Below are 72,089 nucleotides of genomic sequence, written 5' to 3' on the forward strand. Positions count from 1 at the left end.
ATAAAAGGTCTCAAATATCCCATAAATCAATGTTACCCCAAATATTAGATGGTTTTTAGTATCATTTATCTCAGAACAGAGGTGAAGTAGGGCTAGATCTCAATGGTGTTCTGTAACGGGGAGGTTTGGGTCACTCCCTTTCCCCCAGTTTGTACAGCTTTTCCATACTGCATCCAAATCTCCCCGAGCCAGTCACAACCGTACTCTTTATTTCTAACCCCTGTTAAATAGAACATTTTAAAACTAGTTATATCTCATCGGACCTCATACACCACATCCCATAGGGTCTGGATCCTGTAATACAAATCCTACCACATCAGAAATTAATCATAACCAATGTTTCCTGTGAGTCGAATACTAGATCATGTTTAAACATTAGGAGACTCATCCAATGGGTGCTACTGTTCTCTCTAAAATCTCATGTATTGCAATTTAAAACTTTTGCTCACTGAGTGGCCATTTCTGTTTTAGAACTGGACTGTCCAGGAACCACAATGATGCCATCAAGGACCCAGGTTCTTGTTCTGCTCTTCCACTGTCTTGTCCACAGGGCTGGCTTCCTCCTCAGGCTGGTTCCCCTTGTGGACACAGGGTGGCTGCTGAGAGAAATCAGTACCACATGTTGTTTTGTTCACATCCGGCAAGACAGAGAGTCATTTCTAGACGTTGTCTCAAGTGTCATAATACTGTTTTCCCCCCAGAAGCCTCTGGAAAATTCTTTATCTAGTCTTATTGCCCGGGATTGGCTTTAGACCTACCTAGACCTGAACCCATAACTATGGAAAGGAGAACGGGCTCACCCCACTGGGGGCCCCTCAGGGCTGGAGTACAATGAGGACAGTAACTCTCAGGTGACAACACGGTGTCCGCAACAGACCAGAAGGTTTTTTGTCTCACAACAGCTCACAGCTGTATAGTGACTTCTTTTAGTCCTAGCGATCTACCTAACTGTAATTCCCCCTAGCTCTTCAAAGCAAAACAATTCATTGGTGAGCACACATAGTGTAAATCTGTAAAACACTGCTGCCCCCAAGTTTATTTAATTGTTTTATTTGAGCTGTTTGTCTGGATTTACCTTTTGTCTCCATCAAAACCCCTTTTCTCAGTCTTAACTAAGAAAATATTCTGTAGTCTTGTCTCAGAAAAGAGAGGCCACATTTTCATCCAACCCTAAGTCTGTTTGAAAGAAGGCATTAATTAATGCACTGATGTTGGCCAGCTCTGATGTGACCCTGACAGGTGGGAGTGTTGAGCCCTCACCCTTCTGGCTGAGAAATCTTCAAAGACAGTGGAGCATCTGGAGGGGTCATGAAGTAACTCCAGGGGGTTAATGCACTTTATCACTTTGATGCTGAAACTGCAGTCATTTTTCTCTCTCACAGGCATGATTAACAGCATGGCAGGTCACAATTCATGTTATCCCATTTCTGCAGATGTTTACTGCAGTGAATACTTTGCCATGTGGATCTATTTAGTTCATCCAAATAAACACCTTAAAGCTTCTGAGAACACTGAAGGAGAGTTGGACCCAAAAGCATCTTCTGGGCTGCATTAGATACCAAGAGGAAGCCTCTGATGAGGTTCAGACCTCCTTTGGGAGGCACCACATTTGGGTACTGCCTGGGTGCACACCAATGCTTCCAACACAAATAGGTCCAACATAATTCTCAGCGGCTGCCGGTCATGAAGGAGACGTCCCCATGTCTCCTGTGGGCTCCACTTAGGCCTTTGTTGCATCTCCTTTCAGTGAAGCAAGACCAGTTCTTTCTGATCCATATCAACAATTCTGACTCTCTTTTGGACAGTGAATTTTATATAAGCTATTTGTTCTCCTGTTGCCCTTTTTCTAAAATGCTATTTTAAATTTCAATAAAAATCCTGTCTTAGCTTGCACATTATCAGCATCCTCTTTACCCAGGGAAAAAAAAGAGAGAGAGAGAGAGAGAGAGAGAGAGAGAGAGAGAGAGAAAATGTTTACTTATATTCCTGGAAATGGCTTTGTCATGATGGGGGGAAAAATAACTTTTTTTATAGACATTTTATTATCATAGGTCTTCACAATATAGATTTTAGAGGATTGGTTTTGGACAATTTTTTAATCTAAATATTTGTTGAAGACACTGTGAACACCTCATGTGACTGAGTAGCATCAACTGAATGGGCAAAGTGAGCATCTTTGTGAGATCTCACATACCAAGTGGGAAATACAGGACGCTGAGTGAGCCAGGATCCACCCCAGGAAAGGTCCTCAATGATGGCTTTGCACTATACAAAGCCACAGACTAAAAGCAGGAAAGAAGCATTTGCTTGTCACCCAGACCTCACTTAATGTTTATCAGGCCAGATTCCATAGAATTAAGCTGTTTGCCCATTTTAAGTACAAAGCTCATTAATAAAATTAAAAAAAAAAAAGCCTTCTCTTCAAGACCTATGCAAGGGCTATCAAGTTGTTTTTTTTTAAAACCAATGCCATTATCTAAGAACTTGGAAGTCATACATGATCATTCTATTTGCTGGCAAATTAATTAAAGATGAGACAGTTGCAGTTTTTGCACCATCAACTAAAGTTACCACTTTCAAAACTTAGCCAAAGGAGGATTAAAAGACATGCACAAGAGGAACAGACATTTTCCAAGACAGTAGCATCATGCAGCACCATCATCCAGCATCAGGTTTATCTACTGGTGACAGATGTTTGAGTTGACTTGAACTTGGACAAACCAATATTTTCCAAACTGACTTAGAAAGTAGGCAAAAAATTGGACATATCTTGTTACTAAACACAACCTACCTTCTACCAGTATCAATCTGAAATATCCCACAATTATAAAATTTTAAGTTTTGAAGTCTGCTTCTAGGTTTGCTATTGGAGTCAAATTTCACCCTTTTCCCTGCTTACAATGAAGTCTAAGAGAAGTTCTGGATATTCAGCCACACCTTCCTCTGTCACCCAGGGTGTGCTGTACCTTTGGTCAGGAAGCCTCTGGTCAGTTTACACACTGATTACGGCACAGAGTCTGGAGCCAGCTCTAAAGTTTCTCCACTCGGTAGGTATAGGAGCTTAGAAAGGTACTTAACTGCTTTATACCTCAGTTTCCTCATCTGTGAAATAGGAATAATACTACTGTCTACCTCGGAGGGCTGTTGTGAGGATTAAATTAACTTATACATGTAAAGTACTCAAGATAATGTTTAGCATCGACAGATAGATAGATAGATAGATAGAGATATATCTCACATATTCAACAACTTTCATACATGATCGATAATAAAAAGCTAAAACCCTAAAATTTTTTGCAAAATAAAGTTATGTTTCAAGTGCTATAGAATTAACAGAAAAGTAATATGCACATAGATTATAAAAGGATTCCCAATGTAGAAAACACATAAAACTGTATAAAAGTCTGACCAGAGCTTATATGCTAGTAGTAGTAAATTTACAAAGAGTATGCAAGAAGAGAATTTCATTAATATAGCAGATATATACGATAAAGTGTAAGCTGATCCTTCTTTTTTTTAAAAAATTCTTTTTAGGATAAAGCAGAGTCATTAAAAAGGTTATTAACTTCATAACTTAATAAAATAGTTACCCAATATACATTCATCATTGTTAATTAGGATAGTGATAGCTCTGTCACAAACAAGGTAATAAAACTTTATTACTAACAACTAACATTTGATTGGATCTTCACAAAGCACTCCCCATAGATTACATTGCTACAGCCTCACCGCAACTCTATGAGGAGAACATTTCTTTTGCTCAGAATGGAAACAAACTCGGGATGATTGAAGGGCTTGCTGGAGGTCGCATAGCACGTAAAGTAGTGGAGGTGACCCTCAATTCAAGTTCACTTTCTCTATACTCTAGAGAAGAAGCTAGGCATGTGCCCAGCAACTAAAGACGGATCGTTCTAATTGTTCAACACGTATTTGGTAGTAGTGACCGCATGAAGGCAGGTGGAGCTGGAGCCTCCCTCTCTAAGGCAATTACCCAATACTTGTCTTGTTTTCCTGTCTCTAGGTTTCTTCCAAGTTACCAATGCAGCGATCTCAATAGCAAATCAAAACAATGCCCAGAGAAAATACACCTGTGTGGGCTGAGTCATTCTTTCTTACAGTTCTTCTGGTCACTACTATATAACCTTGTGTTGGATGAGCCCTTGGTTATTAAACGCAATGGTAACCAGCGTGATTACTCATTTAATTTACTAAACTTAACTCAAAATTACTTTGGGCTATTTTTAAAAAGTAAATTCACTTTCAAAGCGTAAAATTTTGCTAGACATTGGGGATATTCAATACAAGAAGGGCATTCTCAAAAAGGGGTCTGGAAAACTTTAATCAAAGGAGCATCATTAAAATACAAGCCAAGTTCCGCTTCTGCCTGGTGTGTAAAGAACCAGAGAAGGCATCACTCGCGTCCTCACAGTGAGAGCTGAGGCGGTTGGGCAACACAGCTGCCTCAGTTCCCCTTAGAGACAAACCCCTTCAGAGGAGAGTGGGACACACAGACTGGCTCACCTGTGGCAGGTCCTGGGAGAAAAAGTCACTGGGTAAGAAAAAATCAATTGAAATTTTAACAAGTTACTAAAGACCAAGAGTGGGCTAGTGTGACAGCAAAGAACTTCCCGGAGCCCGACACAAGAGTTCTGGCAGGTTTCTCTGTCCAAACTACAGAGAAGAATGGGAGCAGATGGGACACTGAAGTCTGTTTCAGCAGTACAGGTGTGCAGGAGGGGATAATTGACCCCCTCTGACAGCAAAAAAAAAAAAAAAAATCTAATCTGGATCTTTTCTCAGATTTCTTCTCCTACAAAGAGAAACAGCCATAAGCCACTTGTGTGGGCAGCAGACCTTGTAAATGACCACTGAAGCTAGAGAGAGAAGAAAAAACTTCCATCCCCGGGGAAGACACAGAAAGAGTCTCAAGTCCACAATCCCTCAGTTACATCACTGCGGTCTCCCACCACCTGGAGAAAGTCAGGGACTTTTCCACCCAAGAGGTGCCATGGATACAAGGTGGCTTGGCTGCCGAGAAGAGAGGGGTAGAAACATGGAGAAGGCCCCACCCTAGAAGCACAGGCACACTGAGCTTAGCTGGGACTGAGCCTGGACAGGACGAGAAAGTACTGGAAACCAGGGAGCCAATTAGGAAGTCACTGTGGTAAGCCAAAGAGGAGACAGTGGCTGTGGCTTGAAGCAAAGTTGTAATAGTGGCAATGGTAAGAAATTGGTAAACTTTGGAGATTCTGAAGGTACAGCTAACATTACCTGAGAACTTGGATGTGGGGTAGGGGGAGGTGTCACAAAGCTGCTTTGACTTGGACAATTCCAGTTTAAGCCTGTTGTCCAGGAGTAATTGGTAATAGCACTTCTTTTTACTCTGAAAGTATCCTGGTTGTGCAATAAAGTATATGGATGCCCTAAGTTTGAAAGACAGAGAGGAGCCAAGGGAGTCTGAACAACTGAAAGGATGAAGTTCCCCGGATATGGGAGAAGTCTCCTGGTGGTACGAGTTTGGGAAGGATGGTCAGGAGCTCATCTGGGGATGTGTTGAATTTAAGATGTCCATGAGACATCCAAGTGGGAATATCAATTAGGCAATTTTCTGTGCAAGTCTGCAGTCTGGGTGAAAAACTGGGCTGGAGATATAAATTTGGGAGTCATCAGCATATAGATGGTACCTAAGGCAATTAGACTGGGTGAGATCACCACGGGAGTAAATGTATTTGAGAAGAAAACAGGACCATGGGATGAGCCCTGGACTCCTTCAGCTCAGCAAAGGAGACTGAGAAGGTTCAACCACTCAGGTGGGAAAAGTACCAAGAGAATGCCATGTCCTGGAAACCAACGGAAGAAAATGAATGTCCCTTTTTTAATGTCACGTACTTCTAATTTTACAGCAGGTCCTAGTGACCTTCCTCCAAATTAAGCTGTTAGTGAGCTTTACAAAATGTATGAGTATCTGGAAGAAGTGTTCACCTTAGTATGTAAGGTCAGAGATGAGCTAAAATATAACATGGTATGCTTCCCAGGCGGGGAGAGGAGGTTTGACCCCAATTCTAATGTTAACTTGCTCTGTAACTTTAAGTCAGTCATTGTCTAGTTGTGTTTCAATTCCCTCATTTTATTTTTCCACTCATTCAGCAAGTATTTGTTGAGTGTCCACTATGTGCAATACCCAAGTAGAATCAATCCCATGATACCTAATTATGATACATATGATAACAGCAGTGCACTGTGTAAATATGTTACACCTTACATATGGTTTTGTGGACTAGTCTTTTCCAAAGACTTTTAAAATCTAAGATATGCTGTAACCCTGCCCTTTGGATGCCTTTGATACAGTCCCAGTCCCATACAGAACAATGTGACCTGGGACTTCTCTCAACATACACTCATTTGTTTTCATATGCTGCATGCCCAGTGGGTGCCAAGCCCTGCGCTAGCCCTGGGAATACAAAAATAAATAAGACACAATCTTTGACCTGGGGTAGCTCATAATGTAACAGAAAGACAGTCAAACAAGCAAATATATACAATACAATGGGCTTTCCTAAGGCTTTTCTCAATAATTTCTCTCAACTAAGCAATGTCCAAGTTTAGCTAAGAAAACACAGATGGTAAAGCTTCTTCATTCTTATTGTAAAATTTAAAATATTTTTATTACATACCCAAGAAAGAAGCTGTCTACTTCCCATTAATTTAGAATAGTTTTTAAAAAATCAAAATGCTTTAAAAATCTCCTGGAAACAACTTGATTCTTTGACAACAAACATTATCTTAAATGTTTCTTGAGTGAAGGGTGAATCACCACTTCTGGGCAAAATAATGCAGAGAAAAGTTGAAATTAAAATGGCAACACAATTAAGGTATTAAAGCTCCAAAGATTGACACCCTGACAGCTGTTTCCTGGAGCACTGACCCTTTTTAAATAGAGCCAAAGATATGACCTGAGAATTCTTTTAGAGATTATCTGAAATTCTGCAGAGCAACGCTTTCTGTAGCTTGGCCTTCCTTGGTAAGAAATCAAATATTCTGCTGGTTTACAATAAGATTCCTTTAGAACTGACAACCTCAAAGATGGAAAAGAAAGTGAATAAAAGTGCCCTAAGGAAGAGAAAAAAAATAGCATCTTTTCATCATCTTTCTCATAAGCACTTACTTTGTTATTGAGAAAGGAAGGTCTCATTAAAATAGAAAGGAGACAAACGTTTGCCTTTCCAAGAGCCAAGGCAAGAGGGGATGAAGCAAGTTTGGGGGAGGGGGCAAGAATAGAAACTAAAAGTCCAAAATGTAAAAGAAAAACAATTTCAAAAGGTGTTCAGCCAAATTAAAAAGCACAGCATTTTAATGTTAACCAAAGAGCTAGCTTTTAGAGTTTTAAAGAGAAGAAAAGAAATAAAAGATTATTATTTCTCCAGAACACTAAACAGTCAGTTTCAACAACCACAGAGGAGTTAGTTATGTTTATGATGGTGGCCTTTACGACAAACAACTTGATTGGTTTATTCAAATAAAAACCTATTTAGAAAAATAGTTTTTCTGAGTCTACATTCCCATCCCTGCTCTTATCATTATAGTTTTTTGGATGGATAGTTGCTCAGTTTTCACCTAGTTTCTCTCATCTGTTAGACTGAGGGTGTTGATTTAATGTGTGTTTAAGAAGATTGTATATTTCCTTTAAAAATCCAATGCATCTTGTCATATTCAAACAATGACACTCCAAATTGATTTATAAGGACAACCTATATAATTTTCAAATATGTGAGTAAACCCCAAAGGATGAGACTGCCTTTTGCCTGATAGCATGATTGCAGATGAGGTCTCCATTTAAACCATGTTTTGCCTGTCAGAAATGTTGACATGACACCCTGATAACAGTTAACTCCCAAACATAAAGCATCAGGGCTGACACTAGCCAAATAAAATGTATAGTTTATGTATCACAGAAAATGCTAACACTTTGCAGCTCCAATGCCCCCTTTATCCCAAACCAATTACAAAAGCGGGCAATCTTTGTCTCCTACACCTAGCAGCATTATTGCTGTAATAGGTACTGTGAGAAAAATGCTTGAGAACAAAAGAAAATGCCCTACTTGGGGTACTTTTGCCACAGTTCAGAACCCCGTGGAGTCTTCCAGGAAATATCTGCCCATGCCAGTTGCGTGGCCAATTTACAGGGAGGAGAATAAAATTTCAGGGATGCCAGAATGCCCATCTGTTGTGTATCCCACACTGGCCTCTCATGATACCAAAGATTCCTCTCCACAATGACCTGTTCAAAAGGAAAATATGAAACCCAGCAGGAAAAAATCAAGAGGTTATTAGCACCAGCTAATATGTGACTAGGTGCTAGTAGTCTCTTTGGGGAAAGGAGAGATATATATATACACACACACACCACATAGGGTCATTGTGGGGGTTAAAATAATTAGTACATGAGAAGTATTTAGAAGAGTGCCTGCAGATTCTACATAACCAATGAATTATGTACATAAATACTTATGTCACAATAAGAGTTATGAATACTGAATAGCAAGCTGCTCTATGATCCATAGAATATGAAAAAACTCAAGGCACTAAGAAGCTCTCTCTCCTCCCCAGTGAGACAGAGGAAAGGTTTAAATGTGCTGTAGGTTAGGGAGAACTTACGAAAGAATAAATTATATCATTATATTCTAAGTTGGCAATCATGACCTCGAGTGTAATTCTAGCCCCTCTCTCTTCTCTAGCTGTTAACATTTGCAGATGTCCCCTGAAGCTTTTGTACAACTGCCAATGTCAGTATGAATACCTTATCTGAGTGTCAAATCCATTAGAATAGTATTTCTTTACATCATTAGAGAGGGATGTTTCAAGGAGCTGCCCCGGTTATATCTAGACTCACCGATACCCACCCCCGGGGCTGCTGCCATACACGCCATGCAGACAGGGCACATCAATCACACAGGATCTGTGTGAAAGTACAAGTACAAAAGCAAAGCCATCCAAGACTTACTCAGGTTAAAAATGACAGAACGCCATCTGGACCAATAAAGGCATTTCAACTCTTTTCATTTTGTAATGATTAAAATATTTTGAATGCATTAGTATATGGAAACTTTTGTCTAGTGAGTCAGGGATAAGTCTTCTGCATGAATATTTAAAACATGTAAAAAAATTCTTCTATGAATAATCAGTTCTGGGCAGCTCTGTACACAGAACATTTTAAATATAAGTCAAAAACAAAACCAAACTAAACGTTCAGCATTGCTTCTCCCAGAAAACTCTTCTGGGTGACTATATGACATGGAAACGGCTTCTGGTGAGATTTTGTACCCTACTATGAATGAATTTAAGACAAAAGAAAAGCCAACGCATAACGGACCTGGCTTCATTTAGCACAAACGTTATTTCAACACAGGTCTCATGGAAACATGCTGAAGGCCATCTTTGGCCACCTTGACAGAGTAGACCACAAAGACTTCAGCTACGTTCCATTTTTTAAAAAATGAGATATAGCCTTGCCGGTGTGGCTCAGTTGGTTGGAGTGTCGTCTCATGCACCGAAGGTTTGGGGTTCGATTCCTGGTCAGGGCACATACCCAGGTTGCAGGTACAATCCTTGGTTGGGGTGCAGGAGGCAGCCAATCAGTGTTTTTATCTCACAACAATGTTTCTCTCTCTCTCCGTCCTTCTCCCTTTCTCTCTCTCTCAAACTAATTTAAAGAATGTATGATCTGTTGTGATATCCTCTTAAAAAGTAAAATAACAAAATAAAATAAAAATTTAGATATAATTGACATATAACATTATTTACATACATATATACACACATATGTGCACATATATAACAAATAATATATAATATACATAACTAGTATGTTATAACATTATTGTGTTATATATATCAGGTGTATAACATAATGATTTGATATTTGTATACTCCATGAAGCGATCACCACAATACATCTAGGTAACATCCATCCTCATACATACTTACAGATTTTTTTCCCTGTGATGAGGACTTTAAAGATCTAATGTCTTAGAAAGTTTCAAAAATACAGCACAATATTATTAACATAGTCACCATACTGTATGTTACATCCCTCATGACATTTATTTTTTATTTAATTTTATTTTTTAATTTATCTTTATTGTTGAAAGCATTACAGATGCCCCTCCTTTCCCCCCATTGACTCCCTCATCTTCGCTACCCTTGCCTTCCCCACACTATTTTCTCTTTGTACCTTTTGTCCACCTTCACCCTTTTGGTCACACCCACACCCCAATTTTGCCAATCACCAATCTCTTCTCTGTCACTGTTAGTTATTTTTTTGTATTTGTGGGATTTTTTTAAGATTCCACAGTATTTATCTTTCTCTGTCTGACTTATTTCACTTAGTATGATGACCTCAAGCTACTCCATGTTTTCCCAAATGGCAAGATCTCATTCTTTTCAGACAGGTTGCATCTTGATTATATTTCCATGCTGAAATTCCAAGAAAGGCCAAAGATTTGGCAGCCCTGAAAATATCCATCTGGTCACGTTGCCCAAGACATCAGAAGAACACAGGCTGACACTACACCTACTCTGGAACCCTCTTAGCTTTGAAGGTTTCCATACCAGACTCGACCTTTTCCCACACCCCTTTTGTCTACTAATAAAGGCTTTGGTAGCAAACATATCTTGCTAATACTAGTTCATTAGAAGAAGAAGAGAAAGGCTTGAGAAAAGGCTTGAGGCAAGCATTCCTAATGACATACATAATAAAATGTCATTTTGAAAGTTGCCTTAGAAAGTTGTACATCCTAATAGACCTATACTGATATTTCTTAGAGATGTGACCTGCCCCCAAAACAGAAGTTTCAGAGACCTACAAGAACATTATCCTCTGGGCTAAAGCCACAACAAACCAAGTGCAGGGACTATAAAACCCTAACTAATAATTAATAAAATTGAATTTACAGAAGTTCCCCTTGTTCCAAGCAGAGACACAGTTTTGAAAGAAACTGAAAGGGAGAACTATTGAAAGAAGGAAAATTAGTCTGGTCAGTATGTCAGCTCCAATTATGTAAATAGGGATGTAAACGCTTACATCCCTAGTCACATCTCTAGTTACATAAACAGGATAAATGGGGAGGAGTGAGGAGTAGAACGCCCCTCCCATTTTCCTTTGTTCAACGTCAAATCCAGTTCTTAACCAAGCACGTGCAGACCACTGGATTGCCTTGCCTTGTCTCATCTACTCTCTCTTTCAATTCCTCTATTTCTGTGTTTCTCACCATCTTCGTGTGTCTCTCTCTTTCCTTTTCTCCTTCTCTCCCACTCTCAATCTCTCTCTTTTCAGAAATATCATCTGAATTAATCAGAATTAATCATCTAGTGATTCCTGGTCAGCCTGTATCAGAACAGATTTTGGTAAGAAAATCAGCAATAAATCAATGTTTGGGAAAGATCATTCCCAGAGTTAAATGATCATGACCATGGATTCTGAGGCAGTATGATTTTTCAAATGAAAATCTGCCCAGGAATTCCCCCATCAGTTTAAGGTGTGGTTTCCCCAAGTCTCTACTCCTTCATATACAGCCTTCTTCCAACTAAAATGAGGAATTGTTTGGTTGTAGAGACACAGACTGGTGTGATATAGGGGTATATGAAGAATGATCATAAAATATTGGAATAGGGACTTCCAGTCAAGAGGGTGGCGTAGGTAAACATGGTATTGCGTCCTCCCACAACCACATCAAAGTTACAACTAAACTACAGAACAACCATCATTCAAAACTGCCTGAAATCAAGCTGAATGAAAGTCCTACAACTACAGAATTAAAGAGGAATTAAAGAAGTAGCCACATTGAGACTGGTAGGAGGGGTGGAGGCAGATGGGCTGGTCTCATGCCCATGTGTGGCAGATAAAAATCAAGAGAACCCCTCGTCTGGGAAGGTCCTCCCTGAGGACTGAGGGGCCCCCTTCCTACACCAGGTGTCCCACTCAGGGTTTCAGTGCCAGGAAGAGAAGTCCCCATAACTTCTGGCCTGAAAAACCAGCGGGAACTGAGGCTCAGGGAGGCTGAGGCAGCTGGAGCCCCAGGCAGCTCTTTAAAGGGTCTGCACAGGGACTTATCAGACTCACTCTCTCTAAGCTTGGAGGGGAGGCAGCTCGAAGGGCACCAGAGACATACAGGGAAGAACTGAGCTGTTTGGCACTGTAGCAAGGGCTGGAGAGGGGGCTTTCTCTGGGACAGACGTGCTGTCAGAGGCCTTTGTTCCTTTGGTGAGCCCTTCCCTGGGGCAGCAGACAGCCGCCATATCTGGGACTCCAGCAACCTGGCTCACACTGGTAGCCCCGCCCTGGTGACTCCCTGAGGCCCTGCCCCACCCAACTTTCAGGCCCACCCAAGCTGTTGCCACTTGCTTAACCATAGGATTGGCCTGTCTTGGATCCTGCTTCAGGTTTTTCCTAAATTCTTTCAAACAAGCAGCATCTGGTCTCAGCTAGCCCCATATCTCTCATTAAGTAATACATAGAAACAAACACAGGGAGGCAGCCATAATGAGGAGACCAAGAAACAGGTCCCAAATGACAGAAAAGAACAAATCTCCAAGAAAAGAACTAAGCAAAATGGAGATAAGCAACCTAACAGATGGTGAGTTCAAAATACTGCTTATAAGGATGCTCAAAGAACTTAGTGAGAACCTCAGTGAACTTAGTGAGGGCCTCAAGAGCATAAAAATAGACCAATCAGAAATGATGGATGCACAGTCAGAAATTAAAGAGGCACTAAATGAAATAAAGAATAATTTACACAGATTCAATAGTAGAGCAGGTAAAGCCAAGAAGCAAACCATCGATTTGGAATATAAGGAAGCAAAAAACACCAGAACAGCGAAAAGAGAAAAGAATCCAAAAAAATGAGGATAGTGTAAGGAGCCTCTGGGACAACTTCAAGCATGCCAACATTCGCATCTTGGGGGTTCCAGAAGGAGAAGAGAGAGAACAAGAAATTGAAAACCTGTTTGAAACAATAATGGCAGAAAACTTTCCTAACTTGGTGAAGGAAACAGACATACAAGTCCAGGAAGCACAGAGAGTCCCAAACAAGATGAACCCCAAGAGGCCCACACCAAGACACATCATCATCAAAATGCAAAAGGTTCAAGACAAAGAGAGAATCTTAAAAGCAGCAAGAGAAAAGCAGATAATTACCTACAAGGGAGTTCCCATAAGACTGTCAGCTGATTTCTCAAAAGAAACTTTGCAGTCCAGAAAGGAGTGGCAAGAAATATTCAGAATGATGAAAAGCAAGAACCTACAACCAAGATTACTCTATCCTGCAAAGCTGTCAATTAGAATCGATGGCCATATAAAGTCTTTCCCAGACAAGAAAAAGCTAAAGGAGTTCATCACCACCAAACTGTTATTATATGAAATGTTGAAGGGTCTTTTTGAAGAAAAAGATAAAATATATGAACAAACAAAATGGCAATGAATACATATCTATCGACAATGGAATCTACAAACAAAATGAACAGGCAGAACAGAAACAATCTCATAGATACAGAGAACATTTTGTTGGTTGCCAGATGGGAGGGGGGTTGGGGGGAATGGGTGAAAAATGTGAAGGGATTAAGAAGAACAAATTGGTTGCTAGACTGACAAACCTCAAAGAGAAGGGGGTTGGGGGTGGGAGGAAATAAACCAAAGAACTTATATGCATAACCAATGAACACAGACAACAGTGGGAAAAGGCAGGAGGGGGGCAGGAGTGGGGAGGAGGGGGTCAATGGGGGGAAAATGAGGAACATCTGTAATACATTCAGCAATAAAGATAAAAAAATAAAAATAAAAGAAGTACAAAATATATATATATTGGAATAAACTTTTAATCAAAAATATCAGCCCTGTGTATGTGGGGAGAGTGTTTCTAGAGGATGTGTCCTCCCAACCCTCGGGGGGCTGAGCAGTTGTGCCACCACTCTAGGTATTTCTGGAATGCCTTCATCATTCTCCTTAGTGAGTGCAGCATACCCGTATCTTTAGTTTGATTGAGGATGCATTTTATTTTTGAAATCCATCCGAAGTCATTTAGAGTTAAATTTAGTAATCAAAATTGGGTAAACAGTATTTGAGGTCAAAACAAAATATGACTATCAAGTTCCAGCCAAGATATGTCATTCATCTTCTCCTCCTCTCAATGTCTAATACTCTACCTAGCACATGTTCAAGAAATGCTAGTAGGAATAATAATAAGTTTCATTGTTTGATTCATACACTAGCTCTGAGGACCATTCTGGGAGCTTTAGAATAACCACTTTCTAGGTATCTACTTTGAGTGAAATAGCACTAATTATACATGTGTAAATTTGTTTTTGTTTTTTTAAATCTTACTTTATAGATAAATCCCCAATATGTATCTATTGATTGGGTCTGGCCACATGCAACAGCTTGATTTATTTAGCCTAACTTCTGATCAGGTGGTCTGGCACTTCTGTTAATGATTCAAACAAACAAACTCAAGCAAACAACTAATCTATGATTTTCATTTTGGTCTAGAACAGCGTTTGGCAAACTTTCTCTGTAAAGGACTAGACAGTAAATATTTTAGACTTTGTGGACCAAGGAGAAAAATTAAGGATATTATATATTATTGAGAAATTCAAAGTATAATCATAATAATTGAGTATATTTTTTATTATACAGATCTGCGAATGACAAGAATAAAATTCTTCTTTGGAGAGTAATATTTCACTTAACTGGAGTCACAGTTCATGCTTCCTATCATTAAATTGATTGCAAATGTCCATTTGTAAAAGCCATTCATAGCCAGTGGGCTATGCAAACAGTCATTGGGCTGGATTTGGCCCAAGGGACTGATTCAGCTCTCTAAGTGGAAGGAGCCTGCTATGGTCTGAATGCTGTGTCCCCCCAGTATTTACATGTTAAATCCTAACCCTCAAAAGTGATGGAATTAGTAGGTGGGGCTTTGGGAGATGATTACATCATGAGGGTACAGCCCTCAAAAATAGATTAGTGCTCTTAGGGATAGACCCAGAGACATGGAAGTAGGGAACAGACTGACAAACCTCACAGTGAAGGGGGTAGGGAGTGGGGAGAGATAAACCAAAAATCTTATATTGCATAACCAATCAATGGATACAGACAATAGTATGGAGAAGGCAGGGGTGGCGTCGGAGTTGGGAGGAGGGGTGTCAATGGGGGGGGTGGAAAGAAGGGACATCTGTAATACTTTCAACAATAAAGATAAATGTATAATACAATAAATAAATTATTTTTAGGCCAAAAAAAGAAAAAGAAAGAGAGACTCTCATTTCCTAGCACCTTCTGCCATGTGAGGATACAAAATAAATCTGTTACCTGGAAAAAGGGCTTCACTAATCACTCCATTTTTGGACTTCCAGCCCCCAGAACTGTGAGAAATAAATTTCTGTTGTTTACAAGGGCCCTGGTCTGTGATATTTTGTTATAGCAGCTTGAACAAACTCAGAACCAGTCTGCATTTAATCTCCTTAAGGGCAAGAAACATTATCCTGGAAGTCTAGCACCCTTGACTGTTTCCAAGCCCACCTCCTGTGTGCTCTGGACAGAAAGGGGTGCGGGGGAGGTTAGGACATCTAGGGAGGGGCTGGCTCTGAATACCCTCCTCGGATTTACCATATTTCACTGATTGAAAGACAACAGTTCTTTTATTTTAATACCTCTGAAATCAGATTGAGCCTTGTTCTAAATGACAGTATAATTGGCAATTTTTTTTTTTAGTGCAAATAAAACAGTGGGGAGACTTATCATCAATGGCATCTGAGCTTCTGTAAAACATGGTAATGTTTCTCATTCAAAGCCGCAGTTCAGCTCCCGCCGGGATCTCTTCATCTCTGAGTAACTGTTTTTCTTATTAGAGCTTATGCTCTGCTTCCTTCTATTGCCACTGAAATAGGCCCTTTTGGAAATGTCGTTCCCAGCGAAGGTCTTGGATGAACATCAAGACGCTATCACTTTGGGATTACTTGGTAGCCGTGTGTGATAAGGCCTTGTTTAGGGGTGAACTTCCTTGTAAAATTAGAGTTTACCTTTAGAAAAAGACAGAAACATTTGAAATGCCTCTCCTTTCCAAATGACAGGAGGGAGCGGATTCCTAAAGGTTAGCACATCCTGCAGGTAACCTCTCCTTTCTGGACTAGCTGCCTGGACCAGGAGCCCCCTGCCTCCGCGCTGGCGCGGACCCCCTTTCCCTGACAACTGCCTCTCCAAATCTGATGCCAGGCGCCACCTGGTGTCCGCATCAAGCAGGCCCAAGACACAGGCAACTGGCTGAAGGGAGCTTGAAGGATGTGCAAAAGGTGGAACGTGATGAATAGAGCCTGGAAGTCAGGCTGGACCCGATGTGGGATTATTAACACATGTATTTGCTTTACCACATGGAATATGAAGGCCACATATGAGTGAACATAATGTAGCATAACAATCTCTATATAAATAGAATTGTTACTGTGGATAGGGCATCGAATAGAAATCAGATGCCATTGGTATTAATTCAGATTGTCTGCTATGTGGCAGGTACTGTAGTAGGTACTAGAGCCCGGCACTGTGCTAAATACTAGGTTATTTCATTCTAACCTTATACTAAGCTATGAGATAGATATTAACATTTCATTACGAAACTAAACTCAAGGAGGTTAAATAACTTGCCCAAAGTCACACAGCTGATAAGCAGAGGAGCCAAAATAGAACATTTCACTTGGTATCATGCCTGCTACACAGGGGGCACTCAATATTTGTTTAATAAAGGAAAACCCGTATCTGCATGATGCCAGCCAGTATCGCCATACATAAATAACTGCTGCACAGACTGCCACTGCTCCCGTGCCCTAAACAAGTTCGCCAGGGCTCAGGATGTCTGCCTCCCCTTTCTGTGCAGGGACGCGTCCTGTGCGGCAGAACTCAGGAGGTGTCACCCTGTAAGAGACCCAATCCTCTTAGTGAAGGGCTGTGAAAGCAGAAGACAAGAGAAAAGGAAGCCAGAGAAACCTCACTGTGGTCTGATCCAGGGATGAAATCCTTATTACTGGTAGTGAAAGTGTTTGCTCATGGGCAAGTCTCTCCTGAAGTTGTTGTACAAGTTTGCTACCAATCTTCTTTTGGTGATCTCCTGGCCTCACTGAAAATCAAATGATAAAAGTCAGGGTTCCCAGGCTAGGCCCACCACTCTGTGGCCGTCTGAACTCTCCAGCTCTGTGCAAATGCCAAGAACTGCATCACATCTCTGCAGCCACAGTCTCCCCATGCGCGCTGCCCTCCCACCCATCAGTCTCCCCGGCACCACTCACAGAAGGGGCTTAGCCAGCGCTGAATCACAGACATAAGGAAAGAAAAATGTATGAACACATGGAGGAAATAAAGCTCTTTTGGAAATGGGCAGAGCTTATTTTAACTCTCCAGGACCTGTCCTCCAGACTTGCAAACCTCCACCTACTTGAAAAAGCATCTGGAAGTTCAGAATTACTTTCAACTGGCAAACTCATGAACTGTGACTCTAATATTTTGTATCCATCTCCTTAAGACTTTTGAGAGCACTACAGGAGGAGTATTGTCTCTCATTCTTTACAGTCTTCACTCTTGAGAGGTTTAGGATTAGTTTAGGCAGACTCATGAAGAAAAAACAATGACAATAATTTGAATCCCAGGAGAGCTTTGGCATAAATGAGATTATACCTATGAAAACCATGTGTAACCAGAAAGCCCGGTGCACATGTGAAGGTTCAGTTAGGGAAGCAGAGTTCTGCCTTATGGGAATAAAGGATTTAGTGGAGGAATTAGACTTCACACAAACTGTGGGAGGAACTAGGGAAGCTAAGGTCTGGAAAAGGAGATCAGAGATCAGAGAAAAGAGTCGCTAGCCATGGCACCTGAAGCTCTGGCCCGGATGGGTAAGTTACTCCACCGCTCTTTGCCTTTGGAGTCTCTAGAACCTAGATCTTCCATTTACTAGCTGAATAGCCCTGGACAAGTTACTTCACTTCTCCAAATCTCATCTCATTTGTAAAATAAAGATAATAACAGCTCCTGACAGGGTTGCTGGGGGATTAAATAAGATGACACGTAGCACAGTTGTGGGGACATGTAAGCATTCAGTAAATACAGCCATCTTGACCAGCAGAGGAACACGGTGAGGACTAAATGGGATGCATGGCAAGCAGCTACATCATGACCTGGAACATGTAAGTGCTCAGTAAACACTACATATGAGCCATGACGATTTAAGATTCTGAGTCAGAGACATTTTATGGACAATATGGGCGAAGTCTGGAGGTTGAAAATGCCGGGACATGTTGGGGACACGCAGTATGGCCCGAGGATAGGCTCTGAGGAGACTGATGAAAATATGACTGGAGAGACATGTCAAATCTAACGCAGGAAACACCGGCCTATCATAGAAACACCAAAGAGTCACAGTCTGCCCTTGAGACATATAATGGAAGATGTGATTTTTAAAGCGTATCTGACACGGCATTCGTAGACTGGAATGGGAAGGGTGGGGTAGGGAATCATACCTACAGGGGGAAAATCCAATTAGAAAATTCTTGCATTAAATGAAGGACAGCAGCAAGGAGGACCTGGATTATGACAGCCAGGACGGAAAGGGCAGAATAACACACCACTGAAACTATCGGATATAATGAAGAGGACGGATCACAGGTCATTTTTAGGTTAAATAAGCCAGAAGGAGAAGATAATTTTTTAGCAAGTACAAAAATGAACTACTCATATGACCAAGTGTGGTCTGGAGCACAGAAAAAAATGTCAGGTCTGGAGATGATGCAAGATTCCTCTGGTGAGAGAGACGAGAGTGGGAGACAAAACACCTTCACTGCCATTCTCACTTTGGAATGTGTGGGCAAAACATCAAGAAATACAAATCTAGCCCTGGCCGGTTTGGCTCAGCGGTTAGAGTGTCGGCCTGCAGTCCAGAGAGACCCGCGTTTGGTTCCCACTTGCAGTTTGTCCCGGATTACAGCCACTCGATGTGTCCCTTTCACATCGATGTTTCTCTCTCTCCCTCCCTCCTGCTCTGTCTGAATAAAGAATGGAAAAATGTCTTCGGGTGAAGATAAAAAAAAAAAAAGAAATACAAATCTAAAAAGAAAAGAAAACCCTAACTATAGTACTAGCAAATCTTATTTAACAACATTTGCTTATGTGTAAAAATGTAAACAAATATAGGAGATAGAACATCATGATCAATTAAGATTTATTCAAGGAGTTGAAGGATGATTTAACAATAGAAAGCCTATTAGCATAATTTACCACATTACCAATTAAAATGAGTGAAAAAATGACCATTTCAATTAGTGCAGAAAAAACATTTGATAGAATTCAATATCTACTCATTATTTTAAAAAATCCTTCTTAGCCAACTAGAAATAGAAGAGAAATTTCTTAACATTTATTAATAAAAATATCTACCAAACTTTAGAGCAAACATTCTACTTACTGGCATAGCATTAGAAGTATTTTTTTTAAATCAGAAACTAGATAAAAATTCCATTTATCATCATTTCTATTCAATATTTTACTAGAGGTGTAAGCCGGTATAGCAAGACAAGAAAGAAATAAAATGATAGTATAGTAAGAAATAAAACACATTGTCCTTAGACAATGTGGTCTATAGCAAAATTATTTAAAATTAATAAATCATCAATAATTGCAAACTAAACTAAAATAGAGTCAACTTAAGCCAAGGACAAAACTGAGCCGGTCAACACAGGCACATAAAGGAGAATGAAACATAACCTCACCTAAGAGGAATTTACAGCTCTTCTTAGAGATCAGCAGATGACAGTAGCCAATCCCCAAATGCTATGTCTGTTCACACCATCTCTAGACTTCTTTATTCCACTGACTCAGCTACCCTGATCCAAAGAAGAAAGAAGACCACTAGGCAACCAATCAGCTGAAAGAGCCAAACAACTTTTGTATTTATCCCATAAAAATCCCTTCTGTGAGCAACTTGAACTCATTACTTCCATAGCCTTGAACTTCCTGGCTTGAATGTTGCAACCCTTATGATAAACTCATCTTTCTGCTTTGTTTCATTCAGTACACGGGGTTTGATTTTTGACATAATTTATAATAAATATTCCTGCAAATCTGAAGAATGTAAGGCAAATATATAATAATTTTATTTATTTATTTATTATGGTGACATTGGTTAGTAAAATTATATAAGTTTCAGGTGTATAATTCTATGGTACATCATCTGTATATTGCATTGTGTGCCCACCACCCAAAGTCAAATCTTCAGTCTCCATATATTTGACCCCCTTTACCCTCTACCACCACCCCACATGCCTTCCTTCTGGTAACCACCATACTATTGTCTTTTCCTATGAATTTTTGTTTGTTTGTTTTTCTTGTCTGTTCATTTGTTGCTTTCAGTTTTATATCCCACATATGAGTGAAATCATATGGTTCTTAAGTTTTCCTGCTTGACATTTTACTTAGCATAATATTCTCAAGGTCTATCCATGTCATTGCAAATGACAGTATTTCATCTTTTCTTATAGTTGATCAGTATTCCACTGTATATGTACCACATTCAATTATATTTCTAAACACCATACACCATAGCAGCAAAAATACAGGGTGGAGCAAAAGTAGGTTTACAGTTGTTTATATGGCAAATAATACAATAATTAATAAATAATAATACAAGAATAATCTCTGTGTTTCACAAATGTAAACCTACTTTTGCTCCACCCTGTATATGACTATATCATAGATATCACATGCATGTCATATCATAATATTTCATATGATACATATTTATTTATATTATAATAAGAAATAAATCTAAACTAAAGACTCAAAGAGCTCTATGGAGAAGTTATTTTTAAGTATTAAAAGATACTAGAGATATCCCAAGAGAGATACACAATGTTCATGCATAAAAGGACTCAATATTATAAAAATGTCAATTTTCCTAAAATTAATATTATTTCAACTAACAATCCAGAAGTTTTCATGGATTTAACAATGTGATTTTAAAATGTATATGGGAGAACAAAAGACCAAAAATGAATATTAAAATTTTGAAGAAAAAAAACAAGATTGAGGGATTTGTCCTACCTAATACCAATATTTATATTCATCTGTGGTAATTAATAGAGTGTGATTGGCCAGAGATAAACAAAAGATTAATGGAACAAAACAGAGACCTCAGCAACTGGCCCAAGTATATCTAGAAACATGTAGCATAGGTCAGTAGATAAGAATAAACTATTAAAAAATAAATCATAGTAGAACAATTGAATATTTCATCTGGAGAAAGGGAAAAATATGCCTTTACTTCACACTATAAACAAAAATAAATTCTAGATGATTAAAAACTAAAATTTGAAAAAGCAAACAAAAATATTTTTTAATATATTGACCATAGGTATTTGTGATTCTCACACAAAACACAAAAATCACAAATCATGAAGGAAAGTATTAATAAACTCAAATGTATTAAAATTGCAATTCTAGTTAATTATATACCATAAAAATGAAAGGACTAGGCAAATGTATCTATAAACCATGTCACTATAAAGTATGGTGCTCATAACATCATAATATTAAAAGTCATACAAATGGATAAGGAAAAAGACAACTCAATAAATGAGCAAAGGATATGAACAGGCAATTCTTAGCAAAGGATATCCAATGGTCAATAACATCGCCAAAAGCAGCTCACGAATGAACAGATATTGAGCAGCGGGAGCACGAATCCCCACTCTGGATGGATCTGCAAGGACCCCTTGGAGAACCACTGCTGTTTCTAGTAGACTCGAATGTGAGCTCATGCTTCACGAAGCAATTTCACTCCTAGGTGTAGACCTCATACAGCAGGCAAGGCATTGCTCCCTGGGGCTTTTGGAAATTTGTCAACTATCACCTGACTCCAAATTGCAAAAGATACCTCCGTCATAAAGAGTCTAGAAAAATTGCAATTTTATCTTGAAAAACATGAAGGCAATGGGTTGTATCCATTTATCTAGATAAAAGGGTAACATTTCTTTCTGTCTGTGTGATCTCCTAGCAGATTGCCTATGATGCACATTACATTCTGGTTTAATGTTTATTCAATAATAAAACTGTCATCTTTAAAAACAAAAGAGCAGTTCAAGCTCACTAGTAATCAGAGAAATGCAAATTAAAATCATAAGATATCATTATATGCCCATCAAAAAAATAAAACAAAATTCAACAATTGCAAATGTGATGAGGTCATGGAGCAATTGAAATTTTCATTACACTGCTGGTGGGACTATAAATTGGTACATACACTTTGGAAAACAGTTTGCCAATGTCTAGTAAATTTGAAAAAACACATACCCTACACTCCAGCAACCCCCGCCTTAGTTATGCATACATACCCAAAAGAAACTCTTGCGTGTGCACCAGGACACAGGTACACATGTTCACAGCAATACTGTTTTTAACAGCCAAGACTTGGAAACCACAAATGTGTGTCAAGAGGAAAATAGGCAAACTTCAACTTCCTGCAAAAGTGTAAATGAAAATCTCAAATAATGGTGTGATGAAGAATTAACCTTACCCAAATGAGTGCCCGTCTGGCCTTTGCCTTTGACTAGTGGAAGCTGAACTCTAGGCCCTTGGAATGCGCACCTGATAGAAGTTCTTTGCCCGGGGAGCCTTGGTCACCAGACAGTCTAGCAGTGTGATTTGCGGTGGGGTTTTGGACCACCAAGTATCCACTTGACCTCTGGAGGAGCTGCAAACTAGAAGGGTCAGCCACACGGGCAGTGAGGCACAGAGTCCCATTAAAAACTCTGGACACCAAGGCTTGGCTGAGCTTTCCAGGTTGGCGATATCCCATGCAGATTATCACCCATTGTCACTGGGAAAACAACACAGGGCATGACTCCAGGGGAGAAGATGACTGGAAGCTCCGCGGGTGGTAGTTTCCTGGACTCTGCTGCACACATTTCTTCCCTCGGCTGATGTTAATCCATATCCTTTCCCTATAATACCTATAAATGTGAGCATAACAGGTTTCAATGAGCTCAGAGAGTCTTTTAGTGAATTATCAAATGTGAGGGCAGTTGTGGGAACCCCCTCAACTTGCAATCAGTTTCAGAAGTGAGGGTGATCTTGTGGACTGTACCCTTCTCCCCGATTTTACAATGATATTTAGGGAAAGTAGCAGGTTACATACATATATTCAATAAAATACCATGTATTAAAAGGTCCCCGAGCAGGTAAAACAACGAAGGCCCTGCATGCCTTTGTGCAGGTTGTACATTGCATAATTTCGAGAGCACTCTCTCCATCACAGCCTTTGTAAACAGTGTTTCCCGAGGCTCATGCGAGTACCTGCTGCTCAAGTGAACAAGCAAGTATCAGAAACCTTTTTAGTAACAACATAAAACATCCATGAGAATGATAACTCCCACCTCTCTGGTGGGAAAAGAGGGGAAAACAATAAAGAAGGCATACACGTGGGATTCTATCTACAGCTACACTCTTTCATTTCTTAGGCTAGGTGGAGTTCATAGGTGTTCTTTACATGTGTTCTTCTCTATACACTTTAATATGCATGAAATATTTCATGTTAAAAATGTGTACTTAAGGGACAAAAGGAAAAAATAATCCAGGGATTGGGGGCAATGCCAGAGATGGAGATATAAGGAGAAAACTAGTAGAGCACAACATCAGAAAAATCAAAAGAAGAGTTTTAAATAGACACCATGTTCAACAGTGCTACAAGAGGCTGAGGATGAAAAGAAGGGATTTGTGGATTTGGAAATTAGGTCATTCGGATCTTTCAAAGAGCAGTTTCAACAGAGCAGTGAGGGTGAAATCCTATCGCAAGAGGTTAAGGAGGGAGTGGGAAGTGATGGAGTGGAAACGGTGAGTGTTGATGCCACTGGGAAGCTCAGCCGTAAAGGAAGGAGTTGGGACATGAATTGTTGCTTCAAAGAATATATGGTTCAGGTCAAGAGTCTGCTATAGACAGAATGCTTGTGTCCCCCAAATCCATATGTTGAGATCCCTTTGACCAATGTGGTGGTATTAGGAGGTAGGGCCTTTAGGGGTGATTAGGTCACAGAGGTGGAGCCCTCATGAATGGGATCGGTGCCCTGATAAAAGAGACCCCACAGAGTTCCCCTATCCCCTCTCACCATGTGAGGACACAGGGAGTGGGTCTCCCCAGATAACTAATTTGCCCACATCCTGATCTTGGACTTTCAAATTTCCAGAACTATGAAAAATACATTTCTGTCATATCTAGGCCACTCTGTCTAGGGTGTTCTGTAGCTGAATGGACTCAGGCCGTCGCGGCTGACTCAGTGGAGGGCTCCGCTAGCTCACCCTTTCTGCAGCAATGCCCCCGCAGCGCTGCCTGGCTGCCTGCCCCCTGGTGTGCACGCCCCGTGGCCATGCTCCGGACTAGCTGGTCAATAAAAGTCATACCCATAAATTACACTACCTGTGTTTTCCTCAAGACTCATTTTAACCACTTCCTTCATGCCCTTTAGGAATTCCAAGAGGCCCCCTGGAATTTTACGAATCAAATATCAAACTCTTATGCCTACAGGGTACAGTGGCGAACATAAATAACTGAAGCAAAGGGGTAGGGAGGGACTAGGACATGGTGGGGACTGGAGCAAACCAGAGAGCACATGCCCCTTCTCAAGAAGGCGCAGCCAACCTCAGCTTGAACCAATTGCTGCGATGTGGGAACACCCCAGGGCCCACGAGTTCCAGAGCCTCTGGCTCATTTGGAAATCTGCCCAACTGTTTTATGCTGCAACCAATTTAACATCAAAATTACATATGCTGTATGAACTAACACCAGAAGAAACAAAAGACACACATACATCCCCAGGTTGTGATGTGTGGTGTTGGTTAATAAGAGACTTGTGACTCTGATGAGTGGCAGCAGCCAGATAAAGACCGTGGGCCACGTTGCAACACACAGAGAAAAGAATCCTAGGTGGAAGCTACACAGTTTTATTTGCTTCTCTCCTCCTATTTAGGTAGAAAAGGAAGGAGAGAAATCAATAGTGTATTGTAGGGGCACCTCAGTTAGGCTTTGTAACAATGAGTTGAATTCTGGTTTCGAACTAACAGGCAGCCCCAGAGAAACTAAATTCGGTCTCTGGACCCAGTGAGGTTTCATTGTTCTCAAACGCTTTGCGGGGGGAAGGAGGGTGCAACGTGAAGAAATTATGAGCTGGAGCCTAGCCTTTGATTTTCTAGCAATTGAGGTATTTAATTGTGACAGTCACAATTACGCTTTACTTCTTATAAGGACCAGTGACCATCTGCTTTTCCCAAGTGATTCCTACCAGCTTTATACCTTCCAAGCATGTGCTTAGGTTCAGGTTGTATGAATAAACTTGCCAAAGCTAATCCTCTGAGTCCCAGCTGGAGCCCCTGAGCCTGTCACCTCTGACCACAAGCAGCCTGATCTGTTTACACTGATGCAATACAAAAATATTATTATTGACATGCCACAGTGAATTAACTATTAGAACCATGGCTAAACCATCTGTCTGCAGGGCGTTTGTAGATGGGTTTGCTTGGAGGTGGCCCCCACCTCTGCCATGGATGTGCTCCTCAGACTCCCCTCCGGGACTGAAGCCCTTGTCCCCTGGCTGCTGGGAGTGTTGGCAGCGAGAGCAATCAGTGGGGCTTTCTCTCTGCTGCAGAGAATAGGGACTCAGGTCACTGCCTTCCCTGAGGACAGCCTGCAAGCAAAACCTGTCCAATGATAGGGGTGGGAATGAAGCCCTAGCTTCCTCTCAGCAATTCTGATCAAGTTGAAAGGGTTGTCCCAGCCCCAGGGCTCCTGTAAGTTCCACAGAGGCCGCTGTTTCAATGCATCGCGGTTAAATTTTCCTCCCTACCCAATCTTGCTTTCTTCCCTTTCTGGAGGCAATGATCTCAGGAGCACACCCAACAAGTCTCCTGCACACAAACCTCCATCTCAGTGTGAGCCTCCCAAAACCAACCTACGACAACCTCTCTTTCATGTAAATTCCTCACCTCTGGTAGTGGATTACTACTGCTAATCAAGTAGTTGGTCATGAGCTGCGTACTAAAAGTGTCTTTAATATGTTTTCTTTTATCCTCACCTGAGGACATTTTTCCATTTTTTGCTCAGATAGAGTGGAAGGGAGAGAGAGAGAGAGAGAGAAACATCGACATGAAAGGGACACATCGAGTGGCTGCCACATGCATGACCCAATCAGGGTCGGGGACAAACTGCAACCGAGGTACATGCCCTTAGCATGTACCCGAACCCAGGTCTCTTTGAGCCGCAGGCCAACGCTCTAACCACTGAGACAAACTGGCCAGGGCTAATATGTTTTCCTTAATCTTTCCAATAAACCCAGTAAAGAAAGTACTTTATTTTGATGATTATTTCTTTTGCTGTGCAGAAGCTTTTTAGTTTGATGTAGTCCCATGTATTCATTTTTATCTTTGTTTCTGTTGCCTTAGGTGATGTATCAGTGAAAATTCTGCTGCGTATGATGTCAGAAATTTTGATGCCTGCATTTTCTTCTAGAATTTTTATGGATTCACAGGACACATTTAAGTCTTTTATACTTTTGAGTGTATTTTTGTGTATAGTGTAAGTTGATGGTCTAGTTTCATTTTTTTTTTTTTGCATGTAGCTGTCCCATTTTTCCAACGCCATTTATTAAAGAGGCTGTCCTTACTCCACTGTATGCCCTTGCCACCTTTGTTAAATATTAATTGAGCATATTGCCTTGGGTCCATTTCTGGGTTCTCAGTTCTGTTCCACTGGTCTATATGCCTGTTCTTGTGCCAGTACCAGGCTGTTTTGATTACAGTCGCTTTGTAGTATAACCTGTTATATGGTATTGTGATCCCACCTACTTTGTCCTTCTTTTTCAAAATTGCTGTGGCTATTCGGGGACTTTTTTGGTTACATATGAACTTTTGAAGTATTTGTTCTAGTTCTGTGAAATATGTCGTTGGTATTTTGATGGGGATTGCATTGAATCTATAGATTGCTTTGGGTAGTATGAACATTTTAATGATGTTAATTCTTCCAATTCACGAACAAGGTATGTGCTTCCACTTTTTTATATCTTCCTCTATTTCTTTTTTCAATGACCTGTAGTTTTCTGCAAAGAGGTCCTTTACTTCTTTGGTTAAATTTATTCCTAGGTATCTTAATTATTTTGCCGCAATGGTAAATGGGACTGTTTTTTCAGTTTCCCTTTCTGTGAGTTCATCATTGGTGTATAAGAATGCCATCGATTTCTTGACGTTAATTTTGTATCCTGCTACTTTGCCAAATTCATTTATTAAGTCTAGTAGATTTTTGATGGAGTCTTTAGGGTTTTCTATGTATAATATGATGTTATCTGCAAATAATGACAGTTTCACTTCCTCCTTTCCAATTTGGATCCCTTTTATTTTTTCTTCCTGTCTGATTGCTGTGGCTAAGACTTCCAGTACTATGTTAAATAAGAGTGGTGAAGGTGGACATCCCTGTCTTGTTCCTGTTCTTAATGGAAATGTTTTTAGTTTCTGCCCATTGCGTATGATGTTGGCTGTAGGTCTTTCATATATGGCCTTTATTATGTCGAGATATGATCCCTCTATTCCCAGATTGCTGAGCGTTTTTATCAGAAATGAATACTGGATTTTGTCGAATGCTTTTTCAGCGTCTATTGATATGATCATGTGGTTTTTGTATGGAAGAACATTATTGCCAATGATTTATCAGATAAGGGGTTAATTTCCAATATATATAGAGTGCTCATACAACTCAACAAAAGGAAGACAAAGAACCCAATTAAAAAATGGGCAGAGGAGCTGAATAGACACCTCTCCAAACAGGACATACAAATTGCTGAGACATATGAAAAAATGCTCATCATCATTAATCATCAGAGAGATGCAAATTAAAACAACAATGAGGTATCACCTCACACCTTTCAGAATGGCCGCCATCAACAAATCATCAAACAACAAGTGTTGGCGAGGGTGTGGAGAAATGGGGACTCTAGTACACTGCTGGTGGGAATGCAGACTGGTGCAGCCACTATGGAAAACAATATGGTGTTACCTCAAAAAATTAAAAATTGAACTTCCATGTGACCCAGTGATCCCGCTTCTAGGAATATACCCTAAGAAGCCTGAAACACCAATCAGGAAGAATATATGTACCCCCATGTTTATAGCAGCACTATTTACAATAGCTAAGATCTGGAAACAGCTCAAGTGTCCATCAGTAGACGAATGGATAAAAAAGCAGTGGTACATATACACAATGCAGTACTATGCAGCTGTAAGAAAGAAAGATCTCATCCTTTGAGATGACATGGAGGGACCTGAAAAGTATTATCCTAAGTGAAATAAGCCAAGCAGAAAAAGACAAATACCACATGATCTCACTTATATACAGAATATAATGAACATAACTGTCTGAGGAATACGGTAGACCCAGAAACATGGAAGTAGGACACAGACTGACATCCCTCAGAATGGGGGGGGGGGTAGGAAGAGATAAACCACAGAACTTATATGCATGTATGCATAACCAATGGACATGGACAACAAAGCCGGGGATGGGGCGGGAGGGGATGAGGAGGAGGGTTTCAATGGGGTAAAAAAGGAGAAACATCTGTAACAAAAGAAAATTAAAAATTAAAAAAATAATAATAAAAGAAAGAAAGAACTTTTAAACCTTTTCTATAGACAAAGTGAGGAGCGTTGATGGCCCAAGACCACACCATTCTGGAGCTGAGACTAAACACAGGATCTCTCTGCCTCCAAAGTCTAACCCCATTCCTCTGCACCGACACCCCCATCCCTCTCTTCTTCCACCTCACCCGTGCACAGCTCGCTTTAGAGGGAAAGCTCCTTGAGGGCAGAGGCCTTTGTTCCCTATCATGTACCAGTGCCCCCAGCAGTGGCTGGCATGTAGCAAATGTCCAATCAGCTCTTTGCTTGAATGACTAAATAATGAATGAGGTCCGATAACACAATCCTGCTAGAAGGGACTGCAGCATGGAAGAATGCTGAGCCGTATGTCTGAGCTCATTCATTGTTGAGCAAGCCACTGCTCTAGCCCAAAAGGAGCCCCCTTTTCAGGACACTTACAGCCACCTCTCAGAAAAGTGTCCTACCATATGGACTTGTTAGAACAAGGCACTGTACTGCCCTCTGCCCCCAAACAATAACTGCACGGACCTACAGCGGTTGTGATATGGGCAATGTCCCCTCCGTGCGGTGCTTGGGGCACCACACAACACGCACAGCCACCTGCAGCTGCTCTCCGGGACCGCCTAGCCTGGGTCACACCTCTGTCCAGCTGGGCACCGGAGACAGAGAGATCCCATTTTCTGTCAGCGGGACTCTAACCCACAATGGTTTTTAATTCCTCACTCAACTACCGTTTGACAACTTAGAGATAACGGCCAAAGTCTCGGAAAGTTTGCTGGATGATGGTCTCAGCGTCCCCCAGGTTCCCACTCTGCATGGCGCCTGTTTTCAGAGAGCTCTCTTATCGCTCTTTGATGGAGAGCTATTTTCAAGAGCCATACAATTTCCTGACATTCTTCTTTGCTTGTTGAAGACAGATTCTCTTGAGAAGTACAATATTTTAAGTACTTTAAAAACACCATGCCCTCCCCTCTGGACCAGGCTTTTCTTCTCAGTGGTAATCTTCCCCTCTGACCTGCATTCACAGCCTGCTTTACACCCTTGTCCCAGGCAGAGGAAGCGTTCGGCGTGCCAAAATAGGACATATGTCCACATTCCCAGTGAAAAGAAAGGCAAAGTGACAGATAATATTAACCAGTCTATCTCTGAGGTTCTTGAGCAAAAGACACTAGAAATGGGAAATCGTGAATAGTTTTTGATCAGGGATGCCCAGATGCCAATATACCAACCAACTGAGTTATCTTATGTATAGTTCTTTACAAATAAAGGCCCGGAGAAAATTAGACAAAGAGAATGTAATAGGCCATGCCGCTATTACTAAATGTAATAAAGCCAATGCAAATCTGACAGGGCCTAATTCCCCAGATACTGCAGTGAACAAGATTTGGGCGTATAAATAGGTCTCAGCAAACAAATACCAACTTTACTTTGATAATCAGCTCAGCCCACTCACCATGGCAATAACACTGAACCTTAACAACCCTGGCAGACAGACCTCAGTTTTCCCACCTTTGGGAACCCACTGCATTTTGTTTGCTTTTCTGTTGGAATTTTTAATATGTTGCATTGAATTGTCGGCTCACTCGCCCATACTTTTCCGATTCAACTGTGATTCCTGGAGGCAAGAACCACACCCTCACATTTTGCTATTCCCACTGAGAGTATAATGCCAGGGACATCACGGGTGTCAGACACGCTTTGTGGGAGTTAGCAAGACATTGCTATGGAATGAACGTTTGTCTCTCCCCCAAATCTATAAATTGAAGCCTTAATCCCCAGTGTGGATTAAGAGTGGAATTCGGAGTTGGGGCCTTCGAGAAGTAATCAGGTTTAGATGAGGTCATGAGAGTGGAGCCCATGATGGGATTGGTGTCCTTGTTATGGAGTAAAGAAATGAGAGCTCCTTCCCCCCTCTATATGAGGATACAGCAAGAAAGCAGCCATCTGTAAACCAGAAAGAGGCTGGGTGCGATGCTGGCACCCTGATCTCGGACCTCCACCCTCCAGAACAGTAAGAAATAATTATTCATTGTTTAAGTCACCATGTCTGTGGTATTTTTGCTGTAGCAGCCCAAGCCAAACAGATGTTTTCCCATTGGTGCAGAGGAACTAGACTCCATTATTTGTTTTTCACTTTGTTTTTCCTTTATTGATTTTAGAGAGAAGAAGGGAGAGGGAGAGATAGATAGAAACATTGATGAGAGAGAACATCGATTGGCCGCCTCCAGCAATGGGGATTTGGCCCGCAACCTGGGCATGTGTCCTGACTGGGAATCGAACTGGTGACCTCTTGATGCATGGGTTGATTGATACTCAACCACTGAGCCACAGCGGCCGAACTAGACTCCATTCTTTACTATGCTGTCTCACTTCTGGATAGTAAAGGAAGAGGTGTCATTAGCAGCATCCAGAAGGCTCAAAGGACAATGTCTATTACTGAGTGCTTTTTCCCTCACAGTGCTATTAATACATTGATTTTCTTTCATTTCTCCTGAATTTGCTGTAATTCACCCATTTCTCAGAAATCTTTTATGTATTGTCATATAACATACAATGAATGACTCAAGTAATGAAATGCAGGTGCACAGAGAGAGTCTGTGACCCACAATTACTAGGCATGAAGCAAATAGACAGAATTGTCATCACTACCACATCAGGCAGTTGTTTAGTGATGCCACGGTGCTTCACAAATGGGGACTCTCGGAAAGAGACCCTGCTCACCAAAGGGTTTGCAAAATTCCTCTCTTGTCCCATCACACTCAATGATAATCCAGCAGAGAGATCACAGACCCCACTGCAGAGAATACCTATCATGCGACAAAGGAATTTCGCATGAACATTTCAGTACAGAACACTGTGGTCAGGAAGGTAGCAAACATCACAGCTAACATTTGATAGTATTAACTATATTCCAGGTACTATGCTAGGGACTAGACAAGCATTTATCCTCAGAGCCACTAAAGGAAGGAGTTATTCTTATGATCTCCACTTTATAGATAAGGAAACCGAGGTTTATTAAACAGGTTCATAATTTATATAAGGTCTCATAAAAGTAAGAAGCAAAGCCAGAACTGAACTCTAGTCTGTCTGCTGGAACTCTGTACTTTCAGCAAGTGCATTAGCAGAAATTAAGTGGGGTAAACAATCCATAACCCTACCCATGTAAGTTAGTCTTGATCTACTTTGGCCAGTGAAATGACAATACACTTCGTGGCAGAAGCATTTCGGATCCAGAGTGCAATTCACTTCTCGCCCACAGCAAGGCCTGAAGCCCCACATTGAGATGGCAGTAGCATCCAATGCCCACCTCAGACGTGGGGCCAAGGATGATCACAGAGAAGGGACCTCCTAGAGAGCCAAGCCAAGGGTGAGGAGATCCATGGACTGGAAGATTTTCCTAAGGATGAGAGTGGAGCTCAATATAGGAATAGTCTCCACCTCCGAGGCAAGGACCCAGCATGAGAGTAAGTTTTCAGAACGCTCCAGACAGTCACCACTACATGCCTCCCATTCTTCCTCTTATAGAATGTGAATGTTTATTAAAGTTACCCCATCCCTGTTCCATTAGGAGGGCAAGGGGGTAGGAGCAGATGACTTGTCTTTTTAGTTCACAGTGTTTCATGGGCATTTGGGGGTCTTTTGCAGGATGCTATGGTCTGATCCTAACTACCAAGTTGATGGTGTTTAGAAGTGGGGCCTTTAGGAGGTGATAGGTCATGAGGGCAGAGCTCTCATAGACAGGATGAGTGCCCTTAGAAAAGAGGCCCAAGAAAGTTCCGTACAGTGTCCACCATGTGAAGACACCATGAAAAGATGCCATCTATGAACCAGGAAATGTGCCCTTGGCAGACACCAAATCTGCCAGTGTCTTAACCTTGGACTTCCCAACTTTCAGAACTGTAAGAAATAAATGTCTGTTCCTTACATACTACTTAATCTCTGGCATTTTATTTATAGCAGCTGAACAGACTAAGGCAACAGGGGACCAGGAGCACATTCTGCACATAGGGGAAAAAAGAGAACCTCATATGTGGTTATCAGGTTATGGTAGGCGTTAGAAGTTCTCCCAATATTTCTCTTCTTCTTTCCTTCTGGGACTACTACAGGATGGTGCTTCCTTGTCTCCTGAAGTTAGACATAGCAAATGGCTCGATTTGGCTGGTGGAATGTGAAAGAAATGATGTCTCACTCCTGAGCAGATGCACCTAAGATCCAGTGCACAGTTATTTTCCCTGTCACAGCACACCCTGAAACCTCGTGTTAAAATAGCACTGTTGTGAGATGGTAAAACTACCACCACCCTGGGCCCCTGGATGACCACTGATGAACATAGTCCCCTGTGAACGCAAGCTAGACATGTAATATTAGAGAAAAAAAAAAACTTTGTTTTAAATACAGAGAGTTTGGAGGTTGTTACCTCACCATAACCTAATCCATCCTGATAGTACCCTAAATCTTAGTATTTAGAGAGCCCTGAGAAGTTAATATCCCATTCAGACTGCTCTGAGCAGGAGAAGAGCAGCTGGAGACACACAGAAGAGCCGCAAATGAACCTGAACTCTTTCTTAGCCAAACTGATCAGCACTTGCTACTTAGGGAAGAAGACATGACATAGACATTATCAAGGTTATTGTAAATGCACATATATAGTAAAAGATATAGAGTTTATAGAGTCAGCTGTTGGAAAAAACACACACACCTTTATTCATCTTCAAAAAGAGCCAAGTTAAAAATTCCCAGAGAGGACAACCAGGTAAGGAACACCTGGAATAGCAGCATTAACCACAATGCAGTTTGCAAACACTTTACATCAGAATCACTAGGCTCTACTGTTAAAATCCACTGCTTTAGCAAATTCTGTTTTAAGGAGCCTTATCTCTGTCTTGGTATGCTACATAATATGCTTTGACTTTTCCTAGAGTTACATAACTCCCAGCCCAGTAACCCAGCAATGCCTTTAAGTCAGTAAACTTTTAAGACCACTAACAATCCTCAGGAGTTAATGCCCAAGCTAATACAAAAAACTGAATTATAACCATCTGGCCTTTGAACAGGCATTCTTGGTGGACTTGGATAAGGAAAACCCCATAATTACCAATGAAATCAGTACTTGAAATATATTTTGGTATTATTGTCAAGAATTTTAAATACTAGTCATGTTCTTAATTTTAAGCATTATGCTGGGTGTTAGGTATACAAAGATGATGGTCTCATCTCTCAAGGAATTCCACAGGCACATAAACAAATATAGTCAATTCTCATAGTCGCCACTGATTTGTTCTATAAAGTTACTTGATGGAGGGAGGCAGAAAGTCACCAGAGAGGAAGTAATGCTTTAGAGAAGACTTGTAAAGTAAACAGGATTTTGACCCATAGTTAAGCAAGAGAGTATAGCCCTGGCCTGTTTGGCTCAATGGTTAGAGCGTCAGCCTGCAGACCCAAGGGTCTCGGGTTTGATTCCAGGTCAAGGGCAGGTACCTGGGTTGCAGATTTGATCCCTGGCCTGGTCGGGGTCATGCAGAAGTCAACCAATCGATATGTCTCTCTCACACCGTTGTTTCTCTCTCTCCTCCTCCCTCCCTTCTACTCTAAAAGTCAATGAAAAAATATCTTCGAGTGAGGATTAACAAAAAAAAAAAAAAAGAAGGTATAGTCTAGAAACAGAGATATGTATATGGAAAGAATATGACACTAAGTAGGCTGGAGGAGACAATCCTGAAAGGCCTTGTATTCCATGCTAAGGAGGTCAGATTTTATCCTTTGTAAACAGCGAATGATATCCTGGTTACCTGTCAATTTGTAGTAGACACTGTCAATTTGCATTTCCCTTCTACCTGTCACATTGCTACCCCACTGCAAAGTACCCAGCGATTGTAAAGGATTATCTTCAGAATAATAATTGTTTACCCTATACTTTTTGTAATTTCTCCTACTTAAATTTTACTTCCTAAACATGGTTTGCCTGAAAGCTGCACATTATAATTTATTCATTGAGTAATTTCACATCTAGGAGACGATGTTTTGATTAGATGAGAATCCAAAACGGAACATGACATGAATCATTTATCTGTTTAATCCTCAGATAACTACAACTCAATCAAATAAAAGCAGTCAAAGGGGCTATGATGTCTACCACCTATCAGTAGTTGGCTTTTGACTAAACAGGAGAAATACCATCAAAGAGTGAGTTTCTGTGCATTTAGAGTAAACCAGTTCAATTCAAACCAATTTAAAGACTGGACAGGTTAACTAGTCAACTGAGTGGAATTTGCATTGCTGAGGGGGCTGTGGTTGTTGTTGTTGGTACAGTTTTAAGTGCCTGGAGTCCTTTCGTTGCATTGCTAGCCTTACACGTTGCTCAGGCATGCCTGCCTTTCATCCACCACATGGAATTGCTGCAGTTGACCAGGTGACCAGTGTGGTCACCAAACAGGTCACTATCATCCATCACATCTTTTTAACTGTGATTTCTTACTTGTCCTTCTTTATGCTGGTCCTGCTTTCTCTCCCACCCATTCTCCACATTCCTGCCAGAGTGATCTTTTTAAAGTGGTAAAGCCAACACATTACTCTCCAGCTTGAAAATCTCCACACTCTCCTTGACATGGTTTCAAGGCCCAGCTTGCTCAGGTTTCCATAACTCTCTCGTGAATCTCATCTTCACAGTGTTTGAGCTATATGGCTCATTTCATTAACATTTACCTTCTAAACCATGACTCATCCTACCTCAGGGCCTTTGCACATGCTGCTCCTTCAGCCCAGAACATTTTTCTCCATTCCCCACCACAAATTCTTACTTATTTATTCTGTCTCACGTTAGACATTACCTCTTCCAGAAAGCTTTTCCTGACCACCTCATCACTCCCTCTGCCCCATTTGGGGCTCCCATCATTCCTTGTATATTTTTCCTAACAAAGAACAGACCATCCTATATTATCCTTTCCTGTATACTTGACTATCTTCCCAGGTTAGACTGTGTTCTATTCTCAATGCCAACACTGTGCTCATAAATATTTGTTGAATGTATAAGTAAATGAATATATTGGCTTCTTCCTTTAAGGAGACAAGACACAAAATTTAGAATATGGAAAAATGGATGTGAGTTACAGTACCACCAGCTGCTACAAGTGTATGATCATGGGCAAATCATATTATTTCTGAGTCCCAATATATATATATTTTATTGATTCTAGAGAGAGAGTAAAGGGGAAGGGAGAGAGAGATAGAAACATCAATGAGAAAGAACATCGATTGGCCGCCTCTTGCATGCCCCCCACTGGGGGTCGAGCCCACAACCTGGGCATGTGCCCTGACAGGGAATCCAACTGGTGACCTCTTGGTACCTGGTTCAACACTCAACCACTGAGCCACACTGGCCAGGCTGAGTCCCAATTCTTATCTGCAGAATAAGGGACAATAACACCTACTTCATAAAATTTATAGTGATGTTTGATTAAAACATACATAATGAGGGACTATAAACTACATTTCTTAAACGAGTTAATTATAGATATAAAAATATACATTTTTATTATTCAGAGGGTTAATTTTTTAACCACTGATTTCATTTAAAAAGAGAGTTTAATTTGGTGATGGCAGTGCGATTTTATCCTATAAATGAAAATCATTTTCCTGCGACTAGATTAGGATATTAGGACTCATGAAATGTAGCAGGAAATTGGAATTTTTTTTTAAAGACTAAATAGAGGGAAGCTGTTGTCAGTTCTAAGCTTCCAGCATTCATTGGAAAAAACTAAGAAATACACTATGCAAGAATAAAAGATCTCTAACCAATGTTTAAAAAGGAAAAGAAAGCTAGCTCCTGATAACTTTGTTTGCTGATACGAAAACAATAATTTATAGCCAACCCATTTTCTGTGCAGGCAAGTGGAAAACTGGACATTGCAGATGACCTCAGGACACGTAGATGGGGGACATTCTGCTCCTCAGCTCACGCAACCATGCAGGGCTTCAAGCTCATTTCCTGCATGGGCCCTGCACAGAGCGCCTGCTGGGCCATAGCTCAGGGATGTAATGGAGGTCATACTCACTGAAAGTGGACACTGAGTATTTCTCACTGTTGGCTTTCAGATCATTTCCAAATCTACTTCCTTTTCCACTTTGAGATCAGCCATCATTTTTAAAGTTAGAGGAACTACTAGCTGCTTTATCAACAGCTGACCTACCACTGGACTTCAGTATGAAACAACCAAGTTGTTCAAATAAAACAGGGACCTATTCAAACCAATTCCTTACCCCAGACCTCAACTGCAAACGAAAGTCATGTCAGCAGGTGAATTCCGTGGCTGATTGTAGTGAATTGCCAAGATAGAGGCTGACAGTCTAGAAACATTTCTTCAGTCGTCTCCTCTGAGCTCTGATAATGAGGTGGGCAGGCCCTCAGTTCCCGAGTGGTCTTATGTTTATTCTGCATACCTGTGCTGCTTCATCTCTCCCTGTGCTTTCAGAGGACAAACCATCCCTCCTTCTCCAAAGTGCATCCTTTCCTATGAGCTGTGTGCTGCTTTGTCCCTATACTAGGGAGGAAAAGAGAATCAACAAACATATGAATTACTGAACCCTGATCCCACACTATACCACTTTGTGTAGCATCTACAATAACGACGTGATCCTTACTTGATACTTTGAAACATGGCCCAGCTTTACCTGCCTTAAAGTAAACAAGAAGTGCCACTCGGCCAATTCATTTTTACCACTACACAGAACTTAGATATGTTCAGTGAACTATGGTGGCACCATAGCAAACACAAAATAAATAAGATAGTCTCTTCCCCAAAGGACCGTCCCATCTGGCCCAGGAGATAAGACACATACACAGTGTGAAAATTTTTAATTTTATCACCTCATTTAATTCTCACAGCAATCCTCTGAGATAATACTATGTACTGTTCTTATTCTCGTTGTATAGCCTAGGAAGCCAAGGCAAGAAAAGTTGAAGCCTCTTTCCCACGGTCACACTATTGGTAGGTGATGGAGGCTGGACTCAGCCCTGGGCTGGTTCTTACTCACTGCTCTCTGTCATCTCCCAGGAATTTAAACACACTTTGTGTGGTTGTTAACACAGGCAAACACCTGCCATATACAACTTGTTGGCGTGCTTTTGAGGACTTGGCTCGCCAGCATGAGGATCTTCAGTAAGTACCTTTCCACACCAGGGGAAGGGAAGCCAGGGTGTGTGTGAAGAGGAACATGACCGAGCAGCCCCTTCATTGCTGAGTGTGAGACTAACAGACAGCAACCAGCATCTCATGGTGCTCGTGGTCTGACTACAGCCCTCTGCAGGAAACATTCCTCTTGACGGGTGTTTTCATTGGTTCTGTTATACACTATAACATTTTCTTTTACTACTGTGATACAGTGGTTATTTGGCAAAGGTAAAGAAACTAAATCATGTGGCACAGTTTATGAGATAACAGTTTCTAAGGGTTACCCAGGCGACAACAACCCACCCTTACAGACGAATACCCCTCCTCTTGGCTCCCGTAACACTCTCCATCTGTTTCTGCTGCTGCATCCTCTTCCCTGTGTTATAATTTTATGTTTATCTGTCTGTGTCCCTTACAGGACGGTAAGTTCCTTGGGGGAGTTAGGACAAGGTATTACACATGAATCTATCACCAGCTCAGGCACAAATGACTATTCGCTGTGTGTTATCTTTTATTCTTTCACTGTTGCTTTTTGGAGCATGGTTCATTTTCTCCATTAAACCATACACCTTAAATGAAGGAGAACTTTGATTAAGCTGAGCTCAGATGAAGTAAGAGCCCCAAGAGGATTGCCCGAGAGGAAAACGGCAGGCATTGTGAGTAGAGAGCACGGATAGACTGTACAAAAGAAAGCACTGGTATAAATCAGGTAAGGGCAGTCAGCGTTGTCCTGAATGTGGCTGGAATTGAGAGTCTATATTAGACAGAAAATGAGAAAAGAACAAGGCTGCTCTGAACATCTAAGAAAGCAGAGAGGGAGCCTGTTTTCTACATGTTGTGAATTAAGCAACTCCAGGAAGGTTCCTCTGATTGCAGTAAAGGCCTCCTCCATGCCATTGATGCCTAAAATTGAAGCCTATTAAATTATAAAGGGGATCGGGGAAAAGCGCAATAGTTCTTATAGCAATTGTATCTCAATGCCCATGAGTTTATCACATTCTTTGCTAAGAACACAAAATGTGAAGAGGGAAAACTTGAGGATTTGGGGTGAAAGACAGGAAGCCTGGTGGCAGAATAATAAAAATATGTACGTTGTTGATTTCACAGTTTTGCTTGGAGTCTTGCCCTAGAAATGAGGCTGGGATCTGTGGAACGGTCTTTAAAGACTGTTTATTCCCAGTGAGGCTATATTTTATTTACACATGGCAAAGCTGGTTTGTTAAGTCAGAGCTCCTTGTACCAACACTCTCCCACACTCTAGAAAAAGGAGGAGGCAAATACCCCAGGGCCCAAGTGATCCAAAGGAGATACGTATTTTATTTCTATCACATAGAATAGAGTAAGGAAGTATATACTGAAATGATTTCTACTTTTCTCAACTGCTTTTGATCTTACATCAGATTTGCTAGGAGGCCTTTTTAAAAAGGCACTTCAAGGACAACCGAGTTCAGATCTGATTATTCTTTCTTTGGACGATACTTATTAAAAAAAATGGGACGACAGAGACACTGTCAATTTCTCATTTTGGTTGACCTTGCCATTTTCTAATGACATCAGCAGGAATAAGGCATATCTCTGCCAGAGGTAATATTATTTTTGCAATAGGATATGTTGGAGAAATTAACTATCTAGTGATTTATAGTTCTTATCTTTATATCATAAAACCAATGAAAAGAATAGAGAATAATATTGGCCAAATATACTCTTGTTTAAAGTCTGTTCTGGCATTCCAACTCTCAGGCTTTCTACAAGGACAAAGATTTATGTAAACAAACTAACAATAATCCTTTTAATAATACTACTAGTACAACTACTAATATAGACAATATTAGCTACAGTGAGTCCATGTGCCAAGCACAGTGATACATTCTTTTGTATTCATTTTTTAAAAATTTAATTCTCACAAAACCTGCATACTCCAAACATTGTTCTCTCTTTTAAACACTGCCTTTGCTCAGTCAGACCAGTTGGAGCAGTCTGTCATTTAGAGGTGTGTGCGACAAGAAGTTACATCACCTCTCTCTTTTCCTTCATCTGAAAACAGAATAAATCACAGAACTTACTGCATAGGTGTGCTGGTTTTCTTTTTTTATTATTCTCACCCGAGGACATTTTTCCATTTTTTGTTCAGATAGAGTGGGAGGGAGAGAGAGAGAGAGAGAAACATCGACATGAAAGGGACACCTTGAGTGGTTGCCATCCGCACGACCCAACCAGGGCTGGGGACAAACTGCAACCAAGGTACGTGCCCTTAGCAGGAACTGAACTCAGGTCTCTAGGGACCACAGGCTGATGCTCTAACTGCTGAGCCAAACCGGCCAGGGCACGTGCTGGTTAGTTTCATGTGTTAACTTGTCTGGGCCACAGGGTGTCCAGACACTTGGTGAAATATTATCCTGGTGTGTCTGTGAGGCTGGTTTTGGATCAAGTTAACATTTGGACTGACAGGCTGAGTAAAGCACATTGCCTTACCTAATACGGGTGGGTCTCATCCAACTGAACGCCTGAATACACCAGGAAGCCTGACCCTTCCTGAGTAGAAGAGAACTCCTCCTGCCTAACCATCTTCAAACTAGGATGTCTACTTTTTCCTGCCTTAAGATTCCAACTAAAACATGGGCTCTCTAGTCCGTCGCATCATCCGCAGGTGACATATCAGCCTCCATAACCATGCAAGCTAAGTCCTTCTAATTTCTCTCTCTCTCTCTCTCTCTCTTTCTCTCTCTCTCTCTCTCTCGTATGTGTGTATGTGTGTGTGTGTGTAAATTGACTTGATTTCTCTGGAGAACCCTGACTAATATAGTAGGGTAGTAAGATCTAAATGAGGCAATGACATAAAGTATTTACTGAGTATAATGCCTATCACATATTAGTACAAACTACTATGCAACTGCCTCTCTCAATAATAGCCACAACACATAAAACGTTTTAGTCTTTTTATGAAGTGAAAATATCCCAGGATTGTTCTCTTGGACTCAGAACACAGAATAAATATGATAGTATCGATCATTTTAGCTTACCATTCATTTCATGTGCCTTTGTGGTTGAATTATTTGTTTTAAAGAAATTACAGATCGGGTGATTTTAAGATCTATCTTGGGTTAGTTATTAAATCAATGCTATCAAAGGTGGTTTATTACAGTGTCAGGAATTTAGAGGCCAACTACCTCTTTTTTTCTTGACTTTTCTCATATATAGATATTTTAGGTCCTTCATCTTTTAAAGCTGTGGGTTTTTGTTTTGTTTTGTTTTGTTTTGTTTTGTTTTTTAAGAAAGACAGTCTTTCAGAGAAACAACAGTTCAATAAATAAGCTATTCCATCAATATAGTGATACTAACCTGTATCTTACAACTGACAGGAGAGTTACTCTCTATAAATATTCTTGTGAGAGGTGTGCATACAGAGAGAGCATGAGGTGACTGGTTTCAAAGGACCTCTTCCCACAGTAAATCTTCCAGGTAAAAATAGAAGAGTGGATATAGGGATCCTCACAAGAGTAATGAATAGCTAGGATGTGGTAAATTCCCTTCAGAGCCCCAATTCCATTCACTACATATTGCACACCTACTTCGTGCCGGGCACTGTGCGTGGGCCTAGGCATCTCAAGGTGCCTGATGTGCTCTCTGCCCTCAAAGAGATCAGTCTAGATTCTATTCAAAGGAGAGTCTAGAGTTTAATGAGGATACGTTGCTCAGCTCTCCTGGAAGCTAAGGACAGGATGAACAACCCGGTCATGCTGATGGAGAGAAATGGGGAAGAGGAAGGAAGAAAGGTCTAATGGAGAGGGAAAACCTATTGAAAAGACACTGGGGCACAGGAACAGCATGGTGTGTGGGAAGCAGAGGCTTCTCTTCGCTCAAATAGGGGATGGGTGGGGGGAGGGGCTCAGAAGGGGTAGACGGTGCTCAGATTATGGCAGGTGTTCAGTGGCATGTGCAGACGTTTAGATGGGTCTCACAGATCATTTGTATTACTCTAACATGATGGTGTCAAGTGCTTGGTAACGCCTCTCGGATAAAAACCAGAGACATCCTTCACCTTTCAAGTTCGGTAGTTGATCAATGCTGGACTCCCCGTTGTCTGGTTTGATGCACTGGGGTCCTCTAGCAGAATCTATTTGATAACAATCCTTCCTTTACATCTGTATAAAGATCATTAGAAATAGAGTAAGAAAAAAAGAGAGTTGGGGAAAGAATCACAGTTTGATACTTGATCTTTTCTCCATTTAACCACTTTTTTGATGGTGGAGGGGAAGGTGAAGATGTTCTACCTGCCAACCTCTATCTCCTTGGAAAAATCTGAAAGTCCCAGGAGAACCATCCATCATGCTTTGAGGATCGTTCTAGGACTTGGGACAAGGGTTGGTTTTTTTCCTGGAGCAGCTGAGAGCTGCCTCATTTTTGAGCTCATGCAAAGCATGCGGAGTCTTCTGTGGCTCTGAGGAGACATGGAAGGTTTCCACGCTCCTTGGCTGGGGATTTGGAGGTGATTTAAGAGAGATAGCAGGCTGCCTGGGATAGTCACACACACACCCTCCCCCAGCCAGAAACTACACACCTAAGAAGGTACATGGTACCTCCTGAAGAGGAGCTGACGTGAGACAGGCATATCCCCCCTGGGGGTTCCCCTGGCCTGGACCTGGGTCAGGGGAGCATGGCAGAGAGTGCATAGCACCTATACTAAGACCAGCTGGGTGATGGGGAGCCTGCTCTCTACTTACCCAGGTGGAAACACGATCTGCAGATATGAGCAACTCTGTATGCCGAGGGTATCTGATGGAAAAGCCAAATTTGCCAACAGAAAAGGGTTCACTTACTTATCTCCAAGGTGTGGGCAGTCACTGAAGTGGACTGCTCTCTCTCCATACCTCACCCCCATTTATGACTTGAGGGACACAAGCACATGAGAGAACGACAAAAAAGATGGATAGAGAGCAGGTCATATACTTTGTGTCCTTCTATAACCCTACTCATAAGGCAGGGATTGAAAACTGATCTGAGGCCTGGCCAGTGTGGCTCAGTGGGACAACCCATGCACCAACCCATGCACCAAGGGGCTGCCAGTTCAACTCCCAGTCAGGACACATGCCCAGGTTGTGGGCCAGATCCCCAGTGGGGGGCATGCAAGAGGCAGCCAATCAATGTTCTCTCTCATTGATGTTTCTCTCTCTCCCTCTCCTTTCCTCTCTCTCTAAAATCAATAAAAGAAAAACAATTTTTTTAAACAAAGAAAACTGACCTGAGATGAGACTAAGAACATAACAGCAAGCTTAGACTGCCAATCATTGGATTGGGACTGGAATACAATCAATTAACAAGTCTGTTTCTTTCCCCTTTCTTCTTTCACCTAGTGATTTGGATTTCTGAATTGCAACCAGGTGTCATGGTTAATAGGGAAATGGGTACCTGGAAGTGGGGTGTTGCAAATGCCTGGCCCTCAAGTGTGGAGAGTTGTGAGTAGTGAGGTGTCCTCTTGACCCTAGCTGGGAAGTTGGCATTTCCCTATAATGCAACAGAAAAGCTGCTGATTAAGCCTGATGGGGAAACTATCTCTGTTACATCTTAGGATCTCAAACATGCCACATAAGGCTTATCTTGACAATTGTCACTGGCTAGTGGGGATTGGGGGCTGGAACTTCTGCAAGTCAGAGCAAATGCTCTTCAAAATAGGCCCTGTGCAACATAATGATTAGTAACTGATTATGAGAAGAGATTTTAAAAATGTAATATGATGGCCATAAATCTGGAGTGTTTTTATATTGTTTAACTGTATTTGGGGCTTGTTTTTACATGGTGCCCCTGTCAATAACCCTATGTCATTAGGCAATGCCGTTGAGCATTTTTGAGATGGCAGAATGAATGACATTCATTGAAGAATAAAATCTCAAGAGAGAGGAAAATGGCAGCAGAGTAAATGGAAGCTATACAGACGATCTCCCAGGACCAACCGGGAATTACAACTAAAATAAAGACAAATCTTCAGAAAAAAGGCAACAAGAAAGCAGCTGGACAGGACTATATAACCAGTGACACCAATAGGATCTGCAGAGGCATGGGGGGGGGGTAGGCTGGGAGGCCACGAACAGCAGCGGTTTTAGCTGTGAGCAGTGCCCTTGGGGATAGAAGACCAAGCCTGCTCCACAGCGCAGAGAACCGGGACAGAGCACCGGTTTGGCTACAGCCACTCACCTGGGGCTCAGGCAGAGGGAGGGCAGACTGGACTGGAACTGTGTGGGGACACCCGGGATTTGGAGGGCACTCAGAGTTTTTGCTGAGTTGCGGCCACCAAGGACAGTGGCCAATTTGTTCCTTACCAGAGCTGTGGGGAAAAGCAGCAGCCCCTCCCTCGGAGATGCAGCCTTTTCCAGGTGAGTCAAAGAAATGCATATTGAGGCTCATTCACAAGCAGCATCTGCCCCATCCTCTGCAAATCCTCTAACATGGAATACCAGGGCTACATCCCAAGATGCTGAGTAACTGAGACTACTAGCCTCTAGGCAAAAAGCTAGAGGATAACTGAATCTTTCCTGAGCTGGCACATCTAACTGGGAAAGTAATACTGGACAGTGTTGTTTAACATGGGCCCACCCAGGCTCATCCAAATCCAGTAGAGGGAGCCACAAACAGCAGAACACCAATACCCACAGGGATAATTTGGCAGGCTCCAAAACCCACTGACATAGCCCAAATGGTGAAACAAAGAAACAAATTCCAAATGAAAGAACAAGAGAACTCTATTGAAGGTGAGATAAATGAAATGCAGTTAAGCAAATTATCAGAGGTATAGTTCAGACCATGATCTTGAGGAAGCTCAACAGCATGAGTAAGGATATCAGTACCATGAGTAAAAATATAGAAACATTGAAAACCAACCAAGTGGAAATGAGGAATGACATAGCAGAAATAAAGAACACATTGGCAAGACTAACCAGCAGAGTAGAGGAAGCTGAAGACTAGATCAGTGAATTAGAAGATAGGGTAGAAAAAAATCAACCAATCAGAAAAACAAAAGGAAAAAATCAATTAAAAAATAGGAAGATAGCTTAAGAGAACTGTGGGACAACTGGATATGTAATAACATTCACATCATAAGAGTCCCCAAAGAGGAAGAAAATGGGCAAGGGTTAGAGAATATATTTGAAGAAATAGTGACAGTAAACTTCCCTGATTTGGTGAAGGAAGAAGGCATTCAAGTTCAAGAAGCGCAGAGAGCCCCAAGTAAGCAGAACCCAAACAGGCCCACACCAAGACACATAGTAATCAAACTGCCAAAAATTAAAGACAAAGAGAGAATCCTAAAGGCAGCAAGAGATAAGCAACATATTACCTACAAAGGAACCCCCATAAGGCTCTCAGCTGACTTCACAACAGAAACACTACAGGCCAGAAGGGAATGGCATGAAGTAATCAAGGTGATGAAAAACAAGGATCTGAATCCAAGACTACTCTATCCAGCAAGGCTATTATTCAAAATAGAAGGTCAAATAAAGAGCTTCCCAGACACAAAAAGGCTAAGGAAATATATTAGCACCAAAACAGCACTGCAAGATATGCTAAAAGGACTGCTGTAATTAGTAGAAGAAATAGGAAGAAAAATAGAACCACACTAAACAAAAATGTCAATAAATAAGTACATATCAATAATCACCTTAAATGTAAATGGTTTGAATGCTCTGATACAAAGACTCAGAGTAGGTGACTGGATAAAAAAGTATGACACATAAATGTTTATAAGAGACTCACCTCACAACAAAAGACTCACATAGGATGAAAGTAAAGTAATGGAAAAATATCTTTCATGCAAACAAAAAGGAAAAAAGCTGGGGTAGCAATACTTATATTTGATAAATTAGATTTCAAAATGAAGGCCATAACTAAAGACAAGAAAGGTCACTACATAATATTGAAAAGATCAATCCAACAGAAAGATATAACCTTGGTAAACATATATGCACCCAATTTAGGAGCACCAACATATATTAAAAATCTTTTGGAGGACTTCAAAGGAGAAATCAACAGCAATACAATCATAGCAGGGGCCTTCACCCTGCTGACATCACTGGATAGATCATCTAGACAAAAAATTAACAAGAAAACACAGACTCTAAATGAAGCACTAGACCAAATGTATTTAACAGATATCTACAGAGAATTATACCCCAAACTGCAGAATTCACATTCTTCTCAAGTGCACATGGGACATTCTCAAAGAGAGACTACATATTAGGGCACAAACTAAGACTCTACAAGTTCAAGAAGATTGAAATCATATCAAGCATCTTCTCAGATCACAATGGCATGAAACTAGAAAGCAACTGGAACAAGAACATGCAAAAACATTTGAAAATATGGAGGCTAAATAGCATGTTATTGAATAATGAATGGGTTACCATGGAGATCAAAAAAGAAATTAAAAACTTCTTGAAAATCAATACAAATGAGCACACAACAACACAAAATCCATGGGATGCAGCAAAAGCAGTTCTGAGAGGGAAGTTCATAGCACTACAGGCCTAACTCAAGAAGCAAGAAAAACATTTAATAGACTAACCTCATAACTTAAAGAATTAGAAAGCGAACAAAAAGAAAACCACAGAGCAAGTAGAAGGAAGGAAATAGTAAGGATCAGAGCAGAAATAAATGACATGGAGACCAAAAAAACAATTCAAAGAATCAATGAGACAAAGAGCTGGTTCTTTGAAAAGATAAACAAGATTGATGGATCACTAGCTAGACTCACCAAGAAACAGAGAGAACTCAAATACACAAAATTAAAAATGAAAGGGGAGAAATAATAACCGATACCACAGAAATACAAAGGATTGTTAACAAATATTATGAACAATTATACAGCAACAAATCTGACAATCTAAGCAAAATGGACAAATTTCTAGAAACACATAGTCTCCCAAAACTGAACCAGAAAGAGATAGAAAACTTGAACAGACCAATAACAACAAAGAAAACTGAAGATGTAATCAAGACTCTCCCAGCAAACAAAAGCCCAGGCCTGGACGACTTCACAGGGGAGTTTTACCAAACATTCAAAGAAGAACTAACACCCATTCTTCTCAAACTATTTCAAGAAATTCAAGAAGAAGGAAGACTTCCAAACTCGTTTTATGAGGCCAGCATAATTCTAATTCTAAAACCAGAAAAAGACACTAAAAAGAACGCAATATCCCTGATGAATATAGATGCCAATATCCTGAACAAAATGCAAGCATATCGAATCCAGCAATACATCAAAAAATTATTCACCATGACCAAGTGGGATTCATCCCAGGGATGTAAGGCTGGTACAATATTCTCAAATCAATAAATGTGATACACCACATAAATAAAATGAAAGATAAAAATTATATGATCATATCAAAAGACGCTAAAAAAGCATTCGACAAAATCCAGCACCCATTTCTGATAAAAACGCTCAGCAATCTGGGAATAGAGGGATCATATCTTGACATAATAAAGGCCATATATGAAAGACCTATAGCCAACATCATACTCAATGGGCAGAAACTAAAAGCATTTCCCTTAAAAACAGGAACAAGACAAAGATGCCCACTTTCACCACTCTTATTTAACACAGTACTGGAAGTCTTAGCCACAGCAATGAGACATGAAGAAAAAATAAAAAGGATCCGAACTGGAAAGGGGGAAGTGAAACTGTCATTATTCACAGATGACATGATATTATACGTAGAAAACGCAAAGACTCCATCAAAAATCTACTAGACTTAATAAATGAATTTGGAAAAATAGCAGGATACAAAATTAATGTCAAGATCAATGACATTCTTATACATCAATGAGGAACTCACAGAAAGAGAAACTAAGAAAACAATCTCATTTACCATCGCAGCAAAAAAAATTAAGACACCTAGGAGTAAAGTTAATCAAAGAAATAAAAGACCTATTTGCAGAAAACTACAGGTCATTGAAAAAAGAAATAGAGGAAGATATAAAAAAGTGGAAGCACATACGTTGTTAGCATCATTAAAATGTTCATACTACCCAAAGCAATCTATAAATTCAATGCAATCCCCATCAAAATACCAACGACATACATCACAGAACTAGAATAAATACTTCAAAACTTCATATGGAACCAAAAAAGACCATGAATAGCCACAACAATCTTGAAAAAGAAGGACAAAGTAGGCAGGATCAAAATACTGGATATTTGGTTATACTACAAAGCTAATAAAATCAAAACAGCCTGGTACTGGCACAAGAACAGGCACATAGATCAATGGAATAGAACAGAGAACCTAGAAATGGACCCAAGGCAATATGCTCAATTAATATTCGACAAAGGTGGCAAGAGCATACAGTAGAGTAAAGACAGCCTTTTTAATAAATGGTGTTTGGAAAATTGGATAGCTACATGCAAAAAAATGAAACTAGACCATCAACATACACCATATACAAGAAAAAACTCAAAATAGATAAAAGACTTAAATGTAACTCATGAATCCATAAAAATCCTAGAACAAAATGTAGGCAACAAAATTTCAGACATACGCAGCAGAATTTTCACTGATACATCACCTAAGGCAACAGAAACAAAGGAGAAAATGAACACGTGGGACTATATCAAATTCAAAAGCTTCTGCACAGCAAAAGAAACAACCACCAAAATGGAAAGGCAACCTACTGTATGGGAGATCATAATTGCCAATGATACATCAGATAAGGGGTTAATTTCCAAAATATATAGAGTGCTCATACAGCTCAACAAAAAAGAGGCAAAGAACCCAATTACAAAATGGGCAGGGGAACTAAATAGACACCTCTCCAAATAGGACATATAAATGGCCAAGAGACATATGAAGAAATGCTCAACATCACTACTCATCAGAGAGATGCTAATTAAAACAACAATGAGGTATCACCTCACACCTGTTAGAATGGCCGCCATCAACAAATCATCAAACAACAAGTGTTGATGAAGGTGTGGAGAAACGGGGACTCTAGCACACTGCTGGTGGGAATGCAGACTGGTGCAGCCACTGTGGAAAGCAATATGGTGTTACCTCAAAAAATTAAAAATTGAATTGCTATTTGACCCAGTGATCCCACTTCTAGGAATATACCCTAAGAAGCCTGAAACACCAATCAGGAAGAATATATATACCCCCATGTTCATAGCAGCACTATTTACAATAACTAAGATCTTGAAACAGCCCAAATGTTAATCAGTAGACAAATGGATAAAACAGCTGTGGTACATATACACAATGGAGTACTATGCAGCTGTCAGAAAGAAAAATATCTTATCCTTTGAGACGACATGAAGAGACTTGGAAAGTATTATCCTAAGTGAAACAAGCCAAGCAGAGAAAGACAAGTATCATATGATCTCATTTATTTGGGGAATATAATGAACATAACAATCTGAAGAACAGGGTACTCCCAGAGTTGTGGAAGTAGGGTACAGACTGGCAATTCCCAGAAGTGGGAGTGTTGGGGGGAGATAAACCACAGAACTTATATTCATGTAACCATGAACAATGGACATGGACAACAAAGCTGGGGACAGGGCAGGGAGGGAGGAAAAGAAGGGAATCAGTGGGGGAAAGAGGAGAAACATCTGTAACATTAATTAATTAATTAATTAATTAATTAAAAGAAGAAAGTTGCTGGACAAAAAAAAGAAAGAATAAAATCTCAGCTGAGTGCATATGATAGCCATGGAATAAACTTCACCTCCAGGCTTAATCCATCTCAGAAACTTCCAGGGGAAACTCTGAGAGACAGTCATAAGGTATTCTGGTCTAGATCAACCTTAATTGTTAGCTCTCAATGGTTACAGTAGCAAAGATTGCTAAAGGAGTCTCACAAAAGGAATAAATGGGACTTACCTACTGTGCTGCTAATCTTTCCCCTATGAGAAGCAAAATTACACTCTAGATTGACCACTAGATTGTTAAATCAACTAAATTAATAGGCTAAAACCCAAAATACAGGAAATGCTAATCCCACCCACGCCCCAAATTGTTGCACATTGACAGAGGAGATTGCTGCTCTGATCTGATCAGTTTTAAGGGTATTACAATGACCACTGTACCACTGGGTAGAGTCACTCTGCTAATTAAACATCACAGGATGCACATGTTGGACCATTTCTCCTCTCTTTTCTTTACTACAACTGTCCTAAGAAGCCTCCATCATCTCTTTCTCCTTTTCCAGACGATTTTCCCAACACAGAAGCAGCCCAGGAGCTACTACCCTTTTTAGAAAAACCCCAGGCAAGCAACTCTAGGCATTAAAGGAAATCTGCTTTGTCTGTTGGCTCTCTCTCTGCTTTCTTCTTTCTTCTATCATAGGGGTGCGTTCCACTCCTCTCCCATCGGAGTGGTGAGCTTTGGAGCGGAAGCATTCCTTAAAGATTTTGGGCCTGCTTTGATATTATGCCATTCAGACTCATCTAGCTTCAATTAAAAATTTCTCCACAGACCTAGGGCCATGTATTGAGGTTTGGGGTCAAACTCCATCTTCAGTGTGTGTGTATGTGTGTGTGTGTGTGTGTGTGTGTGCACGCACATTCCCTTAGGGATCTTTTGGGAGGAGTTACTGATCAAGAGCAGTGGTGGTTTTAAAGTATCTGTAAATGCTTTGACACGCTTCCCTTACAAAGGTGGAGCCTCACTCCCTGCTCTTTGACTGCATATTGGACATAGTGACTTGCTTCTAATGCATAGAATGTGGCACAGGGATGGTTTGTGACTTCTGACACTGAGTCATACAAGGAACTGTCACTTCCAACTTGCTTTCTTAGATTGCTTGCTCTGGAGGAGGTCAGACATCATGTCATGAGGACACTCAAGTTGCCTGCAGACAGGTTTATGCTGGAAGGAACTGGACTGTCAGTCATGTGAGTGAACCACCTTGGAAACAAATTCTCCCACCCCAGCCAGACCTCACATGGATGTAGCCCTGGCCAACATCTCAACTGCAGCCTCGTGAGAGACCCTGAGCCAGAATCACCTGGCAAATCCTAGTGCACTAGTGACCCGGATTATCACTAAAGGGATCCCCAGGAATAGTGTTGATGGTGTCACCTGGACTGTTTAGCCTGATTATAAGCAAATGTGAGTTCCTGACCCACAGAAATCGTGAAGAGAATAAATGCTTGTTTTACGTTACTACGCATTGGGCAATTTGTTATTAGGTGATAGATAACTGATGGTGATTTTAGTACTGGAAATGGTATGATGCTGTAATAACAACCTAAAATATGGGAGAGGTTTTGGAAGTGAGAAGTGAGCGGAAGCTGGCCGGTCCTGGAGGAGAGTGTTAGCACAAGCTCGAGGGCCCCTCAGCAGGCTACTGGTGAGGCCGCAAAGGGAAGTAAGAAAAACGTTACTGAAGACTGAAGGCAGGGAGTCCATGTTAGGCAGTGGGAGAAATCTTAGTAATACTGTACCTGCAGTTACATGGAAAGTATAAAATGCACTAGTGACCCGGATTATCACTAAAGGGATCCCCAGGAATAGTGTTGATGATGTCACCTGGCCTTTTTAGACTGATTATAAGCAAATGTGAGAGGAGAGAGATAAACTAAAGAAAAGACTATTAAACATAAAGGAGCCAGGACTTTCTGGGTTGAAAACTCCCAACCTCTGTAGATGGCAAACTACCTGAAATTAAGGACTGTCCCTAGGTAGAGAGCAAATCCAGAACACTGTCTGAAAAACGTGCAAGACGAAGCTGAGGGAGTAGCTGTACAATCCTGTGATTATACCTCAGGAAAATGTGTGTGTGGGTGTCTCAGAGAACGTTTAGTTCAACATAAAACAAGGCTTCTAAGAAGCTTAGGGTCTTTTCTCTCAGTAGTCTCCACAGAAGTCTAAGTAGAGAAGGGCATATATCAAAACTATTCATGGGTTCGATGTGTCTGGTGCGATGAGCCCTCGCTGAGTCATAGGAGAGCCACAAGTTTTAAAGATTACTGCATGGCAGAAACAGCACCGGTTGGGACCGAAAGAAACAATGTAGTTCAAAATGAAGGAGATACTTGGGTTCTCGAGTTCTACAAGAAAGAAGTAGGCTTATCAGGCGACTCAACTACAAGCACGGGGTACCCTTCAGGAGAAAGGAAGGCTGACTCAGAAGGTGAAACCAGGAGACGAGGCTGCAGAGCCCGACCGTATGGGCAATTACTCCTGGGACTTGGTTCCCAGTCACGAACCACCAACTGGTGCTCGGTTATACTGTGGAATCTCTGTGCACCTGTAGCTCTTGTAAGCTCACGTGCTTACCCTTTTTGGATGGCAGTCACTAGAGTGCTTATCCTATGCCTGTGCTCCATTGTGTGCTGAGTATTTGTGGGGAAGATGGCTTTTCTCTTGGCTTCATAGGTCTTCAAGTCAACAAAAACTATATTTGGAGAACGGTACTTAAAGAACACCAGAGGAGCCCTGGCTGGTTTGGCTCAGCAGTTAGAAGGTTTGTCCTCGAACCGAAAGGGTGCGGGTTCGATTCCCTGTTAAGGGCATGTACCTGAATTGCAGGTTCAATCCCCAGCCCCAGTTGGGGTCACGTAGGAGGCAACCAATCAATGTGTTTCCCTCACACTGATGTATCTCTCTCTTTCTCTCTCTCTCTCTCTCTCTCTCTCTCTCTCTCTCTCTCTCTCCCTTCTACTCTCTCTAAAAATCAATGGAAAAATATCCTCGGGTGAGGATTAACAACAACAAAAAAAGTGTCACTTCTACGTACTGGGGTAATTTGTTACACAGCAATAGCAGTGCCATACTAATATTTGTAAACACACTCTAAATAATATTAGAACCTGATATCAATGAATGGTCTTTTCCTTCATGTGAGACAACTCACAAAGTATCCCGTCTCTGTAAATTCTTCATTTATTCTCTCCATAGCCATATTTTAATGTTGAGATTGTTTCTATGTCTGCCACTCAGATTAATATGAAGATATCTTGAGCCATCTCTATATAAACATGGTACCTTGTATATAGTAGGTGATTAAAACTGTTTATTAATCAAAATTAAAATAAAACCCAGGACAGATAATACACATTTTTAAATTTCAAATAAATAACAGAAGAACGACTTTTACACAGCAGGTGTGCCATAACTATTGGTTGTATGATTGACTGATGAATGGAACATGGTTTCAGCAAAAAAGTTAAAAAGAAAAAACAAGGTAAGGATAGAAAAGTTTGTTCACCTGGATAAAGACAGACATAAAGCCAGGAGCTGGATCAATGCAAACAATAAATTAGCAAGATGTTACTGAACATTTCCAAAAAGATAAGATGCTGTAATGTAGAAGGAGTGAGGATAACAGAGAAGAGAGAAACATATGTCTAGAGAGGAATTCAAAGAAAAATGAATTCTCTTTTGTCTCTTCATTTCTAATCTTACTGCTTTTTAAAAAACAATCACATCTTTCTTTCCTAGTTAAAAAAAAGGAGAAAAATATTACATGGATTTGAGTTAGAAGATAGAAAATTTTCCCTAAAAGAGACTATTTACACCCTTAATAACTTGAAAAATATAGATAAGAATCCCTTACCTTTGGATGGTGCTTTATAAGTCACATAGGATTTTTCATGTTGTCTAAGTGACCTTTTGCAGCAACCCTATGAATGAGGCAAAGTAGAGTTTTTCCCCATTGGTAGATAAGGTAATTAAAGTTCAGAGAGGTTAAAAGATTTGTTCAAGGTTACACGTAAGGTAAGTGGCAGAGCCAATACTTAAATCCTGGTTTTCCAACTCTAAATCCAGCATTTTTTTCACTACATCACAATTAAAAACGGAGTTAAGGACGTGGGAAAGTCATTTCAGTTGATCAGGGAATGAATGATCTGCAAGCAGAGCGGTATTTCCTCAGAAACCACAGCCATAAAAGCTCCAGCTGGAACAAACTGCCCAATTCCAGAAACACAGGCCACATAAAAATCACACCTTAGCGGAAATTAGAAGGAAAATTTCACAACACTGCTAAATGATACATGGCCTCGTCCCACAGGGTGTCTTCCTTGACTTTATAAAGAGCAGTACTTTCATTCATCATTATTATGCTGACTCATTTGCTCATCTAGTAGATGTTGGCTGTGGGCATAAAAAGAAAAAAAGTCAATCATTAAACCAGTTTATCACGTTTTAAACTTTTTTTCAATGACTTTATATAACTTTGAATCAACATAAGCCCTGTATTTTTTCATCTTTATTGTTGACAGTATTACAGATGTCCCTCCCCTTTTTCCCACACTACCCCCCTCTACCCAGTTCCTGCTCCCCCAAGACCTTCACTGTACTGTTGTTTGTGTTCGTTGGTTATGCACATGTACATATAAATTCTTTGCTTAATCTCTTCCCACCCACGTCTCCCCTTCCCTCTGAGATCTGTGTCTGGATCTATTTAGTTCATCAGTTTATTTGTTCATTAGATGCCACATATAAGTGAGATCATGTGGCATTTGTTTTTCTCTGACTGCCTTATTTCACTTAGCATAATAATCTCCAGGTCCCTCCATGCTGTCTTAAAGGGTAAAAGATCCTTCCTTTTTACAGCTGAGTAATATTCGCAGATTGGTGCAGCCACTATGGAAAACAATGTGGAGTTTTCTCAAAAAACTAAAAATGGAACTACCGTTTGAGCCAGTAATCCCACTCCTAGGAATATATTTTAAGGAATATATCCTAAGAAGCCTGAAACACCAGTCAGAAAGAATATATGCACCCCTACGTTCATAGCAGCACTATTTACAGTAGCTAAGATCTGGAAACAGCGCAAGTGCCCATCAGTAGCTGAGTGCATAAAAAAACTGTGGTACATTTACATAATCCCTGTATTAAAACATGGTATTGATATTTGCAAATAGATATGCCATAAACTGAGTATGTGATCACTAAGAAAAACTGAAAACAGAATGATTTGCGAGGTGTTGGGTCAGTCATAAAGGGTGGTAAACGTAAGCCAGGGAGAATCATAAGAAGGATTTCAGAGGAAGGCAGTAGGATATTGAAGGAAAAGAGTGGCCATGACAAGATCATAGGTAGAAGATAAAAATCAAATAAAGTTTGTTGAAGCAGAAAGAGGCTAGCTGGCAGACCATAAAATAAAAGATGTTTTAGAACTACTACCAGGTTAGGAAGTATAGATACTATTAAGCAACTGGGAGTACTTGATCCAAGGAGATAATGAAAATGATGCTGCATGTACATTTAGGAAATTCAATCGTATAGACATTGGAAGTAAAATATATATATAAAATTTAAGAGCTGGAGGGAAAAATAGAGTGATACAGTAGTTACCATCTTAATCAAGGATAAACTTTGCATCATTGATAGGGGACAATCAACATGATGTATCTTCTGGTATGATGCAACACAGTTCAATATCATCTATGAAGAAATCTTGTCAAAAATGTTACCGAATCTATTGAAGTTAGATTCTCAAAAACTTAAGATAAAGGAGTTAAGTCTCAATACAAGTGAACAACCAGACAAACCCAGAATATGGGATATTCTATAACCATCATGGAAACAGCATGAAAGAAGGAGTTGGAGAACTGTCCCAAAATCCAAACAGACAAAAATTAAATGCAATATATGAATTTCTATTGGATTCGCTATTTTTTTTTTTCTTTATTGATTTTTAGAGACAGAGGAAGGGAGAGGGACAGATAGAAACATCGATGAGAGAGAACACTGATTGGCCTCCTCCTGCACGCCCCCCACTGGGGATCAGGCCCACAATCTGGGCATGTGCCCTGACCGGGAATCGAACTGGCGACCTCTTGGTGCATGGGTCGACGATCAACCACTGAGCCACACTGGCCGAGCGCATTCACATTTTGTAAAAAGTTGTACAAACATATCTTAGGATTTGGGAAATGTGCAGGTGGACTAGATATCAGATGGTTTGGAGATGAGCTGGAGAAGAACTGAGTGGTATAACATATTGACTTTACAGAAGAGGAAACTATGGCCCAGCGTTTACAAGTGACTTGCCTAAAATTATACGTTTCATTAACTTTAGATAAAGTGTAAACCCAGGTTTTCTCATTCCTCATCTATACACTAATAGAGGCTGACACTATTTTTATAAATCATGCTTGTTGTATGAGAAAACAAAAATAACTGACCATATGGGAAATAAAGAAAGAAATGCCAGTTCTTGGATCTCTTTTACCCATGGTTTTGGTAACTTGCCGGTGGGTGTGGGAGGGCTAACTAGTTCTCCCCTCAGTGAGAAGCGTCTCCAGCCCTGATCCTTTGCTCCCTGCCCTGTCGGTCCTTTACAATTAAATTAAAAAGACTTTTGCCCTACTGGCCCAACAATGAAAACCACAACCGAGAAATCAGGCAGAAAGCACAGATCTGCCCTTCCCTCTTAATTGTAAAATTGAACGCTGCCTCCCAGAGACAGCCAACGCAATGAAATGATAGACCAAGAACAAAGAGGTACCATAACCACAGCCTAAAACATCTGCAGTTCGCGTTCATAATTGTCTTTCTATCGCCCTCCACAGCTGATATTAAGTAGGATAGACTTACCCACACATAGGTAGACGCTCCTCCACACACACAAAATCCTAACATAATTAACACAATTCTTTTTTTAAGTTTTATTAGAGAGCTGAAATATGCTTTTTTGTTAGTCCCTTGTTTATATTTTTGTTTACTTCCTTGTTTTGAAAGAGAGGGAAAGAGTTCATTCCTCCGTTTGTTTACAAGACTACTGTTAGAAATGCATACATCTGATCAAGTCTCATTTACATACTGAAATGACAAGAACTGACAAAATGCAGCAGTGATATTCCACAACATAAGAAGCTTTTCATTTCAGTATACTTTTTGAGCAAGTATTTTACTTTTAAAACAAAATTAGCTGTCATTCCCTGGCCTGTTTGGCTCTGTGGTTGGAGCATGGCCCATGCACCAAAGAGTTGAGGGTTAGATTCCAGTCAAAGGCATATACCTCGATTGCAGTTCAATCCCCAGCCCTGGTTGGGGTCATGGGGGAGGCAACCAGTCGATGTGTCTCTCTCACGTTGATGTTTCTCTCTCTCTCTCTCTCCCCCCCACCCTCCCACTCTATCTGAAGATAATGGAAAAATATCCTCAGGTGAGGTTAGAAAAAAAATGCGTCCAAACATATTGATTTTAGTTTGTGTTCTCTGTTAGATACTGCCTGGATAGTCAATAAATATTGGTATTTCTACAAGGTGACCTGGAGAAATAGAAAAAAGAAAACAAGAAGCCTAAATAATATGCAGGCTTTATACACAACTCTCAGAAGAGTTAGTCATAGACCTGCAAGTATTTAAACATCCCAGTTATCTCAGAAATCTGTCCTCTGATCTAGCCTCTCATGTTGCGAATGAGTCCCAGGCACAGAATAATTGATATGCTGAATTAAATCATAGTGGTTCTCAGCTTTGTTATAGAGATGAAAAATATAAATTATCAAATAGCCATACAGAAACACTGGATGAGAGAACTCAAATACAAGAGTTTCATTATTTTGAAGAAGAAATTTAGGTATAAAGTTTAAAGCTAGTTAGAGGTTACTAAGTTGCCCAATGCCCATTTTTCATAAAGCAGTCATGAAAAGATAGCTCTATGGTCTGCTGGAACTCAAGAAAAATTTTCATAAAGCAAAATGCAGGAGTAACAGCGATGGCAGGGAACGTTCCCAGTGAGGAAAAATGTGGAGCAGCATGTTTAGTATCTACTTGATCCAGATGAAGAAATTGCCATACATACAGATCTACAAGGATTCCTAGGCAATGGCTGATTATTTGGTTTGGGTTAGGGATTTGAAAAGAACAGGACTGAAAGGCTGGTCATGAGAAGGTCTGGGAAAGAAGTAAATGAATACACCTTTAGTCATAGGAACCATGTCAACGTGTTTGTGTCCCATGTGAATGCATACCAAAGGGCATACATCATAGAGAAGGCTCTCAATAATCAGGTTGACAGAATGAGATACTCTGTGTATGACAGGTATCCCCCTGATACCTCTGTGCTTTCAAAGGGCCCATAAGCAAGTGCCTGTGGTGAAAGACACAGAGCTCAAAAGTATATAGTTCCCCTCACGGAGGCCAACCTGGTGTGGCAGGTTTTAATTTCCTAAAGATGGCCACAATAAAATATCAGGTTCCACATGCTCTTCTTACAACGTGACTTTGACACTTTTCCCATCAAATAATGGATCTATGTCTCCTCCTCTCGACCTTGGAAAGAGCTTTGTGACTACTTTGATAAGCTAAGTACAACAAAAGTAATACAATTTGACTTCACAAGCTAAATCAAAACAATGACACGCACTTCTAACCTGTCCTATTAGAATGCTCTCCTTTGGAGCCCCAAGCCACTATGTGATGGGACTGAGGCCACCATTCTGTGAAGAAGTCCAAGCCACAGAGACAGACCATGTGTAGGTTTGCCAGGAAGCAAAGAGCTTCAAATGCTGAGCACGTGAGTGAAGATGCTTCCAGATGGCTCCACTCCCCAGCTACCAACATACCCTCAGCTGTAAGTCTTTGCAGGTAAGATCCCATATACTGAAGAGCAGAGAAAGGCCATCTCTGCTATCTGAATATCAGTAATTGATCTAAATAAGTGATCTAACATCAAAATATATTGTGATCTATCTAAATGCCTGATCCACAGGATCCAGGAGTATGATACAGTGATTGTTTTAGACCTTTAAGTTTGGGGGTGGTTTGGTATGCAGTAATAGGTAACTAGAATAAAATTTGAAGCCTGGAAGTAGAAATTTCCATACCCAAACCCTAAAACACGTGGCACTGACTTTGGGATCAAGCAAGAACAGGATGAGTGTAGGAGGGTGTTAGTGCAAGTCCAAAGGGCTTGGAGGAGGCTTTTCATAGGTGCTCAAAGGATAGTAAGGAAAATATTACTGGAATCTAAAAGAAAGGGAAATGTGTTTATGTAGTGTTGGAAAGTTTGATAGTATAGAAAAGGAAATGTATGTAAAGAATTTAAAAATATAACTAAGGAGATTTCCAGGTAGAATATTAAAAGTTCTACCAGGCTTCTCACTATCTATGATAAAATATGAAAGGAGAGCAATAGTAAGCTATTAATAATATAGGACTCACCGGGTTTGAAAATAAAACTTTCTCTTATCCCTAGTAGTTCCTAGGCTAAGGTCAAATCCATGGTAGTGCTGTATGATCTTTGTTAATACCCCAGTAAAATCCAAGGCCATTATCTCATAGGATCTTTCAGAGAAAATGCTTCTAAGAATCGTAAGAGTTCCCAAGAATCTTAAGGGCTTTTCCCATAACAATCTCACAGGAGCCCAAAGTAGAGACGGGCTTATCTCAAAATGATTTGATCTGTGGTATGATCTAAAAAAGTGGATTATAAATTGATATATAAAAATCCCTCATGATTTACTAACTTTGATTGAAAGGGAAAGAAACAGTGAGAAATAAAAAGAGGTGTTTGGATCACCATGAACTACTTCCTCTACAGATGATGTCACAGCAGTCCAGCCACACCTGTGGAAGTCCACCCATCCCGGAACCCCATGCTTCAAAGGCACCTTATATAAGATCAGAAGGTAAAGGCTAAGCTGGCTCCATTGCAAACACAGACTCCTTATGGAAAAGGAAGGATGGCAGAGGGATTGGAGCCATAACTCCAACCCCAGAGCCAGGTCATTAGAACTGAGACCTGTTCAAGGAACTGGCAACATGTATCTGGCTGGGTGTCAGAATTGCTACGAGCCAGAGACTGGTGTGTGCCTTGCGTTTTCTCCTTTATCTGTAAGGGGTTCTCCTACCTCAGGGAGGTAAATAATCTTATTAATTTACAGGTCTTCAGAGGGAACAGTATTCAAGGAACACACCCAAGGAATCTCATCAACACCTGAACCTGATTAGGTACCATGATTTAGAGCTGACTCTGTAATGAGATAATAGCTGCGGGGGGGGGGGGGGGGGGGGGGGCAAATGTTGCACATGGGAGGGATGTAAATTCTGACCATAAGGTATGCAGATGGTGGACCTAGTGTTTCACATGGATAAAATCACACACAAATAAATGTAAAATTCACATTAAGTTCAATTTGTACCTTAATATATCAATTGTGTTGAAACAAGTTCACATTTTCAAATCAGGCGTTGTATCAGAGTTGACTGCTTGAAAGGAAAATTAGTAGTTTGAAGATTGATTGATTAGCATAGAATTAGCAATGAAATAATTTATATAGAGGATACAGTCTGATGAAATCTGATGAAAAGCCCCTGCCCCATAGCAGAGAAAAACTACAGCATTGAAATTCATGTAATTCGGATTTAACAACACTCTAGAAAATGCTGTATATACACTGCTACCATGTATTTCTGTAAAGTCTGCTTTTATCTTTCTACACTATATCCTTCTGGTAAAGTTTTAAAATTGGTATTATTAATATCACTGATTAAGCGACAATCAAGTAAAGTCATTTTTCTCTAGGGACCTAATAGATATTTTGTAGTACTCCTAATGTGTTGGTTTGATTATTTTAACTTTCAAAAAACCTTGCTTTTCTTATGGCTTTGCACCAAGTACAATCCATATCAACACTTGGTATTTTAAGAATTGATATGTAAATAAAACAAATAAAATGAGATTTACCAATAGATACATATAATGACAAATCACTCGTATCTAAAACATAACCCGCTCCACTACAATGCTCTTCAACCCTACTCAGTGGCGTTATATGTAGACCTCACCACTCTGTCATTCATGAATATTTGGGGATTTTACTCACATTCCTATCTGCCCTAACTTTGCAATCTTCATACCAACATCAACACGGACGACTCAGAAAATGACCTTGTCATAATATTGTTGGACTCTTAAGTGACAATAACCTTAACTCTACTGCCAGTCTCTAGTGGGGATCTTGTCTTTTATAGGACTTTCCCACATCATTATTAAAAGTGAATACTACTCCACTCTCTGACCACAACTTCCTCTCCAGCCAGACCTCTCATACCTTCATTCCCCTCATCTAGGCTTTGGTCTTGGAAAAATGTAGTCCCATTTTCCCCCAGCCCAATCTTTTCCTGACCTTTCTTCCTCTCTAACCTGGCCTAGACACCAGGTTGATCATTTGAAGTACAACACTATTTGTTTACATACCACAATGTAACCAAAAAGTTACAATGTCACTTTTAAAAATAAAATGAATTTGGTTTGGCTTGACTGATTACAAAATAAATGCATGTCATTGGGCAAATGTCTAGAAAACAAAGAAAAGGATTAAAAAATTAGAATCACCATTAACCACATTAGAAATATCTAGTATTAGCATTTAGATTTATATATTTTACCAGTTATTTTTATTCATATATATAAATACACATTTAATTTTTTTCTCTTTATTGATTTGTAGAAAGAGAGGAAGGGAGAGGGAGAGAGAGACAGAAACATTGATAAGCGAGAACATCAATTGGCCACCTCCTTCATGCCCCCCACTGGGGACTGGGACCATAACCTGGGCATGTGCCCTGACCAGGAATCAAACCAGCAACCTCTTGGTGCATGGGTCGACACTCAACCACTGAGCCACATCAACTGGGCAAATACAAATTTTTAAAATTTAGATTGGACTGTATATATTGATTGCTTAAAATCAAGTAGTATGTTTTATTTTTTAATTCAAAGGCTATTCAATAAATAATTAAGATTACAAATTTTTACAAAACAATATCATTTTTGAAAAGAATACAAATGCCTTTAATATTGAGCTTTAAGTATAATGGTGGCATAACTTATGTAGCAGAGATCTTTGACAAATGTTATGACCAAAACTATTAATTCTCACATTAGGTCCTGTCACCCTTTGACATTCTAATTGTGATTATATTTATGCCTTGATTAAATATTTCTATAAGTAGAAGTCCTATCTTATTTTAAACACTATTTGGCAGTCAGAATTTGACAGAATTTTAAACATAAAATGTCTGTGTTCTTTCTTTTTAGTATTACCATTTTCTTCAAATAGAATATGATATCACCATAAGTCACTGTATACTAATTTTCAGGGTACATATTTTCTCTTCATTATCATTACATTCCTATTTTTAAATAAACATTACTATTTACAAAAGGAAAGCCTCCACCCTAATAAAGTAATTTCAAAGCCGTCTCCCCTCATTTAGGTATGAACAAAAACAAACAAACAAAAAAAAACAATAAAACTAAGTCAGTATAAAGAGAAGGGAGAAATTTTTTTAAAAGCCTACTTTACAAGAGTTGAAAGCATAAATGGTAGAATACTTTCAGACGCATTTTTTCTGCTTTAAATTACAAGCAATTAGTAGGCCAGTAGTTTCAATTATTTTGCTAAAGGAAATGTCTGTACAGAACTGACAGGTGAAGCACATGAAGCAGGTGGGCTGCGTCAGTCCGACTCTGAGGCAGCAGGTCCCGGACATCCCTGGTTGGCATCTGCCACTCCCTGCAATGACCCTTGAACCACAGCTACAGAGCCTGAGGTTTCTAGGGAGCAGTTATTGAACAAAAATTTATCATTAAGTACTTATCAGTGGTATGGTATCAACGGATAAATCTCAGAAACTATTACGAAATGTAAATATGTATCAAGTAGAATTGTTCCTCTTTTATTTTTTAATGTTCAAAAATCAATATAGGGTAGTTCTATTTTTAATTTTTTGAGGAACTTCCATACTATTTTGCATAGTGCTGCATCAATCTGCATCCCCACCAACAGTGTAGAGAGTTCCAATTTATCCACATCCTCTCCAAAACTTAAAAAAAAATTGTATAATAGCCATTTAAATAGTTATGAGGTAATATCTCATTGTGATTTCAAATAGGTATGAGGTAATATCTCATTGTGATTTCAATCCAGCAATACCACTTCTGAGTATATATCCAAAAGACTTGAAATCAAGGTCTCTAAGAGGTATTTGCACTCCCATGCTCATTGCAACATTATCCACAGTATTCAAGATAAGGAAGCAACCCAAATGTCCATCAACAGTGAGAGAATAAAGAAAATGAGGTCTAGTCTGGCCGGTGTGGCTCAATGGTTGAGTGTTGACCCATACACCAAGAGGTTACTGGTTCGATTCCTGGTCAGGGCACATGCCCAGGTTGTGGGCCCAAACCCCAGTAGGGGGCGTGCAGGAGGTGGCCAATCGATGTTCTCGCTCATCTATGTTTCTATGTCTCTCTTCCTCTCCCCTTCCTCTCTCTGTAAAAATCAATAAAGAAAAAATATTTTACAAATTTTTAATTGTTTAAAAAAGAAAAAAATGAGGTCTATACATACAATGGAATATCATTCAGCCTTAAAAAAGAAGGAAATCTGCCCTGGCCGGTTTGGCTCAGCGGTTAGAGCGTCTGCCTGCGGTCCGGAGAGACCCGGGTTCGGTTCCCACTAAGGGCATGTACCTTGGTTGCAGTTTGTCCCCGGCCCAGGTTGGTCGTGTGGGTGGCAGCCACTCGATGTGTCCCTTTCACATCGATGTTTCCCTCTCTCTCTCTTCCTCTCTCTCCCTCCCACTCTGTCTGTGCAAAAAATGGAAAAATGTCCTCGGGTGAGGATAAAAAAAAAGAAGGAAATCTGCCATTTGTGACAACATGGATGAACTGAGAAGACATTATGCTAAGTAAAATAAGCCAGTCACAGAAGGACAAATACTGCATTATTCCACTTACATAGGGTATCGAAGTAGAGAATAGAATGGTGGTTGCTAGGGACTTGGGGAAGAAGAAAATGGGAAATTGTTTTTCAATGAATATAAAGTTTATGTCATACAAGATGAGTAAGTTCTAGAAATCTGTTGTACAACATAGTACCTGTAGTTAACAATATTGTATTGTGCACTTTAAAACATGTTAAGAGGATAGACTTCCTGTAAAGTGTTCTTACAAAAGAAAAAGAACACAGGAATATTTTTGGAGGTTATAGAATAATTAGGACCTAGGTTGTGATGATGGTGTCCCAGGTATATGCCTATGTATGAACTCATTAGAATGTATACATTAAATGTATATAATTTTTGCATATCATATATAGCTCAGTATAGCTAAAAAATCCATAATGGTCTTTTACAATATGATTTCGTTTTCATACTCACAAAATATGCTATTTCTAAATTTTTAGAAAGAATTTAACTTTAGAAATAAAAAGTTTTGGGATAGAACTCTGTTTATCAACAAATAGTTCAAAATGTATATATTTTAGCCTTTCTTTCACTCTCAAATGTTCCCTGGTCTGGATAATAAATTTGCATTTTATAGTTAAGAAAATTGAAGTGTTAACACTATCAGATGACTTTTAATATGTCAAAATATTATTAATTGAAAAAATACTCTTTGGGGGTGCTAAATTCCTGATAAGCTCAGAGAAAAATCAAATTATACTAAATGAAGGATACTGTCAATTCTATTTTTTCAAAATAAAATGTTATGTTAGTCCCAGTTCTCTGAAAAACAGATGCAAGTATGGGATTCAATGTGGAAGGGTTTTATTAAGGAAACACAGTGAGAGAAAACGGGAAGCGACCTAGAGAAGGCTGGGAGAACTGTCAGACTGCAAAGGAAGCCTAACCCCATGAAAGAGAGAGGAAGGCAGGCTGGGTGACAGAGACCTCAGCTGCAGTTGGGGTGCTGCCAGGCACATCTCATGGCCACCACACTTGTACAAATATTTCAGCCGCCAAATTTCTACAAACACTATCTTTTGCCACCACTCTAAGTACCCTTCTACTACCATTGTCAAGTAAGTTGCCTATGAGTCTTTAAAGCAACAAATTTAGATGCTGAAAAACTGCCATCTAAATTTTATTCTCTCTAGACATAATATAATGGTTTGTCCAGTTCAAATTTCCCTACACATTAAATTTACGAATTGGCATTAGAGAATTTGGAAAGCAAAGCTCATACAATAACCTGCCCTTGTTTAAGTCATTTATTCAGTACTTCTCTCTTGCCCATGAGGATAAACTTCAACAACTTCCATGGATAAATTTTTGATTTAATAATTGGAGTTTCCTAAAAGCTTCAAAAATTGGAGGTGTTGGGTGCTCTATTCATTGGCTACTTTCATGAAAGATCTCAGACCTACATTGAATAGGTGCAACAAAATCTTGGAGGACCCGTTTCCAAAAATAGTCCCATACTATTATGGTAGTGTGGGTGGATTTACAAAATAGTTCTTCAAAGGCTCAGGCATTTCAAAAGTCTGAATGGTGCTGGAAAAGAGAGAAAGTGCATACTTTCTGAAGCATGTTTTATAATTCAATATAGGGATCATCACAACAGCTTACAATTAATAGTAAGTTAATTGTCCTGTATATATATGTATGTCTTCATTTTGACAGCCAAAGCGCCTACTTAGATTGGTAGAATATCAGAGGTTTGTTTGGAGGTGACAGCCGATTATGTGGGTTCCACATCGAATTCCTAGTACTTTTCTATTCCCAGTTCATTTCCATGGGTTTCTTAATTTACTAAGAACAGTGCCTCTACCACAAGGCTTTGCTTCTTAATAAAATCTATTCTGTTTCCATATCATTAAACCCAATGATTTTATATTTAGTGTGAGACTTTAATAAACTTGTAACATTCAAAATATTAGCTGTTTCAGCTTTGGCATAATAGATTCCCAAAAGCTTTATACTGATTTCATGAATTGGATGAAGAATTGAACCATCGTTGAAATTCACTGATTTTGGATTTAAATCATTTGACATTAATATAACATTGTGAACATTTGACTATTTGTGAGGGTCTTCTGCTAATAAAGCCAGCATTTGCATTCTTTAATAATTTCTTATCTGTTTCTAGTACTATTTATTCATCAATAAAGTGAATTATCACTTTACTTTTCATAGCAACACATGAAAAGTTTAAATAAAAAATGAGCCAGAAATTATGTTAGAGAAATTACTTTTTGATCTAGGTGAAAAAATTATACTTTCTAGGGTGGTGTATAAACACACATTCTGAAAGTGCATTTGTAAAGGCATCAGCTTTGGACACAGTCTTCTGTGTTCTAACTTTTGAAATAACTACCAACCTTTGAAATCCATGATACTGCTTCTTCAGCAGATCTGTGTCTCTTGGTTTCCAAGAGACCAGACGTGATCTTCAAGTGGGTTATAATACTGACATTTTGTGCAAAAATACATTCTGGTCATCCATTTCTTTGAGAAATGGAAAGTCTGAACTTAAGTTTTTTTCCTTTATTGATTTTAGAGAGAAAGGAAGTGAGAGGAAGAGAGAGTAGAAACATCAATGAGAGAGAACATTGATTGGCCGCCTCCTGCGTGCCCCCCACTGGGAATCGGGTCCACAACTTGGGCATGTGCTCTGACTGGGAATCGAACTGGCGACCTCTTGGTGCATGGGTCGACGCTCAGCCACTGAGCCACACTGGCCAGACTGGACTTCATTTTTAATTAAATAATGCATGTACATTATCTAGATAATTACTGCTGAAAAGGTGTATTGGAAAATACAATACTGTTAATCAGATTATAAAGTAATTCCATTATACAATAAATAACAAAACAGTCATAAAAAGGGTGTTCAATATATCCTATGACCTCTAGAACAGAACTGTTCAGCTCTATTTTCTGCACATATTTCATGTGCACCAACTAATAATCGTCCATGTTCCCCATTGGCTCTGCCTATCAATGGCTCGGCAGCCTTGGGCATCTTGCGTGTTGTTGAACAAGCCACATCACAAATGGCTGCGATACCAGGTGTTGTCAGGAACATCATGGTTACAATACGTTCTTCAACTGCAGCCAGAAAGAGTTACCTGTTTCTAGGCTACAGGTAAACAAATTTAACCCACATGTTAAAATGCTTCATTTTATCAGTGAGCACCATTATGCTGTCTTTAAAAGCAAAATATTGGTGTTTTTGCACCTGGGAAGGGTCAAGACACACATTCAGATGACCTCTGGTCATCTTTTAGATTTCTCCAAATGTCAAACTGAGAAATCAGTTAACTGCACATACATCTTATAGCCCATAGATAAGACCATGGCAGGAGCTAGAAGTGAAAAGTGGGGATCTATTGCCACAGAGCAGTTTCACCAGCCCATGGACTCAGAGATGAAGATCAGCACATGGGGAGTTCATAGGAATGTGTTTTGGGATCAAACCATGTGATAGAGGTAAAAGAAGTAGAACTTGGTAGATGGAGAACTAAGCAGCCATGCAGTCGCAACAAAGGCCCTGTCTGATCCCAGGGGGAGGCTCTGGAGCTGGGATGGCTCTTATGATTGTCCCAAATTGGGAAAGGACAGACCTTTATACTTCCGCATCTACCAATCACTGGATGTGGTATCCAATGTGGGATCACATTTATCAGTCATAGAATGAGAGCAGGTGGCTCTATCGGAGCACAAGTCTCAGAATTAAGTTAAGAGATTTTATATTTGAGCATTTAGGGAACGATCAGTTGAGCGCTGTCAGCTGCAAACCACTCCCAGTAGCTGGAGAAGCGAGCCCATTGGTCTTTGGAGGAACCAGGGCAGTACACCTTGGCATCTACTACTTTCCCAAACACATCCCGGGTTATCTTAATGCAGTTACTTATAACAACACCTCATTAAAAAAAGAAAACCTGAAATAATGCTAAACCGAACAGGAGTGAGAAGAACAGGTGTAATTCAGCACTGTCCTAGGCAAGCTGGCATGTATGACCAAGTTCACCCTCTTTCCTGATTCTCCTCTCTTTGGAAAAACGTTGACCACCTTTTGGTCTCTATTATCCCATCTCTTCTTCTGCCTGCCTCTTAAATGTTTGTCTTCCCTCAAGGATCCAATATTTGTACCTTCTCTTATTACTCTATATCAGGTCAATGTTGTCCATATCCATGACTTAATTCACTCAGAAAATTTTTGAGTGAATTTTATATTTCAGACACTGTACTAATTTCTGGAGATTTTTGTAAAAATAAGGACTCATCTATGTTGCTGCATAGAGGTAAACATGTGATTCTATGGAAGAATATAAAAGATTCATCAAAGGACACCGAATGTGAATTATATGGAGGAGTTTAAAGTCAGGGAAGATTTTGTGCCTTAAGAGACATAAAAGACAAATAGAAATAAATGGGCAAAGAGTAGGAGAAAATATTTTCCACGTGGAGGACATACTATGGCACATTCAAACAGGTGAAAATATTTCAGCATAAATGAGGTTCAGAGGGATAAAACAGAAGAGACATAACGAAATAAGGGACAAAGGAAAGTTTGGAACTTTATCTTGAAAACCATAACTGAGACTCAAAAACGATGTTTTGGATTGGACAAGATGTAATAACTGAAGAACCCAGGAAGAAACTATGGGGCTTAATCTAAATCAGTTCAAGTGATGTTGGAGAAAAGAGGACTAATCGGAAGACAAAGAGACTTAATATATAGGAAAACTGGATAGTGCATAAGAAAAACAGATGAGTCAAGTTTCTCACTAGGGTAATGGCTACGTAGTAGTGCCACTGGCTAAGAACAAAATTAATACAGAACAAGGAATAAGTTCAGGAGAGCTTGTGAGTACAATTTTAACTTGCTGCATCTGAAGTGTTTGTGAGACATCCAGGAGATGATGTATAACAGCCAGTTCTGTACATACAATTGGAGTTCAGAGAAGAAATGTGGTCAGGAGACACACATAGGGGAGGTCAGTACTATATAGGTGATATGGAAGTCATGCAAGGAGATAAGACTAACTGAGAAAAGGATTTTGAGTGAGAAGAGAGATAAATTAATCGGAGGGGTACATCAAAATTTACAGAGTAAGAAGAAGAAAAAAGTCTTCTGAGAAGACTGAGCATTTAAAGACACAGAAAATATCTTGAAAGTGAATGCCATGGAAATCAAAGGATTTGATTTGAAGGGGCTGGTTTGAAGAGGATGGGAATAATAATAATAATAAAAAGCCAATGAAGCATTAAACTTTATCATCAAAGATGTGTCCATTGGTTTAACAACAAAGGGAGCATTAAAAATCTTGATGAGAGTAGCCTCTGTGATGGGACAGAAGTCAAACTGCAGTTGATGGAGAATGAATTAAAGACAAAGTGTGAACATGAATACAAGACACTTTCGGGGATGCAGAAGGGACAATGGGTAGGGGAAAAAAGAAATGTGGGGTTTAGATAGGTAAGATGTGTTGTTGCTTTTAAGATGGAGACTTGAATATGTTTATATGCTGAGAAATAGCCAGAAAAGAGATAAAGTTTGCAGACACATGAAAGGAAAATGATATTTCGGACAAGGTCACTAAGAAGAAAGAAGAGGACAAATTTGAGAGGAATGTCTTTAAACAGAAAGATTTTGAGGAGGTTAAAAAAGCAAAGTAAGACTGCCCTGGCCGGTTTGGCTCAGTGGAAGAGCATCAGCCTAAGGTCCAGAGAGACCCGGGTTCGGTTCCCGCTAAGGGCATGTACCTCGGTTGCAGTTTGTCCCCGGCCCTGGTTGGTCATGTGGGTGGCAGCCACTCGATGTGTCCCTTCACGTCGATGTTTCTCTCTCTCTCTCCCCCTCCCCACTCTATCTGAACAAAAAATGTCCTCAGGTGAGGATAAAAACAAAACAAACAGCCCTGGCCAGTTTGGCTCAGCGGTTGGAGCGTCGGCCTGCGGTCCAGAGAGACCCGGGTTCGGTTCCCGCTAAGGGCACGTACCTCGGTTGCAGTTTGTCCCCGGCCCTGGTTGGTCGTGCAGGTGGCAGCCACTCAATGTGTCCCTTCACATTGATGTTTCTCTCGCTCTCTTCCTCTCTCTCCCTCCCGCTCTATCTGAACAAAAAATGGAAAAATGTTCTCTGGTGAGGATTAAAAAAAAAAAAGTAAGACTAAGTGTTATTTTGGGTCAAATTGTATGCCTAAAAATATATATATATATATATTCAAATTATAAACACTGGTATTTGTAAATGTGACCTTATTTGGAAATAAGTTCTTTGCAGATGTAATCAAAATAAAATGAAGTCCTACTAGATTGGGGGTGATGGGGGCCCTAATCCAATGACTAAACTCCTTATAAAACAAAGAAAATTTAGAAGCAGACACAGAGGAAAGGTCATATAAACATGGAGATATTTTTTTAAACAAAATATAACACTCTGTTTAAAGCCACGTTTAGCAAAATAATTTTTATATTTGGTTGAGTTTGGGTAACATTCAATATTTGGTTTCAGGTCTCTATTTAACCAGTGATGCTGACCAACAAAATAATTTCTTAAGACCAAATGACCAAGACTCAATAGCTCTACTTCTTTTACTCCCTGGCCCAAGAAACAGGAAAGATTGTCATAATATGATTTGAGCATCATGTAACTGGTACTTCCTTTTCAGGTGCTGATAGTGATTGAAAAGTTTGTTCTAGTGAATAATTTAATCTCTCTCCTGTAAAATATTATTGATTACTATTTTAAATGATTCTTTCTAATGTTTTCATTCTCTCGCCCAGATGATCATATATTTAAAAATAAGAGTGTTCAAATTAACAACGCTTTATACTCTAGTCTTCAATATTTTTTAGGCAGTTGCTTCATTACCTTCAAATGACTTGTAATGCAAATGAAAGGATCTCAGAAGTCACAAATCGGATTCTGACCTTTTAAATTAACTTCATTTAAATAGTTCCAACTACAGGAAAGAGCAGACCTTCTTGCGTTTGGGGTGAAAAGAATCACAATTTAAAATGTCAGTTGCCTCAGACAGGCACATCACATTGAGATGTGTATAAACGTTTTAGACATAGCTAAAAGCCAGCTTCACAGTGAATTATATGAAAGTCATTCAAGTTATCTCTTCTCATCTATAGTAGAAAAAGGAAACTAATTTTAGTATTACTTAACATAAAGAAAACAGTTAATGTACACAATATCCACCTTTATATAATGAGAGTTTTCCTCTAAAAAATCTAAAATTTATAAAGCTATTCAATAATTGAAATAATTAGGTATAATATCAGTATATATTAATGTGATGAAAACAGAGAGATAAAAAAATTAGTTCAGTAACTATTCTGATAACAGTGACGATATGTAGTTAATGATTACCTAAGAGGTTGGGGGGCAAGACAGAAGTTTTCTGAATTCTAGAAGTATAAATCTGTGACAATAAGTAAAGCTATCTCTAACAAAGTATTTTTCAAAAGAGGATCTCTCCTATTTTAGGTTGATCCAGAGAAAGATCCACAAAACATTCCCAGGTTAGGCCAATAATATCTTCTCACCATAAATTATTTTAACACATATACTACCATAATTTATATGCTACACATTTCTTAATCCAAAAAGGAAACCAAGACTGCAAATAAAGACAATTTAGAAAGTATCAAGAATACAAATTCACAATTATGACTGCAGCCTGTGATAATTAAAAGAAAATGTATACCATTAAATATTTTTTGTGAACTCACCTGAAGAGGTAATGACAAAGGAAAGAAAGCTATCTTAAATGAGACAAATAGAAAAAGGGAACAATGTTAGAAAAAGTAGAAATCAAAATCTTAGTGAAAGAGAACAGCAGAACTTTTTTGTGTTCCTGCCGTACTGTCTCTTTTACTTTCCTTTTCTGCCTCAGGACATTTTCACAAGCTGTTTTCTCAACCCGGGATGCTATCTGCTCCCCCTTTTTTTTTTTTTCACATGACACTATTTCTTCAGAGATCTCAGTTTAAGTAGTATTTCTTTAAAGGGGTTTCCTTGACCCCCATATGGGTTAACTCTTCATGCATGCCTCCATAACACCCTAGCACCTATCACACTTCGGATTACTTGGCCACTGCCAGTCACCCTCACTGGACTGTACACCCTGCAAGGGCAGACACTACCGCTAAACCTCGAGTGTCCAATATAGTTCTCTTCCCAGTATATGAGCTTGAAACATTTGTGTTAAATGAGTTCATAAGTGAGTAAATAAATAGAAGAAGAATTTTGGGGAGAAAATAAAATCAAACACATAATTTCCAGAAACTTGAATCTACAAGTTTTTAAAAAACACACCCCCAAATACACAAAATTAAGGATAGGAGAGGAAGGAAAAAAGAGAGATGCTAAGGAGATTTTGTAAACTCTCAGAGATCACTATGTATTAGCCTTTGTAAATATATTTTAAAATCTCATGTAGCCCTAACCGGTTTGGCTCAGCGGTTAGAGCATCGGCCTGTGGTCCAGAGAGACCCGGGTTTGGTTCCC

Source organism: Molossus molossus, unplaced genomic scaffold (genome assembly GCF_014108415.1).
Source record: "Molossus molossus isolate mMolMol1 unplaced genomic scaffold, mMolMol1.p scaffold_m16_p_12, whole genome shotgun sequence".
NCBI lineage: Eukaryota > Metazoa > Chordata > Mammalia > Chiroptera > Molossidae > Molossus > Molossus molossus.